Source organism: Bos indicus x Bos taurus, chromosome 13, assembly GCF_003369695.1.
Source record: "Bos indicus x Bos taurus breed Angus x Brahman F1 hybrid chromosome 13, Bos_hybrid_MaternalHap_v2.0, whole genome shotgun sequence".
In the NCBI taxonomy this organism is placed as follows: Eukaryota; Metazoa; Chordata; class Mammalia; order Artiodactyla; family Bovidae; genus Bos; species Bos indicus x Bos taurus.
This window is the reverse complement of record NC_040088.1, coordinates 21,826,561-21,888,736: the sequence shown is the minus strand read 5'-3', so window position 1 is coordinate 21,888,736 and position 62,176 is coordinate 21,826,561. Positions and strand designations below refer to the sequence as shown.

Here is a 62,176-nt window from a genome sequence, read left to right as displayed (position 1 = left end):
ACACCAGTAGTGTGTGAAGGATACTGTCTCCCCATGTTATCAGCGACTTTTCCATCATCTGACTTTCTAACCTTTTGCCTATTTGGGTGTAAGGTGGCATCAGGTTGCTTTAAGTTGCGTTTCTCTGTTGACCCTGAGATTCAGAACCTTCTCCTATAGTTGTCAGGCATTTAGGCTTCCCCTTCAGTATTGTCTGCTCATATCTTTTTCCCATTATCATTTGGGTTCCCTGTCTTTTTCTTGTTGATTTGCAGGAGTAGTTTATACCTTTTAGGTTTTAATCCCTTGTTGGATATTTTTATAAACATCTTTTCCTAGTCCCTTGCCCATCTATTAAGTTTATTTATGGCAGTGGTTGCCAAACTTTAGCATGCATCAGAATCTCCTGGAAGGCTCTGTAAAACACAGATTGCTGATCCCCACCCCAGAGTTTCTGACTTAATAGAACAGAGATGGGGCCCAAGTACTTGTGTGTGTTTGTGTGTTTTTAGCATTTACTTATTTAATATTTTTTTAATCTTTATTGAATTTTTTACAATATTGTTTCTGATTTACATTTTGGGTTTTGGGCCACGAGGCCTGTGGGATCTTAGCTCTCAGCCAGGGATTGAGCTCACACCCTGTGCACTGGAAGGCAAAGTCTTAACCACTGGATCACCAGGGACACCCTAAGAACTTGTGGCTTTTAAAAATATTTATTTATTTATTTATTTTTGGCTGCACTGGGTCTTCGTTGGTGGGCATGGGCTTACTCTAGTGGTGGCAAATGGGGGCTCCTCTTCGTTGCTGTGCACAGACTTCTCATTGGAATGCCTTCTCTTGTTGTGAAACACAGGCTCCAGGCCTCGCGGGCTTCAGTAGTTGCAATACACAGGCTCAGAGTTGTGGCTCATGGGCTCCAGAGCTGGGGCTCAGTAGTCAAGGTGCAAGGGCTTAGTTGTTCTGTGGAATGTGGAATCTTCTCAGACCAGGAATCAAACCCATGTCTCCTGCATTGGCAGGCGGATTCTTATCCACTGTACCACCAGGGAAGTTCAAGAACTTCTGTTTTTAACAAGTACTCGGATGATGGTAATGGTTCAAGGACCATACTGCGAACCACTGGTCTGTGGTATCTTCCTCTGAACAAATTTTTAATTTTTATATTTTCAAATTTATTTGTCTTCATTTTATGGATGAGGGAACTGGAGCTCAAAGTGGTGAAGTGAATGACCCCCAAGATCCACAGCGAGCTGGGATCTGGACCCATATCCGGCTCACCCCAGAGCCCAGGCTCATACTGGCTCTGCTATCCTGTCTACCTACTTTTGGGATACATTGATCAGAGGCTGAGGTATTTAGACCTGAGGCCATGAGGTGTCCTGGTAAGTTCCTGAATGAGGCAGCCACGAGGGGGAAGTCCATTGACAAGGGGCAGAGACCAAAGAGATAGGGGTCCCTCTTAAAGGCCTGAGGGCTTTGCAAAAGGATCAGGCTTGGAAATTGGCCACAGTCTTAGCCTGGCACAGAGTCAGGACTGCTGAGAGGCACTGAGACAGCTCTTACCCCACAGCTCTGAGGATGGAGCAACTTCCCCTCATACCCTGAGGAAGTCCCTAGCCACCCCGGAACTATCCTCTTACTAAAGCCATGTAACCCTTTGGTTTCTGAAGGCTGTGGTGACCCAGGCTCTGAGCATGGGGACTCTGGCCACACTTCCTCCTGTAGCCTTCAGAAACCCTGCCAGGGTCACTTCCCATCATGGTTCAGTTCCTGGCACTGCAAGACAGGAAACCCCCCTGGGCAGGGACAGCTGATTCCCAAAGACATGTAGGGGTGGTGTAAGGATGGAACTCCCCGACCAGCTGGATCCCCTGAGGACACTCCTGCCCCGTGGATGAGTGCCAGGCACTCATCCACTGCCTGGCACTCCAACTGTCTCCAACTGCCACTGCCACTGAAGTCCCTCCCACCTGGGGCCCTGGAGACTCCCAGCAATCCTTTGCAACTGCATGTTGGGGATGGGGTCTGGCACCATTATCATCCAGTCACTGTCATTTAGAGAGCCCCCACTCTGTGCCAGGCATTGTGCTAGACACTAGAGGGAGATACAGAATAATCTCTGCCTGCTGGGGGCTCCTAGGCTGATGGTCCCCAAATGATCACTACACAAAATTCTCAACTGTAAAATCAAAGAGTGAAAAACTGGCTCTTTCTGGGGAAGCTGGAAAAAGCTGCTTGGAGGAGGTGACCTACAAGTGAGACCTTGAAGGACAAGGTGGGTTTTGGCAGGTTGACAAGAGCAGGGAGAGCCCTTCAGGTGGGCCCAGCATGAGTGTAGACAGGGGAACGTGGCACCCTCTGAGACACTTAAACACTCTGGCGCCAGGGTCAGACTTGTGGTTTTGAGTCCCAACTCTGTCATCTGCAGTTGGGTGACCTTGGGGTAAGCCCCTAAAGGTCTTGTTTTCCTCATCTATAATGTGGGGCAATAACAGCATTGGCCTCATAGGTCTCGTAGATTGCTGTGAGGCGTGAACAAGATAATCCACATAAAAGTGCACCTGCGGCTGCTGCTTGGTCGCTCAGTCCTGTCTGACTCTGTGTGACCCCAGGGACTGTAGCCCGCCAGGCTCCTCTGTCCATGGGATTCTCTAGGCAAGAATACTGGAGTGGTTTGCCTTGCCCTCTTCCAGGGGATCTTTCCAACCCAGGAATCGAACTGGGGTCTCCCGCATTGCAGGCAGATTCTTTACCAGTTGAGCTATCAGGAAAACCCCAAAAGCATCTAGTAAGTGCTTAATCAATGTGACCATGATTTATTTGGGAGGTACATGGGGTATGTGCAGTGAGGGGCAGGGCTTGTAGGGGAGGAAATCAGAGAAATGGACAGGCTGAGATGGCCCTAGAAGGGCAGGCTGGGAAGTATAGGCAGTGGGGAGTGAGCTAATGGGCTTGCATTTTCTCAAAATGAATCTAGCTGCTTAGAGGGGAGAAAAACCTGGGCCCTGGGGCCCTAGGGAGAGGGCTGGGACAAGGACCAGAGGAGAGATGCTAAGAACTGGCTCAGATGCGCTAAGAGGAAGGAAGAAGGGAGGGCAGGTTCAAAGGAGGGAGGGGAAGAGGGCTTCCTATCAGCTGAGAGACAGTAATATCTCATATCCTTTGATTAGACTCACTCATTCCCTCCTTCACTCATTCTTTACAACTGCTTATTTAGCACTTGAACATTGGCCTCATGGGGCTTCCTCTCTAAGGAGTTTATATTGCTATTAATGTTCCAGATGCAGTAACCAGCAAATGATCAGAAATTGACAGCCCCACTGCTGTGTCCTGGAGAGAGCATGGCAAACCACTCCAATATTCTTGCCTGGAGAATCCCATGGACAGAGGAGCCTGGCGGGCTACAGTCCATGGGGTCAAAAAGAGTTGGACATGACTGAAGCGACTTACCACATACGCACGCACTGTTGTGTCCTCCTATTTCTGACTTGCCTATTCGCAGACATTCCAGATGAAGGGCAAAATGTTTTAGAGCCAAGCCAGCCTGTCTTGTCTACTTCTTGCATTGGAAAGCTTGCTGTCTTCTGAGATAGTTCTTTCCATCTAGGACAAGGGCTCACAACTGCCTCCTAGCCCACGCTTCTCCCTGCAACCCCACCACCGGGTCTTAGCATCACCTTCTAGAACATTACATGGCATGGCTGCTCCCTTAACCCTTAGGTGCCCCTGCAGTGATGCACAGAAAATGATGTGACCTGTAGAAACTTCAGGCTTTCCTGGTGGCTCAGACAGTAAAAAAACCTGCCTGCAATGCAGGAGACCCAGGTTTGATCCCTGGGTCAGGAAGATCTCCTGGAGAAGGAAACGGCAACCCATTTGGTATTCTTGCCTGGGAAATCCCATGGACAGAAGAACCTGGCAGCTCGTGGGGTAGAAACTTCTCATTTCTGTCTCGAAGCAAATTGTTCCAAAACATTATTTTTGAAGCTTATCACGCAGACAGTGTCTTTGATGTATAAAGAGAACATTCAAATAAATAATAAGGACCCATAACCCAACAGAAAAATAAGCAAATTATTTTTTTCAGTTCACAGAAAAGATAATTGGTTCTGAAACTTGTGACACAATGTTCAACCTCACTCTAATAAGAAAAATGCAAATTAAAACTGCATTGAGAAGTCATTTTTTTTTTCAGTTACTAGACTGGCAGAGTTTGGAAAGTTTGACAACTTACAGTGTGGGTAGGTATGAGGAAACAGGCACTCACATGTTTTGGGTGGGAGGGCGAGTTGGTATAAACCCTACTTCACAATATCTAGCAATATTTTAAATGCACACACCCTCCGATGCAATGGTTTCACTGCCAGGAAGGTCTCCTGCATTCATACTCACAACATGGAAATGATGAATATACAAGGAAAATCACTGCAGCTTTGCTTCTAAGGACAAGAGATTAGAAACAAATCGAATGTTCAGTGATAGAGAACTGATTAAATAAACTGGGACTCGTGCAGACAACTGAATACCATGCAGCCATAAATAAGAATGAAGTAGTAGTGGTGTTGTCATTTAGTTGCTCAGTCATGTCTGACTTCTTTGCGACCTCCTGGACTGTAGCCTGCCAGGTTCCTCTGTCCATGGGATTTCCCAGGCAAGAATACTGGCGTGGGTTGCCATTTCCTCCCATTTCCTTCCCAGCCCAGGGATCAAATTTGCATCTCCTGCATTGGCAGGCAGATTCTTTACCGCTGAGCTACCAGGGAAGCCCAGCTCTCTGTGTACTGATGTGGAATTGTTTCTAGGATAAAGTAACTGGAAAAAATAAAAGCAAGATACAGAATAATGCACTTTGGATGGTGTTATCCTTTTCTTTAAAGAGGGCAGAGAATGTCTTTGTGTCTCCGCATGGAATACATAGTTCTGGAAGGATATACAAGATAGGTAATAGTTGTTGTCTCTGAGCTGGAGGAATGTACAGTTGTAAAATATGGAGGAAAAGAAACTCTCTTTTCATGATGTATCTTAAATATTGTGCCATGAATATGAATTATAGAAAAACAAGTAAAAACCTGTTATTGCAGTATTTATCATACTCTACAACCCCATGTGTTTCAATGTCTACCTGACCTCCCCATCTCCATCTCCAACACATGCACACACACACAGATCTTGATCTTGTGAGGGGGATGGGAAGAATTGGTTGTGACTTATACTCCCTCCTGGAGCCCAACACAGCATCCAACACAAAGCAAGGGCTCAGAGAATCTGAATCCATATTCATAATGACTTCCTTCTCCAAGAAGCCCCCAAGTAATTTCACCTCCTGGCATTCCTGCTCTTGTGTGGACCACTCCCACATGGAATGGAGATGACCTGTGTGACCAGCGTGATGCATCACCTCCTCTCTCCAATCACTTGCTCTAGGGGAAGCCAGCCACCATGTCATATGCACACTCAGGCAACCTTATGGGGGGGTTCACGTAGTGAGCTTCTGGGCCTCCTGCCAATAGCTGTATGAGTGAATCATCCTGGAAATGGCTCTTCAGCCCCAGTCAATCCTTCATTTGACTGTAGACCAAGTTTACCTTGCCTATTTCAGAGAGACCCCAAGCCAGAGCCATTAAGCTAAGCGGCTTCCAGATTCCTGACCACAGAAGCTGCATGAGACAACTGTTTACAATGTTTGAAGCTGCTAAATTTAGGGGCAATTTGTTACACAGCAATGTGTAAATAGTACAGTCAATGGTCTTCATTAAGCATCTAGGAAGGTAAGAAAGTATGTCAGTCGTATCTGACTCTCTGCGACCCCTTGGACTGTAACCTGCCAGGCTCCTCTGGCCATGAAATTCTCCAGGCAAGAATACTGGAGTGGGTAGCATTCCCTTCTCCAGGGCATCTTCCCAACCAGGGATCTAACCCAGGTTTCCTGCATTGCAGGCAGATTCTTTACCATCTGAGCTATACTGTGTATCCATTCTGTGGGGAGTACAAGAAAAAAAGACATGATCCTGGCCTCAGGGGAGAAGGCCATGTGCACATTCATCCTTCAACCAACATTTATTGAGCACTTACTATATACCTGGCCCTGTGTGAAATGCTGACTCACAGAATGCTGGCAATTAAAATAGGACAAAAGGGAACTCTCAGGATTGATGGCAATGTCTATTTTAATGGGGTTGAATTTATATAAATGTACAATCCATTTGCAAAAATTCAGCAAATGAACACTTAATCTTATGCAGTTTGTTGTACATATATTTTATATCAAAAATTTGTAAACAAAGATTGAACTAATTCACTCTGAAATACTTTTTAAAGAGGAATTGATGCACAGCTAGATGGATAGACTTGTGATAAGTAGACAAGTAGAAGGTTCATGGTAGATGCAGGTGGTGAGTATAGGGGTTTTGTTGTAAAAGTCTTTCAGTTTTGATGTATTTGGGGGAAGTTTCGCAATAAGAAACTTTAGGGAAAGGACCTTCCATAACCATACATACCAATCCTCTCATTTATTATTATTTTAATTACACAAATAAAAACAAATACAGTCTACTTTTAACAACTAGAGGGAATTTGTTAAATTCTCTGGTCCCATGGTACACTCTTCTTCAGTGACTATCTCTGTTCTTGTCGGCTGTGTATATAGGTAGACACAAAACAATGTGTTTCCCGTTTGTTTTTGTTTTTTTAATGAATAATGCTCTCTATACTATTCTGAAAGCATATATTGGGGCTATCTCCATGTTAATTCATACACAACGCCTCAGTTTTAAATTTCTGGGTAGGATGTGCCCTCTCATTCAAGATGTGAGTCTTAGAAAAGAGGTCTTTTTTAGGAATAGTGAGTTAGGACTGCCAGGAGGCGAACCTCCTGCCCGGGGTCCAGGCCTGGACTCACCCAGCCGTAGCTCGGCCACCGAGTGAAGGGGGCGGGGCTAGACCAGGCTGAGCGCGGGTTGGCGGGCAGGTCATGCTCTGCCCCGCCCATCTCTCCGCCCATCCCTCCGCCCTACCGAAGGAGCCCCCTGGGCTCCCGCGCACCCGGACCCAGGAGGAAGTCCACGTAGCGCTTCCTCTTTTGTTGGCCTCCGGAGACACCGGGGGAAGGGAGTAGGGTTGTGAAACCGAACTGTCCCCTACCCCTCCTCCTCGGGGGAGATCCATCAGCTGGAGGTGGCCACGCAGCTGGGGGCAGAAAAACAACTCCGTGGACACCCCCAACACCCCCGTCCCCGTTCTGCTCCGCCACACCCCTGAGCAGGAGGTCGGCTGCCGCTAGGGTAGTACCTGGGGTAGGTGAGCTTCCAAGACCCGCATAGGGCAATCTCCCTGGTCACCCTCATGAGAAAGTCCCAGCTCCTTATCCGCTGCTGCTGCTGCCATCTCCAGCCTCCGGATGTGCCTTGTCTTGCCTAAGGCTTCAGTTCAGTTCAGTCGCTCAGTCGTGTCCGACACTTTGCCACCCCATGAATCGCAGCACGTCAGGCCTCCCTGTCCATCACCAACTCCCGGAGTTTACTCAGACTCACGTCCATCGAGTCGGTGATGCCATCCAGCCATCTCATCCTCTGTCGTCCCCTTCTCCTCCTGCCCCCAATCCCTCCCAACATCAGAGTCTTTTCCAATGAGTCAACTCTTCGCATGAGGTGGCCAAAGTATTGGAGTTTCATTCAGACACCAACAAAAAGAAGGTTTGTGGTTCCTCAAACAGGCCAGTCTCCAGTCTTTGAAAGGCTGTAGTTTCTATCTTGAGGACCCTTTGCCATGACCTTCCACTGTTATCCTTTAAACCTCAAAGGATCACCTTCTCCAGGAAGTTCTCCATGATGCACCCCAGGCAGAGCCAGTGTCCCTCCTACTCGGTTCTACAATGTCATGTGCCTCTCTACCACAGAATTTTCCACTTCTGTGTCTAAGTTATTGGTCTAAGTTTCTGTCTCCCTAACTGAATTGCTTGAGGGCCAAGACTATCTTGTAAATTTTTGTCCTCCCAGCTCCTGGCTGCTTTCGGAGAGATTAAAGGACATGGGCCCCAGCCTTGCTCAGGTGAATTAACATAGAGAGAGCTGTAAAACAAGCTTGTAGAATAGTACAGAGAGTACATTAATTTTTTAAAAATATAACATGGTTATTTTTTTTACCTATGTGTGTGTGCATGCTCAGTCACTCAGTGGTGGGTGACTCTTTATGACCCTGTGGACTGTAGCCTGCCAGGCTCCTCTGTCCATGGAATTCTCCAGGCAAGAATACTGGAGTGCCTTGCCTTTTCCTCCTCCGGGGAATATTTCTCACCCAGGGATCAAATCCACATCGCCTGCAGCTTCGGTGTAGGCAGGCAGATTCTTTACCAGTGTGCCACCTACCTGTATTTGTATGTAAATATGTAAAGATAAGCCTGGAAGCTACACATAGTAAGCCCTTAATAAATATTAATAGAATTAATCAATGAATGGGTTTGGATCCTAGGCACTGTCATTCATCATTCTATTTGTTTCATTCATTCAGTTTCTCCATCTATAAAACAGTGTACATGAATAGTATCTGCATGGAACATGCCAAAAAAATGTAGAAGAGATAGACAACAAACAGGTTAACATAGATATGTATTAGAGTGCCTGGTGGCAACAAGTTCCCTGGAGAAAAATAAGCCAGGGCAGGGGCAGAGGTGGGCTTGGTGGGGGCAGCTAGAGAAGGTGGAGACTGGAGGAGTTTTTTAAGAAGAGAAGTCAAGGATCTGCTAGGGGCTGTTGTGAAGTTCTCATGGGCTAAACTTCTCAGATTTTCATTTGCCTTTCTTGCAAAATGAGGGCAACAGTGACCTCCTGCCTGGGAGGGTGTAGCTGTGAAATGAACACTGGCTACTTGGCAACTAAAAGGGGAAATATCTGGGCCCTGAAATAATCATTGTGGCTCTCTTCCCCATCCCCTATCCTGCTTTGAATGTAGAATAATCAGCAGTTCCCAAAGCATCTGAAATAAATAAAATGCAAATATTCCTGGAAATAGGAAAATATGTTTCTGAAAGAGCAGCCCTCTGACCCTCTGTAAAGTGAAGCCTTCACTGTTCTCTAAGACTGAGCCCTGTGTCATGTCCTGCCATCAGCGTCTCTCTCTCTCTGCTCTTCAGTCTCCAGGGCACACTTACTAAGTTTGTGTAGTTGTTACAAGCACAGCTTTTGGAGGCACACTGGAGGCTCAAAGACCTGGGTTCGAATTTGTTCTTGGCTGTGTGACCTTGGACAAGTGTCTTTACCCCTCTGAGCCATCCTCTTATAATCATCCCTGTTTCAAAGAGATTAAATGAGATGATGCAAGTGAGGGCACAGTAATGAGCTTGAAATGCAATGATTCAGTGACCTGGTGAGGTCAGCACTCTTACCATTCCACTTCACAGATGAAGAAGCATGGACAGAGAGGAGTTGCGTAACTTGACCAAAGTCACAGCTAGTGAGAAGCAGTCAGTCCAGTCTCAAGTGCCTTTGCTTCCATCATTCCTGCCCTGCTGGCCCTAGTGTCAAGTGCACAGACAGAACCTTTTGGGACTCTTCATCCCCTAAAAATCCTACCCAGCCTCAATTCTATCTTGTCCATGAAATCTCTGATATTTTAAATGACTTTACTTTTGAATAATTAATATTTTTTGAATAATTAATATATTCAGGTGGTTCAAAATTCAAGAGTACCAAGGGTATACTAGGACCAATAAGCCTCCCTCTCTCCTTTCTCATCCAGTTACATAGTTCCCTTCCCTGGAAGAAACCACAGGGGCTGTTTCTTACGTGTGCCCTTCCTGACTCAGCCCCGGCATGTGCTGGTAAATTCCCATATCTTTGTTTTCTTGTTCTACACACATAGAAAAACATAATAGAAGCTGTTGTGCACCTCACTCCCCTCCACTTACACACTTGTTCCCTATTAGTACATAGAACTTTCTTCATTTTAAAAAAGTATTATTGAATTAAAATCCACATAGTCATCCATTTAAATGTACAATCTAGTAATATTTCATATGTTCTCAGAGTTGTGCAGCCATTAAGACATTTTCATTACCTACACCCCCCCACAAAAAGCCCTGTACCCATTAGCAGTCAGTCCTTGTTTCTTTCCACTCCTGCCCTAGACAATCACTAACCTACTTTCTGTTTCTGTAAATTTGCCTATTTTGGATATTTCATATAAATGGAATTATACAATGTATGATATTTTGTGACCAACTTCTTTGATTTAACAAATATTCAAAGTTCATGTGGTAGCATATATCAATACTTCATACCATTTTATTATCAATACTTCATACCATTTTATTGTCAAATAATAGTCCATTGAATGGATATAGCACATTTTATTTATCCACTGATGGACATCAGAGTTGTTTCCACTTTGGGGCTATTTTTTATGAATAATACTGCTATGAAAATTTCATTTACAAATTTTGGTGTAGACATACATTTCAGTACTTTTTGGTAGACACCCTGAAAGTGGGACCACCTGGAAGTGGGTTCCATGGTAACTCCATGGTAACTTTTTAAGGATCTGCCACACCACTTTCCAAAGGGGCTGCACCGTTTTACATTTCCACCATGATACATACGTAAAGGTTCTAACTTCTTCGTGGTCTTATCAACTGTTGCTATTATGTGTTTATTCTTATTAGCCATTCTAATGGATATAAAATGACATCTCATTGTGGTTTAATTTGTAGTTCCCTAATGGCTAATGTAGGGATTGGGGGCAGGAGCAGAAGGGGATGACAGAGGATGAGATGGCTGATAGCATCACCGACTCAATGGACGTGAGTCTGAGTGAACTCTGGGAGCTGGTGATGGACAGGGAGGCCTGGCGTACTGCGATTCATGGGGTCGCAAAGAGTCGGACACGACTGAGTGACTGAACTGAACTGAATGGCTAATGTTACTAAGTGTTTTTATGTGCTTATTAGCTACTTGTATAGCTTCTTTGGAGAAATACCTATTTAGATCTTCTGCCCACTTTTCAAGTATGTTGTCTTTTTTATTATTGAATTATGTTGCTTAAATATTTAGGCTACCAGTACCTTATCAGATGTATGACTTGCAAATATTTTCTCCCTTTCTGTGTGTTGTCTTTTCATCTTCTTGGTTGTATCATTTGCAATACAAGTTTTTACTTTTGATGAAGTCCAGTTTATCTATTTTTTCTTTTATCACTTTTGCCACATCTAAGATTGCTTTGCCTAACCTAAGGTCATGAAGATTTAATTCTAAGAGTTTTATAGTTTTGGCTCATACACTTAGGTCTATGATACATTTTGAACTAAATTTTGTGGGTGGTGTGAGGTAGGGATTCAACTTAATTATTTTGCATGGGGATATCCAGTTGTTCCAAAACCATTTGTTGAAAAGACTATTCTTTCTTCCCATTGAATTGTCTCAGTACCCTTGTTGAAAATCAATTGGCAGTCAATGTGAGGATTTACTTTTGGACTCTTAATTCTGTTCCATTGATCTATATTTCTACCTTTATGCCAGTAACCACACTATCTTGATTACTGTAGTTAATTTTTCAGTTAAAAAGAGTGAGTCCTTCAGTGTTTACTTTTTCAAGATTGTTTTGGCTGTTCTGGGTTCCTTGCATTTATATGCAAATTTTAGGGTGAACTTGTCTATTTTTATTTTTTTAAAAAGATACCTGGGGCTTTGATAGGGATTTGGTTGACCATTTGGGGAAGTATCACCATCTTAATATTAAGTCTTCTAGTCCACAAAGGGATGTCTTTTCCATCCCATGAGATGACTTTATTTAGGTTTTCTTAAGCTTCTTTCCAGAATGTTTCTTGGTTTTCCAAGTATCTTGCACTTCTTTTGTTAAATTGATTCCCAAATATTTTATTCTTTTCATTAATATTGTAAGTGAAATTGTTTTCTTAGCTTTATTTTCAGTTTGTTCACTGTCAGTGTGTAGTTTTTAAACATCATTATTCCTTTGACAATTCCTGGGCACTCCATTACTGTATTATCATTTTTTCCCAGCCCTCAAATGATAGGCATTTAGCTTATTTCCAATTCTTTCCTGGTAAAAAGTGGTGCTGCAATGACTTTTCTTGTGCATATCCATGAAGTTTAAGGCATCTGAAAATGATTGAGAAAATATCTACAACTGTCGATTGCCACTACCCTGGCCCGTGCCACCATCATCTCACCTTTGGAGCATAGCCTCAGCCTGCTGACTGGATTCCCTGCTTCCCCCGGTCCCTCTAATTCATTCTCCTCCAAGCAGCCAGAGAGATCCCATTAAAATACAAGCCAGTTGTGGCTTATTCCTCTGCTCAGAACCCTCTGATTGCTCCCAACCTGTGTCAATTAAAGTTTAATATCAGGATGTTCATGGCCTTACAGTCTGACCTCACACCCTCTCCAACATCCTCTCCATCATTCTCTTCTGTGCCCATTCTATTCCAACTACACTGACTTCCTTGTGTTCCTTAAACACATCAAGTGCAGTCGCACCTCAGGACCTTAGCCATTACTATTCCTTCTGCCTGGAACACATTTCCCCAGACCATCTGTTACTCACTCCCCCAATTCAGCAGGTATCTGCATACATGCTCCCTCTTCAGAGAGGGCTTCCCTGCCACTCCGTCTTGGGTCACACCATCACTCCTTCCCCACCCCTGCTACCTTGCCACTTGCTTTGCTTTATTTTTCTTATAATCCTTACCATCCTTAGACATAAGATGTCAGTTGACTCTCACAATGATTCACTGATGTAAATACTATTACTATTCCCACTTGACAGATGAGGAGATGGGCTCCGAGAGGTAACTCAGTATGTGCAAGATCACTGAGCTGATAAATGGCAGTGTCAGGGTTTGAACTCTAGTCTGACTTCAAAGATGCAGTATTTAGCACCATTTCTTGTGGTCAGCTATATTCCCCATGACAATGAATGAATGAATGCCTGAGTAGACAAAATGTTTGCTATCCCAAATACTAGTAAGGCAGTGTTTTGGGGTAAAATTTGTAATTGTATCAATGTTCTTTCATGCTAATATGAGTTAGAGGGGAAATATTTTTTTAATCACAAAGAACAACAATACAAAATTGACAAGGACATGGTAAAACTGGAAACCACAGTGATTTCCATCACTGGTGGGAATGCAAGGTGGTATAATTACTTTGAAAAACACTTTAGTTTTGTATTATAAAGTTACTGACCCAGGGATCAAACCCGGGTCTCCTGCATTGCAGGTGGATTCTTTACTGTCTGAGCCACCTAGTGGGAAGCTTAGTTAAACATGTATTTACTATATGATACAGCAATTCCAGTCCAAACCATTTAACCAAGAGACATGAAAATGTATCCACGCCAAGACTTGTACATGAATGTTCATAGCAGCTTTATTCATGTAACAGAAGCAACCCAAATATTCACCAGCAAGTAAATGGATGAACAAATAGTGATACATTTGTACTATGGAATACTACTCAGCACAGTAAAAGGAAAACATACTAGAATATGAAACAACGTGGAAAGTCTTAAAAGCAATATGTGAGTAAAATGAAGGCCAATTTTACTCACAAAAAGAAACATATTGTATGATTGCATTTATGTGAAATTCTAGAAAAGACAAAGTTAATCTATAGTGACAACAAGCCAAACAATTGTTACCTGAGGAAATGAGTGGGGAAGTTGAATGTATCAGGGTATAAAGGAACTTCTTGGAGTGATAAAAATACTTTATATCTTGATTAGTGTGGTAGTTACATGGATGTCTACAGTTGCCAAAACTCATCAAGCTGAGTATTTTAAATGGCACATTTTATTTATAAAATTATGCTGCAGTAAAGTTGATAGGGCCGTTGGGAACACATACGTGATTTTCACTGCAGCATTACTTTAATAGCAAAAAAAGAAATTGGAGAAATTGGCTATTAAAAGGAGAATGTTTCTGCTATCATTGGTCCTTTGCCATCAGAGTGGCAAACTCAGAAGATGTAGCTGATGCTGGCAATGACACTCTAACATCCCCAGAACCTGCATCTGTCTTCTTAGACTCTCTCTGGTGACTAGAGCATGCATGGGGCAGGCCAGAAATGTTGGAGAATTAATATCCAGCCCCACCCGGAGCAGCCATGGGGTTGCAAAGAGTCAGACACTCGGTAGTGACTAAATAGCAGCAGGAGCAGCCCTCATCCAATGTCTGACAGGAGCTGGTGTATAAATGCCCGGACTGCCTCATGTCTCAGGTGGGATAACTCTGTGTGGGTTCACTCCCCAGGCGTGATTGAGCTCCAGGAGCCCCCAGTTGGAGCTCGCTTGGTAATGCTTTCCTGAGTGGCTTTCTTCCCTTCTCATTCACCCACTCCTTTACCCGTGTTTTCTGCACCTTCTAAATAACCAACTTTCACTTTAATCTGTGTCTAGGGTCTACTTCTGTGGGACTCAGATTAAGACCAGCAGACGATACCTAAGGTACAGTCAAGATACGGGGAAATGGTGGAGAGGAATCCAAGCAGCAGCCATTTGGTAAGTTTCTGTCATTCTTGGCAAAGCCAAGTCTTAAGAAAATGCTCACATAGGTTCATAAGGGGACTCATGTCTTGATGTTCACAGTGGCACTGCTTATGGTAGGGTGAAGCTGTGTGCCATCTGGGTGTCTGTGACTAGCGGAATGGATAAATAGACTGTGGGGAATATAGACAATGACCTTCAGAACATGGCTAGATATAAATAGTATCTAGTGATGGACTGAAAAAAAAAGTACAAAATTGAGGTGCTATCCAAGAAAATTAAACACACAGTTAAAACAATATCTGCTTTTTAAAAGGCATACATGTATTTAAGCACATAAACCAAACACATAAGAGCAGGGTCATTCTTTTTCTTATTCATGGTTCTGTCCCCCTCCATCACCACCTGCCATCCCCTGTCCCCGCCACAGGGGACCTTTGATCATGTCTGGAAACATTTTTGGCTATCACAGCTGAGGAATGGGGCTGCTACTGGCATCGAGTGGATGACATCGGGGAATTCTGTTCAAACCCCTGCTATGCACAGAACAGATCCCGACAACAAAGAATTTCAGGAACTAAATGTCAATAGTGGGGCTGCCCAGGTGGCTCCGTGGTAAAAAATCCATCTGCCGGTTCCACCCCTGGGTGCGGAAGATCTGGAGGAGGAAATGGCAACCCACCCCAGTATTCTTGCCTGGATAATCCCACGGACAGAGGAGTCTGGCAGGATTACAGTCTATGGGATCGCAAAGAGTCGAACATGAATGAGCGGCTGAGCAGGCACAAAAATGTCAATCAATGGTGCTGAGGTTGAAAAGTTCTATGTAGCTCAGCCCCAGCATAGTGAATGAACCAGTGAATGGGATATGGTGGGAGTGGGTGGGGCTACAGAGACACTGTAGTGTTTCTGTACATTTTTGGAGGTGTGTTCAGCAGGATTTAGGGTGACAGTCCATTTCCAGGAGGAGATGGGCTCTGCCCTTGTCTGGCCCTGGGCACCTCTCATTCATCTGCGGCCTCAAACTGTACCCTCCAGCGCTATTTACTACCCCCTCAATTTTCAAGCTCCTCTGAGCTACCGGGAAACCGGCCAGGAGTGAGTCAGGCTGGTTCCTGCGGGCAAAAACTTTGCATGGAGTTTGAATAGCCAGGGCCTGAGGAATGGAAACCGCAGACCACAGAAGGGCCGGGCAGGCTTGGGACACAGTGCTCGGGAGGGGACTGGGCTAGAAGGAGGCGACTAGAATGGTGGGGAAATGGATGGGAATGCTTGGGGGAGGAGGGGGAGAGTCCTGGGAGAACGAGAAGGTAGGCTTAGGATCCTCCCAAACCGGTTTAGAATCCTTTGACTTGTGGGATCAGAAACCTGGAAAGCGGGCGTTGAATCTCTGAATGGGCTGGATTAGAATCCTGAGGGGAGAGGTGGATTAAAATCCTATGTGAACAGGTTGGGATCACCCAGGAGTGAGATTAGAATAGAATCCCTAGGATTAGGGTAACAAATCTTGAGGGCTGGGTTAGAATCTTTTTATGAAAGAGACTAGGATCCTTCACTTGCTGGATTAAAATCCTGGGGGCAGAATTAGAAACCTCTGGTAGGTGAGGTTAAAATTCCTTCCTAGGTGAGATTCAAAATCCTTTGGGGCAGAATTAAGATCTCAGGAGGAGAAGATGGGGTGCTGGGGTTCTCGGGAGGGTGGGGTTTAGAATCGTTTGGGACAGGGTTAGGGCACTGGAAGGCGGGATTAGAATACATTGGAGGAGGTGTTAGTTTATTTGGGGATTAGGACCTTGGAAGGACCGGTTAAAATTCTTAAGGGCGGGTTGCCCTTCGGGGACGAGGTAAGGATTCTTGGAGGCAGAGTTAGAAACTTTGGATGGGCGGTGTTTAAAAAAATCCTTAGGCAGCGGGATTAGGATCTTGGTAGGTGGGGACAGAGATTGGAGTCCCTGGGGTGGGGTCAGAATCTCCGGGGCGGGTTTAGGACACTTGGGGGCGGGGTTAGCATCGCCCCGGGCGCGGCTAAGGCGCCCAGATGGTCTGTGGGCGCCACCGAGTCCCTGGTTCCGGCGGGGACGCACCGCCGAGGCCTAGGGGCGAGTGGAAGGGGACGCGGACAGTCCAGCGCCAGAGGGCTCCCTCCCCTAAAGACGCACGGCACCGAAGCCCCTCGGAGCGCATCCCCAGCCTCCTCTTGAAAGTCAATCCATTTTCCCCTAGCTCTCGAGCGCCCCGGGACTCCGGGGGCTGCCGAGCTGGGGGGGCGCTCGAGCTGCGAGGATCCGGGCTGCCCGCCGGAAGAGGAGCGGGCGCCCAGGTGAGTGCTTCGGATCCGGGGGTCAGGGGACACCGGCCCTCTAACTCGGCCTGACGGTCGGGTCTTCGGGCTGCTGAGGGCACCCAGGGTGGTGAGCCGCGTAGGCTGGGGCGCAGCGGAAAGGGACCGTCGAGGGAGCGGCGGACAGGCGGCGGGATGCGGGGACCGACCCGCGGGGAAGGATGTCCGCATGAACAGCCGAATGGCCCGGCTGCAAACCTGGGAACGCGGAGGGTGACTTTCTGCCTGAGCCGCCACTTCCCTGGGCCATCCAGGTTCCTCTTCTTCAAGAGACAAAAAAAAAGGGGTGGGGGGGGGGGGAGCTTCAAGGAGCCCGAGAGGGGAAAAGCCCTTACGGTTCCTGATGGGGCTGGGTGACGGTCACAGTCACGGCGGCTTGGCAGCCATGGTGGGGAAGGGGACAGCTGGCCGTAGGCGTGACAGCGCGAGCCACACCCAGGCAAGGTTGCAGCTGGGTCGGTTCGCTCGCTGGGTTCCCTCCTCCTCCCAGCTGCGCCCTGATCCCCAGGCGGTCTAGGTCGGACCCTGAAACCTCCTGGACAGACTACAGGAGGATGCCTGGCCCCTCATTTTCCTCCTGTGAGACCTTGGACAAGTCACTCACTCTCCCTCTTTAAATTCCAATTGCCTCATCTGTCAAAGAGGGCTCTTAGGTCTGTCTTCCCAGACTGTGGTGAGAGAGAGTATATTGGAGGTCATGTGACTGAGTTTGGGTCTCCCAGGTGGCGCTAGTGGTAAAGAACCGCCTGCCAGTGCTGGAGATGTGAGACCTGGGTTTGCTCCCTGGATCAGGAAGATCCCTGGAGGAGGGTGGAGGAGGGCATGGCAACCCCCTCCAGTATTTTTGCCTGGAGAATCACATGGACAGAGGGGCCTGGCAGGCTATAGTCCACTGGGTTGCACAGAGCCGGACACAACTGAAGCGACTGAGCATGCACTCAAGTGACACTTTAGTGCAGTGGCTGAGTAAGGGGTTTTGGGTGGCCAACCTGCCTGTTGGACCTTGGACAGAGGATGTGGCCATTCTGTGCCTCCGTTTCCACAACTGTAGAATGGGGATATTTGAAATAATGGCTACTTCAGAGGATCTTTTTAAAAATGTATTTATTTATTTATTTGACCGCGCTGGGTCTTAGTTGCAGCATGTGGGATCTAGTTCCCTGACCAAGGATCAAACCCATGCCCCATGCATCGGGAGCTCAGAGTCTTAGCCATTGGACCACCAGGGAAGTCCCCATAGGGTTGCTTTGAAGATTAGATTGAGTTACTGACAGGTCTAACTGCTTATTGCCTAACAGGTCTAACTGCTTAATATCCATTAACAACTGTCATAGCTATTACACGGAGAAGGCAATGGCACCCCACTCCAGTACTCTTGCCTGGAAAATCCCATGGACAGAGGAGCCTGGAAGGCTGCAGTCCATGGGGTCGCTGAGGGTCGGACACGACTGAGCGACTTCACTTTCACTATAGCTATTACAGTCTAGCCTGGTGGTTCTCAAACTTAAACAGTACATAAGAATCACCTGGAAAGCTTGTTGAAACACAGATTTTTGGGTCTTGACCCCAGAGTTTGTGATTCAATAGATCTGGCACAGGACCTAAAGAATTTTTATTCCCAGATGATGCTGTTGCTGCTGGTTCAAGGGCCACACTTTGAGAACCACTTTGGCCAGCACAGAGAAAGGCCTCAAAAGATATCAGTTCTCATCATTGCTTTCTCTGCACTATCCTTTTTTTGGGGGGGAGGCGTTAAATACAGAAAAGTGAAGAGAGTAATATACTAAATATCCCAGGAACCCAGCACCCAGAATTAACAAATGTTTGCATTTTGTCACGTTTGTTTCAGATTTTTTGAAAAATAAAATTACTAAAAGTAACAGATAACATTGAAGCCTCCCTACCCGATATCCATCTTAGTTTTGTTTCTCTCCCTCTCCAGAGACAATCTCTATCATGAATTGTAGCTCTTCCTGTCTGTGCCTTTAAAAATGCATTACATATATATGTGGGTACATAAACAATACATAAAATTGTCTTTCGTGTTTTAAAGATCTACATAAATGCTGTCTAACTGTGAGATTCTGCGGCAGTTTCATTTTCCCTGCCTTGTTATCATTAAGTTGTCAGAATCTAGCCAGAATAAGATACAGAGCTCTACTTTATTCTAAGTGGAGGATTCCAGGAGGGTACCGTCCTGCCCTACTTCTCATTCCCCCCGATGTTGAACATTCAGGTTGATCCTGGGCTTCATGACAACAAACAGCACTGCTGGGGCCAGCCTGGACGTGTGGTCTTGGGCTCACGTACAGGTGTTTCTAGGGGGAAACACCGAGAGGCTGAGTGGCTCTCCCAAGGGGCAGCTTTTGTGTATGAGGAGGACTGAGGCGTGGAAATGTCACCCAGGGGGTCTGGGGCAGAGAAGAGACAAGAAAGAATCGGCTCTGCTGACCTTCCAGCTCCCTCTAGATCCAGGGCCCCTGTCACCTGTTCTCAGCTGCAGGAGGGCAAAGATTCTCCTCCGCCTTATTCACTGCGCCTGACATTTAGTATATGCTCCAACAATAGGAGCAGGCACCTTTTTTTGTTTTGTTTTGCTTTTCAGTTTTTTTGGTTTTCTTTTTGCCTCCCCTCACAGCTTGAGCAATCTTAGTCCCCCAGCCAGGTATTGAACCTGGGCCCTCAACAGTGAAAGCGCAGAGCCCTAATCAACGGATAGCCAGGAAATTCCCAGAAGCATGAATTCTTTAAAAAAATGTTTGGGTAGCAAATGTTTTAGTTTATTTTTATTGTCTTCTTTTCTGTGCACGTTTTATTTAACATAATTAATAAAATGCTACATATACAATTTTTATCCCACTTATTTGCTCAGTGTTACATTGCAAGCATTTTTCCATGTCATTAAAACATCCTCAAATTTTTAATGACTGAGTAATGGTCCACTGTTTGGAGACACTATAATTTGTTTTAACCATCCTAGCAAAGCACTTTTAGGTAGCTTGCAATTTTTAAAAAAATATTTTGATGTGGGCCATTTTAAAATTCTTTATTAAACTTGTTACACTATTGCTTCTGTTTTGTGTTTTGGTTTTTTTGGCAGCGAGGCATGTGGATCTTAGTTTCCCAAACCTGCACCCCCTGCATTGGAAAGTGAAGTTTTAACCACTATGAAGTCCACAGTCTTCAATTTCTAAAACTTTTTTTAGGTGAAATTCATATAACGTTATAAAATGAACCATTTTTAAGTGAACAATGCAGTGGGGCATTCAGTACGTTCACAGGTTGTGTGATCAGCACCTCTGTGTAGTTCTAAAACATTTTCTTCATCCCAGAAGGAAACGCCATGGTCAGTTATTCCCCTTCCTCCCACCCCTCAGCCCTTGGCAGCCACCAACCTGCATTTTGTATCAATGGATTAATGTATTCTAGATGTTTCATAAAAATGGAATTACATAATATGTGACCTTTTGTGACTGGCTTCTTTCAAGGTTCATCCACATTAAATACTAACACATTTAATTCCTTTTATGGCTGAATAGTATTTCATTGTATGTATATTCTATGATTTGTTTATCCACTCATCTGTAGATGGAAATTTAGGTTGTTTCCACCTTTTGACTATTGTGAATGGCAATGCTATGGGCATGCATGTACATGTATTTGAGCACCTGTTTTCAGTTCCCTTGGGTATATACTTAGGAGTAGAATTTCTGGGTCATATAGTAACTCCATGTTTAACTTTTGAAGAATCACCAAATTATATTCCACTACTTTACATTCCCACCAGCAATGTACAAGAGTTCCAGTTTCTCCACCCTGTGGTCAACACTTGCTATTTTCCTTATCAAAAATTATTATTAAAACCATCATTCATTAAGCATGAGTCTCAATCTCACCTCAACCAGGCTGCTCTCTGGGGGCCTCTTACCCCAGAGGGTGAGGAGAGAGTTGTCTGCATTTGGAGGACTGGTCAGGGCTTGAACTTTAAACTCTTTTAGAATGTAAGTCCCATGAGGGCACAGACATGTCTGTCTCCAAAACTACTGTATCTCTAACTCCTGGCACCTGAGACATAGTTCAGTTCAGTTCAGTCGCTCAGTCGTGTCCAACTCTTTGCAACCTCATGAATTGCAGCACACCAGGCCTCCCTGTCCATCACCAACCCCCAGAGTTTACCCAAACTCATGTCCATCGAGTCGGTGATGCCATCCAGCCATCTCATCCTCTGTCGTCCCCTTCTCCTCCTGCCCCCAATCCCTCCCAGCATCAGAGTCTTTTCCAGTGAGTCAACTCTTCGCATGAGGTGGCCAAAGTATTGGAGTTTCAGCCTCAGCATCAGTCCTTTCAATGAACACCCAGGACTGGTCTCCTTTAGGATGGACTGGTTGGATCTCCTTGCAGTCCAAGGGACTCTCAAGAGTCTTCTCCAGCACCACAGTTCAAAAGCATCAATTCTACAGCACTCAGCTTTCTTCACAGTCCAACTCTCACATCCATACATGACCACTGGAAAAACCATAGCCTTGACTAGACGGACCTTTGTTGGCAAAGTAATATCTCTGCTTTTCAATATGCTATCTAGGTTGGTCATAACTTTCCTTCCAAGGATTAAGTGTCTTTTAATTTCATGGCTGCAATCACCATCTGCAGTGATTTTGGAGCCCCCCAAAATAAAGTTGGACATTATTTCCACTGTTTCCCCATCTATTTCCCATGAAGTGATGGGACCAGATGCCATGATCTTCATTTTCTGAATGTTGAGCTTTAAGCCAACTTTTTCACTCTCCTTTTTCACTTTCATCAAGAGGCTTTTTAGTTCCTCTTCCCTTTCTGCCATAAGGGTGGTGTCATCTGCATATCTGAGGTTATTGATATTTCTCCCGGCAGTCTTGATTCCAGCTTGTGCTTCTTCCAGTCCAGCGTTTCTCATGATGTACTCTGCATATAAGTTAAATAAGCAGGGTGACAATATACAGCCTTGACGTACTCCTTTTCCTATTTGGAACCAGTCTGTTGTTCCATGTCCAGTTCTAACTGTTGCTTCCTGACCTGCATATAGGTCTCTCAAGAGGCAGGTCAGGCAGTCTGGCATTCCCATCTCTTTCAGAATTTTCCACAGTTTATTGTAATCCACACAGTCAAAGGCTTTGGCATAGTCAATAAAGCAGAAATAAATGTTTTTCTGGAACTTTCTTGCTTTTTTGATGATCCAGCAGATGTTGGCAATTTGATCTCTGGTTCCTCTGCCTTTCCTAAAACTTGAACATCTGGAAGTTCACAGTTCATGTATTGCTGAAGCCTGGCTTGGAAAATTTTGAGCATTACTTTACTAGCGTGTGAGATGAGTGCAATTGTGCAGTAGTTTGAGCATTCTTTGGCATTGCCTTTCTTTGGGATTGGAATGAAAACTGACTTTTTCCAGTCCTGTGGCCACTGCTGAGTTTTCCAAATTTGCTGGCATATTGAGTGCAGCACTTTCATAGCATCATCTTTCAGGATTTGAAATAGCTCAACTGGAATTCCATCACCTCCACTAGCTTTGTTCATAGTGATGCTTTCTAAGGCTCACTTGACTTCACATTCCAGGATGTCTGGCTCTAGGTGAGTGATCACACCATTGTGATTATCTGGGTCATGAAGATCTTTTTTGTTCAGTTATTCTGTGTATTCTTGCCATCTCTTCTTAATATCTTCTGCTTCTGTTAGGTCCATACCATTTCTGTCCTTTATTGAGCCCATCTTTGTATGAAGTGTTCCCTTGGTATCTCTGATTTTCTTGAAGAGATCTCTAGTCTTTCCCATTCTGTTGTTTTCCTCTATTTCTCTTCATTGATCACTGAGGAAGGCTTTCTTATCTCTTCTGGCTATTCTTTGGAACTCTGGATTCAAATGGGAATATCTTTCCTTTTCTCCTTTGCTTTTCGCTTCTCTTCTTTTCACAGCTATTTGTAAGGCCTCCCCAGACAGCCATTCTGCTTTTTTGCATTTCTTTTCCATGGGGATGGTCTTGATCCCTGTCTCCTGTACAATGTCATGAACCTCCGTCCATAGTTCATCAGGCACTCTATCAGATCTAGTCCCCTAAACCTATTTCTCACTTCCACTGTATAATCATAAGGGATTTGATTTAAGTCATACCTGAATGGTCTAGTGGTTTTCCCTACTTTCTTCAATTTAAGTCTGAATTTGGCAATAAGGAGTTCATGATCTGAGCCACAGTCAGCTCCTGGTCTTATTTTTCCTGACTGTATAGAGCTTCTCCATCTTTGGCTGCAAAGAATATAATCAATCTAATTTCGATGTTGACCATCTGGTGATGTCCACGTGTAGAGTCTTTTCTTGTGTTGTTGGAAGAGGGTGTTTGCTATGACCAGTGCGTTCTCTTGACAAAACTCTATTAGTCTTTGCCCTGCTTCATTCCGTATTCCAAGGCCAAATTTGCCTGTTATTCCAGGTGTTTCTTGACTTCCTACTTTTGCATTCCAGTAGGAATGAGACATAGTAGGGCCTCAAAAATACAGAATTGAGGGGTGTTGAACACTCTCTCCCCTCCTTTGCCTGAGATATTTCAGCAAATATGTGTGTTTCAGTTGGCCTCACACAATGCTGCTGCTAAGTCACTTCAGTCGTGTCCAAATCTGTGTGACCCCATAGATGGCAGCCCACCAGGCTCCCCCGTCCCTGGGATTCTCCAGGCAAGAACAGTGGAGTGGGTTGCCATTTCCTTCTCCAATGCGTGAAAGTGAAAAGTGAACGTGAAGTCGCTCAGATGTGTGTGACTTGTAACGACCCCATGGACTGCAGCCTACCAGGCTCCTCCATCCATTGGATTTTCCAGGCAAGAGTACTGGAATGGGGTGCCATTGCCTTCTCTGGCCTCACACAATGATTCTTCTTAAATATGCACTAATATTTAAAGTCAAGAGAGCTCATAGAAATGTGAATTTCTGTCTTTTCTTGAACCACTGAAAGAGCTGGGACTAGAACCTTGGTCTCCTGTGCTCTGCTGCTCTTCACTCATGTGGGTGATGCTGAGTGGGGTTGCCCTGTAGACTGCCCCCAAACTGTCCAGTTTGCAGCACCCTTGCCTGGACTACCTGCCCCATGTGGATAGCCCTGTGGGCCCCTATAGCTTATTTGAGTTTTCAAATCCAGTCCTAAAATCATGACAAGGCCTCCCTTTTTATAGAAAAGAAATGTCAGGCCCAGAGAGGGTAAGTAACTTTCCCAGAGTTACAGAGTAAGTTAATGGTACAATCTCTTAGCCTGTCTTTCTAAGCCACCCCCACTGCAGCGCTTTGATACCCCATGCCATTTCTCCAGTTTCCTCCACCCCAGGACTGGGAGTTTTAGTGTGTAATTCCAGAGGCATGGGTAATGACAGAGAAGAAACCCTTGCTTGAATGTAAAATGTGTCCTGTTCTTGGCCAGTGGCTGTGGCCACACAGGCTGCACCCTCTGGGTGGCCCTGCCCTGCACTGGGCCTTGTGACAGTCCTCATCCTGAACTACGACACCTACCTGAGCTCCCACCATCACCATGAAATCCTTTGGTCCAGGAGACTTAGGTGCAGCCAAAAGAATAGAAGACCCTCCCTCTACTCTGCCAGAGAAATGAAGAACCATAGACAGAGCACTGGAGAAGAAAATGGCCACCCACTCCAGTATTCTTGCCTGGAGAATCCTATGGACAGAGGATCCTGGTGGGCTACGGTCGTATAGCGTTGCAAAGAGTCAGTCATGACCAAAGCTACTCAGCACACATGCATGCAGACAGAGCATGGGAGGCCTGAGTGTGAGTGCCAACATTGCTTCATACAAGTTGTGACGCACCAAATTCTTTCACTCCCTGAGTCTCAATTTCCTCATCTAAAAAATGAGGATAAGATGACTACTGCCTCACAATTTGTGCAAAACAGTATTCCTTTTATGTTAACACACACAAAAAAGTGATACTCCATATTTTCTATGAGTGTATATGTGTCAGTCTGAGTTTCCCCAGAAGCGGACCCTAGAAGACATGTCAAATGTCTATTTAGTTTATTTGGGATTCGATCCCAGAAAACCCTGTAGGAGAGTGGGGAAGCAAGACAGAGAAGAGAAGTGAAAGTGAAAGTCGTCAGTCCTGTTCCACTCTTTGCAACCCCATGTATACAGTTCATGGAATTCTCCAGGCCAGAATACTGGAGTGGGTAGCCTTTCCCTTCTCCAGGAGATCTTCCCAACCCAGGGATCGAACCCAGGTCAGCAGACAATAAAGATGTGATCAAGTCTATCCCATTGTCGGCACCTGGAGCTTAGTTCTACTGGGAGTGCTGGGAGCCGCTAAGCCAGCTCAAAAGGCAGAGGAACTGGGATACTTATCTGCCTGATCCTGTCAGTCACAGCTGATGGGGATGAGATTGGCTCCCGAGGGCTGACAATCCTCTAGCACTTCCACTTACCAGGCTCGTGGGCAGAGGAGGCGCCAAGGACTACAGAGAAATCTCCTAGATGAAGAGATGCAGGTCCTGGCAGTTGGACGTCCAGCGAGTGTTCAGAAGGGTGAACAGCTGGCCAAGGGGCGGGGCACTGACATATCTGCTTTAATATAATATGCAAATGTACAAGAAGAGGCTACCTGGGAGGGGGTGGTGAATGGAGGGGTGGCCATGGAGGGCCTGGAAAGGGTATCTTACTGGCCTTATTCCAAATGTGCCTTAGATTTAGCTTTATTGTTTTCATTTTTAACAAGGACAATGTAGTGTTTTACTAGGTGATGAAAGGTAATTTTAAAAACAAAAATGCATACCCTCCAAAACAGAAAAGAACTGGCTCTGTCAACAATAAAAAAGAAAGTGTAAAAGGGTCAGAGCACACGATGGAAACTTTGAAGTTTCCACTTGAGGGGGTCAGATTTAGGGGCAGCTGACCTTGGAGCACGGTGGGAGGTTGAAGTGAAAAAATTGTCCCTTGGGCGAACTGGCCACCACGTCCTTTTGGAAGGGGGTCACCTTCATTCAGCTCCAATCAAGGAAAGACTGTTCATCTCCAAGCAAAGATAAACAAACATGGACAGTCCTTCTCAGTTTAAACACACATTTGTGACTATTGTTTAAAAGGAGAAATCTAGGGCACCCTGGCAGCTAAAGGCATTTCATTCAGTTAGTCAGGTCCTTGGAGAAGGTGACTCTCAGAAACTGATTAGAGGGAATGCCTGTAGAAGCAGCTAGGAGAGGTTACGAGAGGCATCAGATAAGATAGTAAGGCACTGTTGTTCAGTCACTCGGTCGTGTCTGACTCTTTGTGACCCCATGGACTGCAGCACGCCAGGCCTCCCTGTCCTTCACTATCACCTGGAGCTTGCTCAAAGTCATGTCCATTGAGTCGGTGATGCCATCCAACCATCTCATCCTCTGTTGTCCCCTTCTCCTTTTGCCTTCAATCTTTCCCAGCATCAGGGTCTTTTCCAATGAGTCAGTTCTTCACATCAGGTGGCCAAAGTATTGGAGCTTCAGCTTCAGCATCAGTCCTTCCAATGAATATTCAGTATTGATTTTCTTTAGGATTGACTGGTTTGATCTCCTTGCTGTCCAAGGGATTCTCAGGAGTCTTCTCCAATGGGGCTTGCCTTCTTTATGGTCCAGCTCTCACATCCATACATGAATACCTAGCAAGGCATGTCTGACTCCAAATGAAAGGAGAGAGGAAGGAAGGGAAGAAGCAAGGAAAGGAAGGTAGAAATGTCTTAAACTGCAGGGCAGTTCTAAGGAAGGTTGGCAAGGCTGCCAAGGAGGTTCCATCAGAGGTCCCCCTGGCATGGTCCTGCCTTGGTACGTCTGCCACTCTCAGTCACTGGGTGGGAGCAGCCCAAGGAAACAGTGATGTTCTTCACAGCATGACAGCTGCGGCCACTGGTCAATTCTGCTCTCTGCCTTTGGAAATCTGAGAGGCTCATCCTTGTGGTCATCATATTAGGTGGTGGCTAAAGCCATGAAGAATATAGCTGGGAAGGGGCCAGAAAGTGATAGGAGTTGGGGACAGTGCTTCTGTCTTAGCCAGGGTGATAAGAGAAGCCCCTGCTGAGAAAGTGAGATCTGCAAGAAGACCTGGGTGAAGAGAAAGAGGCTTTCTGGGTGATGAATGTTCCAGAAAGCAGCCTGTGCAATGGCCCTGAGGTAGAAACATGGTTGGTGAGTTGAGGAATAGCAAGAGGCTAGTGTGGCTGAAGTGAAAAAATCAAGGGAGGGCTGGAGGAGACAGGACTGTGAGGTTGAGGGGACTCCAGGTCATGGAGCCTTGCCAGCCTTGCCAGAGGGGACTTGGACTCTTACTCCAAGTGAGATGGCAGCCCTGGGATATTTTGAGCAAAGGAGGGATGTGATCTGACTTATATTTTAAAAAGCTCACTTATCTGTAAGAAGCAGAAAGGGCATTCAAACCCAGCTTTTTCTGGTTTCAAGTGTTAGTTGCTCAGTCATGTCCAACTCTTTGCAATCCCATGAACTGTAGCCCACCAGGCTCCTCTCTCCATGGAATTCTCCAGGCAAAAGTACTGGAGTGAGTTTCCATGCCCTCCTCCAGAGGATCCTCTGGACCCTATATTTTTCCAAACTTCCCTGCCCTCTGCCTACCTTAAAGATAGAAGTATTCTAAGGAGGCTTACAAGTGCCCTTGAGTTCTGGAGTTGATCAGGTGACCCAGAGGTAACATTGAACATGCTAAAAATTTACTACTTGTTTGGAGCAAGTGGTTGGAACACATACATCTCAGAGTCAACCTTCTGGCTGAGTCAGGCAAATGACCAAAGACCTGACTTCCTCTTTCCTATGTTGCTCGGTCACTTGCTGTTGTGTAAACCAGGGCATGACACCCACTCCCTCTGGGTATTTGCAAAATCAAAGTTTTGAGCTCTTGATCAGAAAGAAGCTGACAGTTGGAAAAGGGAAGAGATGGAGAGTCAGAGGTGACCCCTAAATGTCCATCATCGATAGCAGTCACTTGGAGGTTTGGCTGGTTCATTCAGAAGAGTCAAGGAATCCAAAGAGAGGGAGCTATGTGTTCCTGAAAACTCTTCAGGGACTTGGTCCCTGACAGTGGAAGGTTTGTCCCCTGCCTCCATGGCTGAGCTATTCTGAGAAGGGAAAGTTCCTCTAAATGGATAATCTTGAGCCCTGGGCCCCTGGTGATCTGCTTTCCTAAACTTCCTGTTTGGGTTACTCATCCCCTCTCCTCCCACTTTCCCTGCTGTAGCCTCTGAGCCTGACCCAGTGGAGAATGGGAGGCAGGAGAGCTGGGTTCTTGCTCTACCTGCCACTGACCACCTAGAAATCCTCTCTGCTGTGGGCCTCCATTTCCCCATCTGACAGATGGGTTCAGGTATACGGACAGCCTAATCCATGTCAGGCCCTTTCTAGGCATGGCTTCAGTGCCACCAGCTCCATACTCCACACACCCCCCCACCCACTCTAATGGGTCTGGTACCCGCTTTACTTTCTTCTATCAAAACTTCCTATTTAGGCAATCTTTGCCGTAAGCCATTTACACCTGAGTATGAATTGCAATCCTTTGTAAGAATTTCCTTTGCACTCAGCAGGGCTCTTTGAGGTTCAAAGGCACAGAAATCCAACTCAGACTGGCTCAAGTAGAAAAAGAAGGATATTGGAAAGTCCATGAGCATATCTGCTTTATGCAGAGTTGAAGAATCTGTATTTCTTCATTACTAGGCTCTGCTTTGCAACACCCATTTTCCAGCCAAATGGGTGATTCTCATTGGCCAGAACTGAGTCACATGCCCACCTCTGCTTCTATTACTGCAAGTCTGATTGGCCAGACTTCGTCGCAGACCCATCCCTACAGCCAGAGGTTGAAGTCAGCTCTGCCACAGTCCAGGAATTGAGAATGGGAGAGGGGTAGTTCCCCCCAAAAAATCGAGGAGATATTGTCAGAAGGAGGAGGAGCAGCTGCTACACAAGAAAGGACTATAGCTGTCCCCTTCGGAGAATTAATCACCCGACATCTCATCTCATAGTTGGGGAAACTGAGGCCCAGAGAAAGGGCCTTGCCTAAGGTCACACAGTGAGTTTGTGGCAGAGGTGGAACTAAATTCCAGGGCTCCTTGCCTCCAGCCCTCAGAAGCCACTGCTTGAGCCTAAAAGCTCCTAGTGAACCACCTCCCGCCCACTCCACAGGCTGCTCAGGCAGTGTTCTGAGAGTTCAGGAGGAGTCTCTGAGGCCTCTGTGGCCAGCACGGTGACCATGGGAAGCAGACAGGCCAAGCAAGCTGAACTTTCTTGTTTCCCTTCCACGCAGTGCCTACAGAAACCAAGGGGACAGGGAGCTGGTTTCAGGTTCCAGGTTCCAGGGGTTTCAGCAGTGAGTTGAGGAAGTGTCTTTGCTGGGGATCAGCTGTTCTAAGTTAATGTGGGGCCAGGCAAGCCACTTCTGCTCTCAGAGCCTGGTTTTGAGTCAAATTAGACAAGAAACATGTGTTTTCAGAAATTTCAAAGAGCCTTTCAAATCCCTGTCCCACAGGACCTCAGGCCAAGCCTGAGAAACAAGTGCCTCCTATTATAAAGGGGCGGGGGTGGGGGTGGGGGTGGTGGCGAGAATGAGGCTCAGAGAGGGCAAGAGCCTTACTCAAGGTCACACAGCAGTCAGTGGAAGAACTGGGATCCAAAGCCAAGTATTCAGACTCCAAGCTTGGCCTTCCTTCCACTATACATTGGTGGGTCTCAAATTTCAGTGTGATAAGACTCTCCTAAAGATTTGTGTGAAATGCAGATTCTATGCCTTCATCCCCAGAAACCCTAGTTCATTCAATTCAGAGTGTTGCCTGGAATAGTCAAGAGTCAGTGAGGACTCTTTGGGTACAAGTGGCAGAAATCCAACTCAAACTGCCTTAGGCAAAATTGAGAATTTACTTGCTCGCGAATTAGAAAAATTCCGAGGTTGAAAAGTTTTAGGCATAGCTGGATCCAGGTGTTTAAACATGTCTTCAGGAATCACTTTGTCCCCATTGCTCAGCTCTGCTGTCCTCTGTGATGGCTTCCCTCTAAGGCAGTCCCTCCCTTCATGATGTCAGAATGGCTCCCAAGAGCTCCAGTTTTCTACATTCACACCTACATCATCTATACTCAAATCTACACCTACGTCTACATCCATTTTCATATCCATGGCCACATACATCCACATCTATACCTACATCTATACCTATGTCCACATCAACAGCTATGTCCACATTCACACCCACATCTACAACAATGCTTATAGAAAAAGAGTACCTTTTCCCTAATTTTCCCAGCAAAACCCCAGGGCAGACTGCCTCAGATAGAATCACATACATACCTATAACTGAACCAACCACCGTTGGTTGTCAGGAAGACATGGAATTCCCTAATGGGCTGATCCTGTATCAAGTTGTCAATCCCTCAAGACAAGGGAGGGGTTAGCCCCCAGAAGCCCCACTGAAGGCTGGGTTCCTAAGGAATATCCAGGCACGGTTATCAGAAAAGGGATGGATGCTGAGGAAGCATGGAGAAGGCAATGGCAACCCACTCCAGTACTCTTGCCTGGAAAACCCATGGATGGAGGAGCCTGGTAGGCTGCAGTCAGTCCATGGGGTCGCTAAGAGTCAGACACGGCTGAGTGGCTTCACTTTCACTTTTCACTTTCATGCATTGGAGAAGGAAATGACAACCCACTCCAATGTTCTTGCCTGGAGAATCCCAGGGACGGGGGAGCCTGGTGGGCTGCCGTCTATGGGGTCGCACAGAGTCGGACACGACTGAAGCGACTTGGCAGCAGCGGCAGCAGCTGAGGAAGCAAGAGCAAAAAATATTCACCATGCCCAGTTCTCAACTAGAATAATCACACGAATCACCTGGGCCTCCTAAAAACGTACATTCTGATTTGGGAGGTGGGGCCTGAGGTTCCTCATTTCCAACAGCTCAAATATGATGATGCTGCTGGTTTCCATGCTCCAAGTAGCCAGGCACTCTGTTACATTTCTAACTCACTTCGAGTCACTCTGTGGTCTCCATCCTGCAGAGAGGCCCTGGGTTATATAAACTTCTTCCCTCGCCCTCTCCCTACCTCATCCCATGGTTCCGAAACCCAGCCAAACACCAGCATCATCTATTTGGGAAAAAGTGAAAGTCGCTCAGTCCTGTCCGACTCTTTGTGGCCCCATGGACCATACAGCCCATGGAATGAATTCTCCAGGCCAGAATTCCTGGAGTGGGTAGCCTATCCCTTCTCCAGCAGATCCTCCTGACCCAGGAATCGAACTGGGATCTCCTGCATTGCAGGCGGATTCTTTACTAACGGAGCTATCAGGGAAGCCCATTTGGGAAGCCCATTTGGGAACCACTTGTCAATATATAGGGGTTTCCCTTGTGGTTCAGGTGGTAAAGAATCTGCCTCCAATACGGGGACCCAGGCTTCTGATTCAATCATCCTTCCTTTCAAATAGTGCAACAGAACCCTTTTTGAGTCTTGAAGTGCTCTGTATATGGTTTACTATCATAAACTCCCTCAAATTCCCTTTGAAAGATGGTGCTTTTATGAAACATTCTTGAATTTCCCCAAATCTTTATTGAAATCCCTCCCTCTCTTCAAAATTCGATTTATTATTCTGCTGCTCAGTTATTATACACAGGTTGTTTTTACTATGAACAATGTAACATATATGTTAGTGGAAGAACCTGGATATATATTAGATTCACAAAATGGCTTGATATTATATATGTCTTGCAGGTTGTTTTTCTCACTCAACAGGTATTTTAGAAGTCTTTGCATGTTTCTGACTGTCTTTGCCAATACCTAACAGCTCCTTGGGAATGTAATTCTGTGTGCCCAGTCTTTGCATCCCAGCTGGAGCAGGAGCCAGGTCCAGAGGCCTTTACCTTGGACTGACTACAGAAAGCATGGGCTTTGGGCACACATTTGCTCACTGACCATGTGTTACACTCCTACTGTGTGCCGGCAAGGTGCTGAGCTGAGCACCAAGGAACACAGACATGAGCAGGACCAGTCTCTGGGGTGCTGCTGTGATGGCAATGTTCTGTATCTGCACTGCTGAGTAGAGTAGCTTCAGCCACAGACAGGTCTCTCGCTCTCTTTTTAATATTATTTCTTTGGTCGGGTCTTAGTTGCAGCATGCAGGATCTTAGTGGTAGCATGCGGGGATCTTCAGCTGTGGCATGTGGGATCTAGTTCCCTGGCCAGGTTCCAACCCAGGCCCCCGTGCATTAGAAGCACAGTGTCTTAGCCACTGTGGACCTGGACCACAGGGAAGTCCTCACAGACAGCTCTTGAGCACATGAAACATGGCAAGTCCTAGCTGAGATGGGCTGGACATGTAACACACACACTGAGATATAAGGACTCAACATTTAAAAAAAAAGAATATAAAGTATCTCATTGATCATTTTATGTTGATCACATTAATAACAATGTTGACATATTGGGGAAAGTAAATACATCTGAAAATTAATTCCCTTGTTTCTTTTTACTTTGAAAAAACACGGCTATGGAAAATTTTAAATTATATACGTGGCTCACATTACATTGCTGTGTCTAGTGGTCATGAAAATGAGCATTTCAGAGGCCACTCTAGGCCAAGCAGCGGCGTGGTTCTCTTGGTTTAGGGGGAAATCATGTTTTATGCAAATTTGACTCTTGCCCATATACCACTTAAAAAAAATACTTCATTGTGCAAAAGCTGAACTAACAGGAATTCCCTATTTTAAGAAGTTAACTTCTCAAGTGTTATGAGATCTCTAAACTTGAGAGCCAAAGGACGTGCAAACAGTATTCTCCCAGGGCAGGGCTACGTCTGCCAGTAAATGGAAATGATACGATTAGCACTTCCGTAGAACTTAACTGCGTGGCAGACGCCTTCAGACTTCTCAACTCACTCTGTGCTCACCACCACCCTGGATCATGTGTTTATGTGTTAGGAGACCTACCCCTCAAGACCCTGTGGCCACGTTGAATATGTAAATTGATGATGAATACCAAATACATGCTCAGAGAGGTGGAGAGAGCTGCCCTACCTCCCACAGACATCCTCTTCCCAGATCACCCTTAACTTAATCAAAATATATAGGAATATGATTTTCTGTCATATAAAACCTCACAATAAGTGTTTTATTTCCCACAACTGTAATACATATTTATCACAAGCCAGAGAGGTGTTGGTTTTCATTTTCAGTTCATATGAGTATGTTATAAAACAGTAATTAATTGCAATAAATTTTCAAATTAATGATCCAGCACTCCAGAAGTTTGGATCAGTTACTTACTTTATTCACAAAAGGAGAATGAAGCAGAAATCACTTAAGTCTTGAGGTGGTAAACTGTTCCCAATTCCCACCAGGATAGACAGAAATATCCTTGTAAATGAAAAGAATCTTTTTAAAAAAGTAAGTAAATAACTCCCATAAACCTAGGAGTTTGGGTTTTTTTCTTAAGCCACAAACACATGTTCATTTTAACAAGATAAGTATAACTGCTTTAGAAGAAAATTGCAATTGTGCAGAGATGAGGAACACAATTACTTCCTTGTGTGACTTCTCAGCAAACATGTGCACATTTTGAGAAAAGAATAAAACGTTTCCACCACTTGAACGATGAAGTTTTGACTCTGATGGATCAGTGTGTTTTCTTTAAATTTTATTAATCCATCAGCGAAGTCTGTCAGCTCTACCTCCAAAATATGTAAGTTGATAATGCAGGGGATACCAAAATGTCCCCTGACCCTTTCTGCTGCTTACCCCCTCAGTAACTACCACCCCAGGCCAGGCCACCATCAAGCATCTTGAGCCTGGACTTCTGACCTATTCTCTAAAGGCCATATTCCACCGAGCAGCTGAATAGCTGACAGGGTTAAAGTGTAGATTGAATCCTGTCATCCTTCTACATGAAACTTGCCCTGGTTTCCCATCAGCCTTAGAATGCAATCCAGATTCCTCACCAGTGTAAAGATGGGGCAGCCTCGTCATATACTACCTGCTCCCTCCTGCCTGTGAACCCCAGCCACACCGGCCTCCTTTCAGTACCTGATTCTCTTCAAGCACATTCCAGCCTCAGGGCCTCTGCACTCACTGTTTGCACTCACCTTTTCCTCACTCGCTCGGAACACTGTTCCCTCAGAGTGTTACATAACTGACTGCTTTGTGTCAGTTGGGCCTGAGGTCCAGCATCTCCTCCTGAGAGAGGCCTTCGCCAACCACCCTGTCTAGAGAGGCCCCGCGCGCTTGTTCCCTATCAACATCCTCTTTGAGCATCCTCCATGTTTCACTAGCTAAATTTATCCTGTTAATTATTTGTTACCTGATCTTTATCTGTGTCTCCCATCCACCTCCAGGGTGAGCTCCAACAGGGCCGTGACCTTGCTTGTCTTAGTCATGATTTAGCAAAGTGCTCAGTAGGGAATTTCCTGGTGGTTTGATCCCATGCCTCCACTGCAGCGGGGATGGGTTCAATCCCTGACTGGGGAACTAAGATCCCACATGCCATGTGGTGAGGCCAAAATAAATACATAACTAAAAATTTAAAGAAAGAAAAGTGCTCAGTAAATGTTTGCCCAGTAAATGAATGAACGAATGAATGACCAAATAAGTCCATGAGAGAAAGAAGGGAAGGAAGAAAAAGAGGGAGGGAGGGAAGAAGGAAGGAAGCTTTAGAAGGCAATTATAAAGTTATGTGAGGGGTCTGGTGGCTTGACTGTTTGAGCCACATTATGTGCCCTGATCTCTATCATTTAATATAAAATATTAACTTATTATATAATGAAAGTATAGTCTTACTGTTTGCTCAGAGCCTGACTCTAGACTATTTCCCCACCCACGTACTTTCTCATCCTCCCAACACCCTGAGAGTAGGCTGTATTATTATCCCCATTTCGCTGATGAGGAACCGAGACTAGGGAGCAGGGGGAGTGATAAGTGAGCAGTTAGTGTGGGGGCAGGGGGGAGGGACCAAGTATCAGCTCAGGCTTTCTGACCCCAGAGTGTGTTGAATTTCAATGATCATCACGATTTATTCTCTCAATAAACTTCCCATCGCCAGGGTCCTTGGTAGCGTGACTTTGACAACTTGTCAGCTCTGTGTGGGTGCGTGGCAGATGTGGATATGGGGAAGCCCAGAGATGACAAGGGCAGAGTGAGCTCTGTACGGTGAGGGTGAGGTAGGGGGGCTGACACAGGGACAGGAGCCAGCCTGGCAACAGGGGGTCTCAAGCCCAGCATCAAAGACTCCCCCTTTCAGGGATCAGAGCAAGCTGGGCTCATCTCCCTTCTCTCTACCACAGGATGGGATGCGTGAAGTCCAAGTTCCTCCGGAATGGAGGCAAGGTCTCAAAAACCGAGCCCAACACCAACCCACACAGCCCCTTGTACGTGCCGGATCCCACGTCCTCGGGCAAGCGGGTGAGTGGGGGAAGAAAGGGGACGCTGGCGGCTGTCCGGGGCTGCCCCACGCTGCCCCAAACTACTCTCACCATTCCCTGTTATCCCAAGGGTGAGCAGGGTGAGTCTGGGGTGAAATGCAGCTGACCAGTCACCAGCAGCACCCTGACTCCCCAGGATACACGCCTTGGCCCCTCAGCCTGGGTGACCAGGTCCCAGGGGCATAGCCAGCCATCCCACCGGGCCAGTACCATAATCAGTGCTGAAGGTAGTGAATGAGCAGCTTAGTCACAACAGCAGTTGAAGAAATGACGGTACTGATGACAGACAGCATCAGTATCATGGCGATAGCGGTAATAACAATGGTAGTAGTAAGAGTAACAACAATACTGGTGGGAATATAATAGCAATGGAGGTAGGAATTCCAGCACAGAGTCTCTGAGAGAAGTGGTAATACTAGCAGAGGTATCTGCTCACCTCTGTTACACTTACACAGAGCTTACGATGAGCCAAGTACCATCCTAAGTGCATGATGGTTATTAACACCTTTAATCTGCACAATAGTGCTCTTGTGGGCCACAGCTTGTTTTATACCCATTTTAGAGATGAGACGCAGACATTAAATGACTTGCTGAGCGCTACATGGTTAGTAGGGATTCAAACTCAGTACATGTTCCAGTGTCCCAGTGGCAGGAACAAAGTAACAGAGGCAGCGCCAGCTGCTGGTGACAGGAGCAGTAGTCATGCGGCATTAGTGGGGGCCTGGGGGCGGTAGTCGCCACAGAAGTCACCCTGCTAGTCATGGTAGTTGTGATGGTTCGAAGAGCAAGAACAATAGTCATAGTGGTGGTTACAGTCATAGTGCTAGTAATAGGGCTGACAGTACTGTTACTGCTGTTAAGAGCAGCAGTAACAGTTGTAACAAGCATTGTTGTTCTTTGGAAATCTTCTGTGGTCTGGGCACTGGAGTGAGCTGTTTCTACACCATTCAGTTCAGTTCAGTTCAGTTCAGTCGCTCAGTCATGTCCAAGTCGTTGCGACCCCATGAATCGCAGAACGCCAGACCTGCCTGTCCATCACCAACTCCCAGAGTTCACTCAAACTCATGTCCATCGAGTCAGTGATGCCATCCAGCTATCTCATCCTCTGTCGTCCCCTTCTCTTCCTGCCCCCAAATCCCTCCCAGCATCAGAGTCCTTTCCAATGAGTCAACTCTTTGCATGAGGTGGCCATTAATTCTCACCAAAAGCTGTGAGGCTGGAGTTAATGCTTCTTATGGCCAGGGTGACAGAGGCTCAAAGTTAAAAGGCTCCCTGGGCTCATAGTGCTGGGAGGCAGCAGAGCTGGGTCATTCTAAACTCAGCGCTGGGGTTCTCTCTCCTTTGGGTTCCTTTCGTCCATCCCCTTATCTGAAGCTATCCCAGCAAGCACTGCCTCCAGAGACAGGGGTACACTTCTTCCTGGTGCTCTTTAGAAAGTTCTTCCTCGTGTTGAAGGGAGGCCTATTACCCCATAACCCTTACTCCTGGATCCTATACCTCCTCTCTCAGTCCTGCCCCAAACACATCCACTACCTTTACCCCATGAGAGCTTGTAGAGATGGAAGGCGAAGATCTCATCCCAATCCACCCTTTCCTTCCAAATCATTTTTCACACAACATGGGTTCCTGGTCTCTCTTCACCTGCTTGCCCTTCTCCAGGCATGATGCCTAGAACAGGACTAATTCTAGAAATGGGAGAAGAGTGAAATAGGCACCTCCCATCTTCTGACACTTGACCTCCATTAATACAGCCTGAGTTTAGAAGAACTTCCCACACTGGTGATGTCCTGAGGTGACATCCTAAACCCTAAGTCACTCTCAGGTCAGCTTCTCTCCTAACTTGCGTGGCCTGGGGCCCTTTCTGTGGCCAGGGCTCCAGAGTCTCAGGTTCTCTGAGGCCCTCTGACTTGTCCGTAGTGGGAAGTAGAGGTTTTCTCCCATCAGTTTTTGCCCGTTCTCTCTGAACATCAAGTTTAAGGGACATTATTATCAGCCATTCATTGCTCTGCTCATGCAGAACTTTGATTTAGCAGTAATGTAGTAATTGAGAAAGGATTCCCAGGTCAAATCAGCTTGCAAAGCACCAGGCCACACACTCCTTTCTGTAGGACTTCCCAGAGCCTTTATGAATCTTTGTAATGGGCTTTACGCATCTCCCCAAAAAGGATATACTTAGTGTTTCCCAAAGCTATTTCTTTAAATTAGCATTTACTTACATGTGTGACACACAAATTCATTCTCTTTGAAAATAAAAATCACAAATTACAGTTAAAACTATAGTGTCTGCTGACCAGTGCCCTCCTCCCTAGAAATACCACACCCCAGCCCAGAGATGACAGCTGTTGTCAGTTTAGCAGGGAACCTTGCAAACCTCTTTCCATGAATTTACTCACACCTGTACAGTATGTCGGAGAAGGCAATGGCACCCCACTCCAGTACTTTTGCCTGGAGAATCCCAGGGACTGGGGAGCCTGGTGGGCTTCCGTCTATGGGGTCGCACAGAGTCGGACACGACTGAAGTGACTTAGCAGCAGTAGCAGTACAGTATGTGTCCACAGAAACTGTTTAGGATGTGTGAGAATGTGTTTTATACCAGCGTATCATTTTTACCATTCTGAAGAACTAGCTTTGTTTACTCAACAATGTCCCTTTGAGGTCTCGCTGTGTCAGGAATGAAGTGGCCTCCTTCCTATTAGAGCTGCTTAGAGCAGCTCCCTTAATTTGGTGCCGATTCCCCTTTGGATGGACACTTAGTTGTTTTATGTAGCGGAGCCTTTATTCATGGGCTTGCTGGTAGACCTAGGATCTCTTCAAACAGAGCTTGGAGAACACTGATCTGGACCAACTCCCCTCACTGTGTGTTGAGGGGAAGAGACAAGTAGTGTCCCCCAGTATGTCTAAGGCAGAGCCTATAACCCTAGAGATCTGCATCCTTGTACTAGCTGTGCCCCTAATGTGCTGTGTTACCTGGGGCACTTCCCCAGCCCCCTCTGGGCCTCCCCCCATGACACATGGGGTTGGGATATCCTTTTTTGACACAAACCTTCCATGGCTCCACACACACTGTTGGATTCATTTTCTTCTCCCGTTTCTTCCCCACAGTGGCCTGACAGCAGCAACGGCAACCCGCCAGGGTCCACAGAGGGTAAGTAACTGGCAGGCACGTGCAGTGGAGTCTGGCGATTGTAGAGGATTAGGTTGGGTGCTTGGTGAGAGCTTGAGGCAAAAACCCAAAACAGTCAAAACCGCCCTTGAAAATCCCCTAATTTGCCCCCAATGTACTTAGTACAGGCCATTGTGTTTCTATAGCGCTGTTTCACAGCATGAACATAACTCCATTAGCTTTGAACTCAAGAATGCGCTTTGGCAAGGTGCTTACTTGTATCCTGAACACACACATCAAGGGGTCCAGGGCTGGGTGCCAGGTCTTGGGGTGGGAAACACCCAGGGCTGTGGGTGTGCTCAGATAAAGCCTCACCATCCCATGTGTCTCCCTTCCCAACAGGTTCTGAGGATATCATTGTGGTTGCCCTGTATGATTATGATGCCATTCACCATGAAGACCTCAGTTTCCAAAAGGGGGACCAGATGGTGGTCCTGGAGGAGTGAGTCCCCATCCCTAAGACATAGCTATCTCTAATACTCAATTTTGCTCTCTCTTGTGTTTCAATAAAGAACCTGATAGGCTATATTATACTAGAGTGTAAATGACTGATGAGAATGTGATCATAATAAAGGAAGAAGGGTTTGCTGTTAACCTAGGTTTTAGCCACAGTAAAGGGCTGGTGTACATCCAGGCAAGGATGGACAGCTGACAGTGCTTTCCTAGGAAAGCCTTTCTTGGACTCCTATGATTAAGTGGCAGGCTTACCTATGGAACAGACCCTGTTAAGGTGACTTTGCATTCAGATCCATGGATCTCTGAGTTTGCTACCTCCAATCTCCTATAATCCTCACCATCACTAGATGGTGTATCTAATATGTGCTGGAACCGCTTATGCTTGGTCAGACTCCTGAGCCCAGTCCCTCTGGCCAGCACACTGTGAATCTGCCATGGGCACAGGGCCCTGCCTAATATATGGTTGGTAAGGTCAAGGCCACAAGTCCAGGGAATGAGGGTGAGGCCAAAGACCTAGGACTGTGGACTGTGAATGTAGGGACAGGGCTTGATTCTAGCCCCAGGGTTGTTGTAAAGATATTTACCTTCATCATGGGGTGCAGGCTGGGGGCTGGGACGGTAGTGGCCCTGCCCTTCACCTTACCAGCTTCCTGTTGTTGGGATATTCTAGGCCACGGCTGGGGGGTTGACCCCTTTGCTCCCTTCTGCCCCCTAGGTCTGGGGAGTGGTGGAGAGCGCGATCTCTGGCCACCCGGAAAGAGGGCTACATCCCAAGCAACTACGTTGCCCGCGTCAACTCTCTGGAGACGGAGGAGTGAGTATTCCATCTCCCTGCCCTCCAGAAGGAAGCATGAGCTGAGCCAGCCTTGCTTCTGCCTCAGGGCCTTTGTGCTCACCGTCTCCCCTCCCTGGCACACACTTCCTAGAGCTGTTTGCCTGGCTGGTTCCTTTTCATCCTTTGGGGCTCAGAGAGGCCTTCCCTGGCCACTTAGTCTCAAGCAGGGCCCTGCTGTGACTCTGTGACTCCCTGCTTTACTTCTTCTGAACACTTCTCACTAGCAAAAACAGTCTTGTTTCTTTGGTTGTCCCCAGTTCACTGTCTGCCTTCCCCCACTAGAATGGGAGCACATGAGGGTAGGGACATGGTCTGTCCTCTACTGCATCCTGCACCCTCCACACAGGCTGGCATGCAGTAGGTGCTCAATGCATATTTGTTGGGTGAAGTATAACAGTTGTGCCAAGGAGGGTCCTCTGAGAGGCAAGCCAGCCCGCACCTGGCCAGTCACTCCTCACATGACTCGTTCAGCCTGCCTGTGCCTGCGCCTCCCTGAGCCCTGTGCCAACTGGGGGCCACAGAGCCAATGAGACATCCCCCATCCTCAAGGAGATCACTGTGACCCCTCATTCTTTACTGCGGGCTCTTTGTGTCTACTTGAGAGTCCCTTGGACTGCAAGGAGATCCAACCAATCCATTCTGAAGATCAGCCCTGGGATTTCTTTGGAAGGAATGATGCTAAAGCTGAAACTCCAGTACTTTGGCCACCTCATGCGAAGAGTTGACTCATTGGAAAAGACTCTGATGCTGGGAGGGATTGGGGGCAAGAGGAGAAGGGGACGACAGAGGATGAGATGGCTGGATGGCATCACTGACTCGATGGACGTGAGTCTGAGTGAACTCTGGGAGTTGGTGTTGGACAGGGAGGCCTGGCGTGCTGCGATTCATGGGGTCGCAGAGTCGGACACGACTGAGTGACTGATCTGATCTGATCTGACTCAGAAAACACAGTTGTACTTTATCCATCCATCCATCCATCCACTCAATCATTCCACAGACCCTTGAGCATCCACTGAACTCCCAGTCCTTATTCCAGGAATACTAAATGACTCAGGCAGGCTTCCTCCCTGGAGATGTTCACAGTGTGTGGGGTGACACTGACAAGAAAGAAGATGGCCACACTACAGGGCGGCAATAGATTCAATTCAGAATCAGCCAGTCAAAAAGTTGAAACCTGATGGTCACCACAGTTTTATCTCCTTTGCCTCCTCCCTCTGGCTAGATGGTGTTAATGGTTTGGGATGCTTACCTGTTAAAACGGGCTCTTCCCATCTTAAAGTTACCCTTTTCCTAACACACCCCTTTCCTTGCCCTGTGAAATCTCCCCTCTGTGGCCGTGAGGAAGCCCTCACTCCCAGCCCTGACCCTTCTGTCCTGGAATGCCCCCAGCACATGCCATACATGCTGTGGCGTTGGGAAGGGGGGCGGGGTTGGCTGCTTCTCTGTCCTTCCAGGCTTTCTCCTGGGGCATCTGTGCTCTGCTCCCCTGCTCCAGGCTCTGAACACTTAGACAATTCTTGCACCATACCTCACCTTGCAGCAGGCTTGAAGAAGGCATGGCTGGTATTACTCCTTAAAGCAATATAACTGCTGAGTGGAAAAGGCCAGGTGCAGAGGACAGATATGGTGGGTTATCATTTGGGTGATAACTTAATGGCTGGTTCTCGATCTTGAGTGCATCAGCATCACCCAGAGGGTTAGTTAAAATGCTGGTTTCTGAGCCCCACTCCACGACTGTCCAATTCATAATTGGCATTTCTAACAAGTTCTCAGGTGAGGTGGATGCTGCTGATCCAGGGACCCACCTTGAGAACCACTGACCTGAATACCCATATGAGTCTTGCACTCCCAGGCTCTTGTGTCCACATCAAGAGACTGCTCACAGAGACTGCCTCTGAAGAGAGCAGCTGGGGCCTGGAAATCAGCGTGGGACGGAATCTTACTTCCTCATTTGCCTTGAAATAGGCAGTATTCTCAAATGTTTCAAAATGCAAATGGTGCAGAAGGACATCGACTAAAGAGTGAAAAGTCTTCCCCCCACCCTATCCCCAGCCAGCTACTTCCTTTCCAGAAGCAATCAGTTTTTTGTAAGTCCTCCCAAATGCTTTATACTTGATTAAGAAACTACATATATCTTCCTCCAATTTGTTAAAAAATTGGAGTATAGCTGATTTAGAATGTTGTGTTAGTTTCAACTGTACAGCAAAGTGAATCTGTTATACATATAGATATATCCCACTCTTTTTTAGATTCTTTTCCCATAGAGGTCATTATAAATATTAAATATAGTTCCCTGTGCTGCTGCTACTGCTAAGTCACTTCCGTCGTGTCCGACTCTGTGCAACCCCAGAGACGGCAGCCCACCAGGCTTCCCCGTCCCTAGGATTCTCCAGGCAAGAATACTGGAGTGGGTTGCCATTTCCTTCTCCAATGAATGAAAGTGAAAAGTGAAAGTGAAGTCGTTCAGTCGTGTCTGACTCTTAGCGAGCCCATGGACTGCAGCCCACCAGGCTCCTCCGTCCATGGGATTTTCCAGGCTAGAGTACTGGAGTGGGGTGCCATTGCCTTCTCCGAATTCCCTGTGCTATAGGTCCCTATTAGTTATCTATGTATGGTAGTATGTATGTGTCAGTCTCAGTCTCCCAATTTATCCCTCTTCTCCCCTTTCCCCACTGGTAACCATAAGTTCGTTTCTACATCTGTGACACTATTTGTTTTGTAAGTTCACTTGCATAATTTTTTCAAATTTCACATGTAAGTGATATCATTTGGTATTTGTCTTTCCCTTCCTGACTCACTTCACTTAGTATGATAATCTCTAGGTTCATCCATGTTGCTGCAAATGGCATTGTGTTATTCTTTTTTATGGCTAATATTCCACTATCATGTCTGTGGTGGCTCAGCAGTAAAGAATCCACCTGTAATGCGGGAGACACAGGTTTGATCCCTAGGTTGGGAAAATCCCCTGGAGAAGAAAATAACTTCCCACTCCAGTATTTGTGCCTGAGAAATCCCATGGGCAGAGGAGTCTGGTGGGCTACAGTCCATGGGGTCGCAAGAGTCAGACACAACTTAATGACTAAACAGAAACAACAATATTTATTGTATATAAGTGCTGCAACTTCTTGATCCATCCATCTATTGATGGACGTTGAGCTTGTTTCTGTGTCTTGGCTATTGTGAACAATGCTGCAAAGAAGATTGTCTCTCTCCGTTTTACGCAAGTGGCAGCTTCTACACTATACTCTCCCACCTCTTTTGTTCAGATCTTCCAGGCAGGGCCTACAGTTGCTCCGTTTCACAGTTGCCATGTCTGTCATGTAGATGCCCCTCCATCCCTCGTCAGTGGTCTCTTAAGCTGTCTCCAGTCTCATGCTGCCTTGAGTCTCCTTGGGTATATGTCATTACTTCCTGTGCAAAATCGGTAGGATAACTTCCTGGGGTGGGATTGCCAGGAGGACAGCTCTTACTGTGTACCTTTAACATTGCTTGAACATTTTACCACGGCTTGAATCACTTTACCAAATGAAAGCAAGGAAGGCAGGGGTGTTGCAGGGTGATTAGGATCTTTGGCTCTGGAGTTAGACTGCCTGACTTTGAATCCTGCCTTCACCACTTACTAGCTGTGTGATGCCAGGCAAGTTACTTGCTCTTTCTATTTCTCGATTTCCTCATCTGTAAAATGGAGATAATAAAGGCAATGATTCCATAGAGTTGTTGGGTGGATAATAAGAGCTTGATAAATGGTAACTGCCTGTTTCCCCAGTTGATAGCAGAGGAAACAGAAGTCCAGAGAGGGAAAGCAATGTGCTCCAAGTCACACATAGATTTGTGGCAGGGTCAAGGCCAGTTGATCTCTGGTCTGGGGCTTTTTCCATCACAGTGCATGAACCACTCCTCAGGGAATAAATTTGGTTTCTGCTGCTTAAAGTTATCCTTAGATTTTTGGGGTGGATCTAAAGATCCCAAATAGTCAAGGAGGATGAAGAAAGGTCCAGGGATGTGGTGCCAAGTATAAAATTATTTGAAATTTCACATTTGAGCTTAGAAATTCATGCTGATGTTATATGCAACTCTGTATCTACAGAGGAAGATGAACTGTGATGACAAAGCTCAGCCCTCACTCATATGGGCCTCTAAGATCCTGAGAGGTTGATCAAACATTCTAGAGAAATCTGCAAAAGGAAGATTTTTGACCACAGTTGGTTAAGACTGCTGTATTTTTCCACCCAGTCTTTTTGCTCATCACCTTATCCCTCATGTTGGGTGGTACTGGAATAACCAGCAACATTTTGTATTAGTATTTATAATGCTTTATTATTTTTCTTAAAGAAAGCTCCCTAAATTGCAAGTTTCAGCCTCAGCGAACTGGATTCACTTGTGGTAAAATGTCAGTATCAAAGGAATGACTGCTTTTCCCCCAAAGAATCTCTGAGTAAAACTGACACCAGAGGAATCCGGGCCCTTGGAGTCCTGATGCCAGGTGAGAGTGCCAATAGTCAAACAGGACTGCCCGCCTCGGGCTTAAACACTGCCCCCTCCCTTCCCTCCAGGTGGTTCTTCAAGGGCATCAGCCGAAAAGATGCAGAGCGCCAACTCCTGGCCCCTGGCAACGTGCTGGGCTCCTTCATGATCCGGGACAGTGAGACCACCAAAGGTGAGGCCAGTCCCCCTCGCCCCGTGTTTCCACCCACCACACAGGGGAGCCCCAGTCATGACCGGACACCATCCTTCGCTTGGGGTATGCCATTGTCTGAACAACTCACCCAGCCCCCCTCCCCGGGCTGCCAGGCTTCCTTCTGCTCTTTGTTCAAGCCTTCTCAGCCCCCAGACCTGCCAACTTAGGTCAGTGGAAGTAAGATGCAGTGGTTACTGCCCTGAAGAACAACAACCGGCTGAACTCGATCTTCATTAGCTTGGATTCTTTTATATACCCATCAAAATATATCTTGTCCACAAGCCTGACTCCTCTCTCCTTCCGTAAGGAAATGAGATGGGCTCGGGCTGTGGGAAGAGACCCCAAGCCAACCTTGTCTGGGACCTGTTTCAAATAACTCCTTTGAGGTATTTGGATATTTTGATGTCAGTGACCTGCTTCCTGAAACTTCCATGCTGTGAGGGTGGCTTTGTGCCCGGTCATTGCATAGGAGGCAAGAGTAGTGCCCCCAAACAACAAATAACTAAAACTGGTATCAAGTAAGGCCAGTTTTGCCAAAGGGATGATTGTAAGGAGGAGTCCTGTGATTTCAGACTTCACACACAGTGTGCCTTTACTACTGGGTTTAGCTTCAAAACTGCCTGGTTTAGAGAAATCAGGACATTATATTGAGTATGACCTCACAGTACCCTGGACGATCAGTTTGGGGGCCTTCTACTTGCCCCCTGATTTCTGAACTGGGGAAGCCTGAATGTGGCTGAAACAGCGCTCACAATCTGTGTTTCAGGTCAGGGAATGTTTGGGCTTTATTTCCTCCCACCCAACAAACTCCCTACCAGCCCCCAGAGGAAAAGAAATGGTGCAAAAAGATAAAGCCATACACAGCCCTCGGCTTCTCCCTCTGGGCCATCCTACACACAAGGGCAGGAAGGTGAGCCTGGCCACTCCCACCGCCCTCAGGGTGAGTGTAGGTGGGCTCACTGAGTTAATAAACTTGTAGTACAAGTGCCCTGAGTCCCATCCTGCTGCTTCCTGGGTTCTGCCCTTCCCCGCTCAGCACCAGCCAAGTCAGCCTCTCCTTGACTGGGCAGAGTGATTAAGAGTGTGGTCCCAGCTGCCTGGGTTTGAAGCCCAGCTCTGCTACTTACAGGCTGTGTGACTGCCGGTTAGGTACTTCATCTCCCTGGACCTCAGTTTCCTTACGTATAAAGTGGTGATATAAAACCTCTACCTGTGGGGTTAATCATTCACTGTAATGAACAATATAGCTTATTATAACGCATATAACTATAGTCCATTATAATGAATATTATTCCTATCCATTCATTGTTTATTATTTATTATTCCTATTCATTCATTGTCAAGAGCTGACTCATTTGAAAAGATCCTGATGCTGGGAAAGATTGAGGGCAGGAGGTGAAGGGGGTGACAGAGGATGAGATAGTTGGATGTCATCATCAACTCAATAGACATGAGTTTGAGCAAACTCCAGGAGATAGTGAAGGACAGGGAAGCCCGGCAGGCTGCAGTCCATGGGGTTACAAAGAGTTGGACATGACTGAGCAACCAAACAACAGACATGAAAGAATCCACCTGCAGTGCGGGAGACCTGGATTCGATCTCTGGGTCAGGAAGATCCCCTGGAGGAGGGCACGGCACCCACTCCAGTATTCTTGCCTGGAGAATCCCCGTGGACAGAGGAGCCTGGCGGGCTACAGTCCCATGGGTTCACAAAGAGTCGGACACAACTGAGCGACTAAGCACAGCAGCCTAGCGTGCATGAAAATTGATCAGTTGTGTCCAACTTTCTGACCCATGGACCCATTCCCTTCTCCAGGGGATCTTCCCAACCCAGGGATCAAACTTGGGTCTCCTCCATTGCAGGCAGATTCTTTACCATCTGAGGCACCAGGGAAGCCCCAGCATGTATGGTCAACTGTAATTCATGCAACAATTTAAATCTCCCCCATATCCTATGACATGGTGCTATCGTGGTGGAGAAAGCTGAGAGGGAGAGAAGTGAATAACTTGCCCAAGGATACACAGCTCACAAAAGGCAGAACCGTGGCCATGGACTGAAAGACGTGTGTGTTTCTGGTCTATGTGAATCCAGGATAGTTCCCCATCACCAGCTCCTTAACTGAATCACATGTGCAGAATCCCTTTACCACGTGAGGTGATGCACACACAGGTGTCAGGGATTAGGACGTGGCATTGTGCGGGGCCGTGACTCAGTCTGGAGCAGGCAATGGCACCCTACTCCAGTACTCTAACCTGGAAAATCCCATGGACAGAGGAGCCTGGTAGGCTGCTGCCTATGGGGTCACACAGAATCGGACGCGACTTAGCAGCAGCAGCAGCAGCAGCAGTGACTCAGCCTGCCACAACATTTAATATGGACACTTACATTTCAATGTTTCTATTATAACAGTTGAACTGGATTGGTTTGTTTGTTTAAACTTTTTGCTTGTTTGCTTCTAAACAGCCTAACTTTTATTTTCAGAATTAATGTGTATTTGTATTTAAATAACCTATGGATATACCCATACTGCTTTCATTATAACATCATCTATTTTTATTTTTTAAATTAACTAATTTATTTTGATTGGAGGATAGTTACTTTACAATATTGTGATGGTTTTTGCCATACATCAACATGAATCGGTCACAGGTATACATGTGTCCCTGCATCCTGAACCCCCCTCCCACCTCTCTCTCCACCCTATTTCTTGGGTTGTTCCAAAGCCCTGGACTTGAGTGCCCTGTTTCATGCGTTGAACTTGCACTGGTCATCTATTTTACATATGGTAATGTACATGTTTCAATGCTATTCTCTCAAATCATCCCACCCTCACCTTCTCCCACTGAGTTCTAAAGTCTGTTCTTTAAATCTGTGTCTGCTCTGATGCCCTGCATGTAGGATCATCAGTACCATTTTTCTAAATTCCATATATATGTGTTAATATACAGTATTTGTCTTTCTCTTTCTGACTTACTTCAGTCTGTATAATAGGCTCCAGATCCACCTCATTAGAACTGACTCAAATGCTTTCCTTTTTATAGCTGAGTAATATTCTATTGTGTATATGTACCACAACTTCCTTATCCATTCATCTGCCGATGGACATCTAGGTTACTTCCATGTCCTAGCTATTGTAAATAGTACTAAACAGCCTTGCTTTTTTACCAAATTGGGTGTGGTATCTTGGTTTTTGTGAAAAATAGATAGATAATAGGAAGAAAAAGAAATAATGAACTCAATGACAGCCAACATTACTGAGCTTTTACATCCTGAGTACAAACATTACTTCTTCTACCACCAGGCAGTGTGCTGAGGGGAGGAGATATGATGACCAATCCCATTCTACAGATAAGGAAACTGAGGCAAAGAAAAGTGACTTGGTCACGTTTCCAAGGTCTCACAGGAGGACATGGAACAGCCTGACAAGCACCCAGGCAGCCTGACTCCACCGCCCACTCCTACCCTCTGCTCCACTGTGCGGATGTCAAGACGGTGCCAGCAGTGGCCTTACAGGCTGTCAGGGTGCTCACGCTGGGTGGTTTCTCTCTGGCCCACACAGGGAGCTACTCTTTGTCCGTGCGAGACTACGACCCCCAGCACAGGGACACGGTGAAACATTACAAGATCCGCACGCTGGACAATGGGGGTTTCTACATCTCGCCCCGGAGCACCTTCGGCAGCCTGCAGGAACTGGTGGCCCACTATAAGAGTGAGTGCTGCGGGGCTGCCTCCCTTCTGGGGGCCCAGCTGGGTGGGCCTCTCTCCTGGGAATCCTAGTCAAGGGGGCACTGCTGCCTCTGAGGCCTGCTAAGGTCTTCCTGACCCTCCCCCCAGACAAACAGTTGCTTTGGATTCTCCTGAAGTCTTTGGTCTGTTGAGCGGGAGGGCAGAGATGCCATCTCACCACGCTCTGTTCTCTTGGGAATACCTTCAATGGAGCAGCCCTTTGGAACAGGGGCCAGATGCAGTGGACCAGGAAGGGAGGCCTGGAGGGGAAGCCTGAGGCTGGCTTGGGGCTGCCTGCCCTCGGCTGACCAGGGGGCTCTGTTCCAGAGGCGAGCGACGGACTCTGCCAGAAGCTGACAGTGCCCTGCATGTCCTCCAAGCCCCAGAAACCTTGGGAGAAAGACGCCTGGGAGATTCCCCGGGAGTCCCTCAAGATGGAGAAGAAACTTGGAGCTGGGCAGTTTGGGGAAGTCTGGATGGGTAAGGACCCAGGGCCAAAGCCAGGAGAGGAGATAGGGGAGAGGGAGGTCCTTGCTTCCAAGAACAGCCCAAGGCCAAATGGGAATGCCACCCAGGGCAGAGGGGAGATTTGAATAATAACTGTAAAGGAGTGATTCCTCTGATAGCAAAGCAAATAGTCCTGCCATGCAAACACTGCCATGCAAATCTTTGAGGTCAGGCCTGTTGGGGTCAAAAACTTTCTTCTAAGAAGCCGGAGTCCTCAGTGAGGAATCTGCTTCCTCACATGGAGCTGGGACAGTCTGGGGTTGAGAGAACCAGAGCATCTCTTAGAATGATGAGAATTAAGAATGGGAAAGTGTAGCTTGGAGATTTCCAGGTGAGTTCAATGTTGGCAGCTGATGAACACGCTGTTCTAAGCCCCTGCCATGTGCCCAGCGTCATGCTAGAGCATTGTAGGGCTTCAGAAAGACATATCCCACCCCTGCTGGGCTGCCTCTAATGACTTAAGAATAGCAAAGCCTGCCCTGCAGAACTGTGGGGGTAGACGCGATGCCTGGCCCAGTGCCTGGCACCCCCACACTGTTTATACTCCACCACGTTCCAAATGGGAGTGAAGACAGCTTACAGAGATGCCAACAATTCAGCCAGAAAAACACAAGTTTAAAATCCACTCACTTCAACTATATGTATTGAGAGCCTGCTGTGTGTCAGGCACCGAAGAAGAAAAGGCAGAGAAAGTGTATGGTGAGGAAGGCAAGACAGATCAGACTGATGGGGTTAGAAAACACACACACACACACACACACATTATATAAGGCCTTAGGCTCTTACTGTAGGAAGACCTCAACTCTGCGTTAGAGCTTCCTGGCAGCCAAAGCAAAAATAGAAACACAAGCAACACTGAGATTTGCAAGATCAACAAGATGAAGCAGGGAAGGGGTGGGGTGAAGTGAGGGAACAGCATGAGCGAAGTTCCTGTGGTGGGAGAGGGAGATGGCTGCTCGAGGGACTGAATGATATGCAGGTGGGTTGGTGCACAAAAGGCAAGGGGTAGAGGTGTTGGTGGATGACAAGGCTAAGAGAGCAAGGCCAGTTTATGCAGGGCCTTGCGGACCATGATGAGATATATTTATTTTGAGAGCAGTGTTAAGATTAAATAAACATTTAAAGCAAAGATGGTGTGTATGTGAATGTGTGACAAAACAAAGGTAGGTGTGTGAGTGAGTGGCATAATCAGAATGATGTCTTAATCCCTTAACCCCTACATGAGCCTTTGCATATGAGGAAACCATAGTTCAGAGAGGTTAAGTGACCTGCCCAAGGGCACACAGCTAGGAAGTGGTAGACCAGCCTTCCAAACCACATCTACCTGAGGGCAAAGCACATGTCTCCCCTTCCTTCTCTAAGGGCTGAGATGGGCAGGAAAGGCTCTCTGGAGGAGGCAGGTCTGCAGCCAGGTCTTTGGGGCCTGTGAGGAAAGAGCAGTGGGCCCTAACCACATTTTCTGCTTCCTGTCCTTCTGCAGCCACCTACAACAAGCACACCAAGGTGGCCGTGAAGACGATGAAGCCTGGGAGCATGTCCGTGGAGGCCTTCCTGGCAGAAGCCAACCTGATGAAGACTCTGCAGCATGACAAGCTGGTGAAGCTGCACGCTGTGGTCACAGAGGAGCCCATCTACATCATCACGGAGTTCATGGCCAAAGGTGCCACATGCTGGGAGCTGGGGTACCAACTATGCCTCCTCCTGGTCACCTGCAGAGTCAGAGTTGACTCTGACATGGTTCTTTGCCCTTCAAGATGCCCCCAGCCTGGCCAGGAACTCTTTTGACATAAACTCGCTGAGCACCTTCGTATCTGACTGCCCCACTCTCCTGGTTAAGGGGAGTTAAATCATGTTAGGGGGATGCCAGGAGAAGGGGAGCACATGGACCTCTAGGAGAGGGGGCGGGGCCAGAACCCCTCTGGGTGATAGGAGAAGAGCCTTCTATGGGTTCACCATGAGCCCTTGAGGCTGGGGAGACTCCCTCAACCACCCCCGCCCCCCCAACCACCAGCCATCTTCCCTGGGTGGACCAATGCTCCAGGAGACTCAGCAAACCATTCCTTATGCATTGGCTAAGCATCCTTTCCAGGCTGCTCCCATCCTGCCGGCACACAGTCCAGGATGTCTCAGGGATATTTTTTTAGGCCATCATTTCTCAATAATGTTCAATTCCTGCCCATTTCTCAACATACAGAAACATCTCACATGACATCCATTTAGAAGGATTTGACATCTCAAAGCTTTTATCATTTTCTAAACACACAGTTATGCCAGCCTTATAAAACCATGGCCCCAGTCCCCCAGGCTCAGAAAGCTGTCTCAATCAAACAACCAGTCTGGCAAGCACAAAGTCATTCTCAAAATGCTCAGATTCTATTTCTCATATGCTAGGAACAGTAAATAAATACTTCTATTTAAATTCATTACTATGAACCGTGTTAACCACTTGTTAAAGTCATAAGAGTAGTAAATGTTGTTCCCCCTACCCCCACACAGGCAGCCTGCTGGACTTCCTGAAAAGTGAAGAAGGTAGCAGGCAGCCACTGCCCAAACTCATCGACTTCTCAGCCCAGGTGAGAGTCTAATGGGGAAGTCCGGGAAGGGGAAGTCAATTATTTATTCAACACGTGTTTATTGATTACATGCTATCATAATAACAATAATAGCTAACACATATTGAGTGCTCAGGATAAAAGTATTCTTTTTAACTGTGCCTTCTATGACCTAACTCGGGGCTTTCCTGGTAGCTCAGCTGGTAAAGAATCCACCTGCAATGCAGAAGACCCCAGTTCGATTCCTGGGTTGGGAAGATCCCCTGGAGAAGGGGTAGAATGCCTACTCCATTATTCTTGGGCTTCCTTGGTGGCTCAGAAGGTAAAGATCCACCAGCAAAGCGGGTAGACCTGGGTTCAATCCCTGAGTTGGTAAGATCTCCTGGAGGAGGGCATGGCAACCCACTCCAATATTCTTGCCTGGAGAACCTGGGGGGCTGCAGTCCCTTGGGCTGCAAGACACCACTGAGCGACTAAGCATGCACACAAGTCCTAACTCATATAGTCTTCACATCAGCCTTCTAGGGTGAGATTTTTGTTATCTATTCCTTTGTAACCAACTGCTCCAAAGTTTAGTAGCTTGAAACAACAATGTATCATTTCCCATGATTCTGTGGGGTTGACTGGGGTTGGTTGGGTGATTTCTCTGCTCAGCGTGGTGAAACCCAGCCCCCTCTTGAGGATGCATTCTGCTGAGAGCTTCCCTGGGGCTAGAATATCTGGGATGGTGGCTCATCCTCTGGGTCTGTCTCCAGTGACTCCACATCACTCATTCAGCAGCCTAACCTGAGCTCCTTTACATCATGGCAGAAAGGTTCCAAGAGGGAGTCTTCCAAGGGACTAAGCCATCATGAGCAAGCTCCTATTCGCTTTGTGCTGTTGGCTAATGTCCTGTTGGTCAAAGCAAGTCACATGACCTAGCCCAGAGTCAGTGTAGGAGGGACTGCAAAAAGGCGTGAGTCCCAGGAGGTGTGGTTCACAGGGAACCACTGATATGACAGTCTGGCCACAGATGGGTAATTGTCATCCCATTTTACAGAACAGGAAGTTAAGGCTTAGAGAGGAAGTAAAGAGGAGATGAGGCAACTGAGGCCCAGGGAGGTGAAGTAGCTTGCCTACGTGACTGTGTTACTTTGGGGGGACATGGTAGTGAACAAAATGGAAAGTACTGCTATCCCCTAGGGTTTACACTTATTAAACAACTAAATCTCTTAGACAGCCATGACCCAAGTAGTCCTGGCTCAGTGTCAAAAGAATGCAGTATCCAGCAAAATTAATAATGTCCAGAAATCACAGAAATGCTTCTTAAAACTCCATTTTCTTTCTCATCTTCCCTTCACTTTATGGAGCTCTTCTTACTTCCAGCCTGAGTGCTTTTCACTTCTGTCTTCTCTCATTCATTCTCTCCTGTCTGTGGGAAAACAGGGGAGGAAACGGGTACTGGTGGGAACCCACGGCTGGAGCACTTCTCCCAGTCCAGGAGCAATCAGAGAAGGCTTCCCAGAGGAAGCTGTCACTGGGCTGAGGCCTGAATAGAAGTTGGGCAGGTGAAGATGAGAGGGAAGGGTATTCCAGGCAGAAGAAACAGTCTATGCCAAAGTCTAAAGGACAAAACCAGAGCTCAACCTGGTCTGTTGGAGCCTGAGCCTGGCAAAAATGAAGGGGGTGTGGCTTGCAGCCTGGAAGGTGTTAAGGGAGAGGGAGGGGCACCTGGGCCCAGGGTAGGGCCTTCAGGAGATGCCGAAGGCAGAAATTTGACTATTTCAGTCAATTTTCATTTGACTATGCAAATCCTGGGAAGGGTATAATAAAGGAAGAGTATGATAAAAGGCTTTGCCTTTCAGAGTCTTCCAATACCAGAGGCATATGGAAATCCAGAAGAGGCATTTTCTCTTCAGTGAGCCCTTCTTCCTAGTGAAACAGGAGTCTGGCCTGTTGCTAAATTGTAACCATCACACTGGCAGAAACCTTGCTGGGAGGAGGGTCATGGACCAGGGCAAGAACAGTTCTCCCCGTGGTACAAACGGTAAAGACAGAAACCACAGGAGGGAAAGAGGAGCCAGGCCCTTGTACATCCAGGAGCAAAGGTGGCCTCAGAGCCCAGGCACAGAAAGGAGCCACCCTGGGGCCTGGTCTTCACCTCCGGTCCTAGAGAGGTGGGTGGGCGCAGCAGAGACTGCCTCGTCACCACCTGGCTGTGTAACCTTAGATCCACTCTGGGTCCCTGGGTCCCTTCATTTGTCAGTGAAGGAACTGGACCATCTTTGTGCTTTTCAAGTTTGAAAGCTTTTTTTTTTTTTTAGCTACAACTATATTGGTCAAATGAATCTTATGGAGCAGCTGATCATTTTAAAATAGATTAAAACAGAGCTGCTCTGATTGAAGGGGTGACCTTTCTTTTGCCCCTCAGTTAGATTCAATGTGAAGAGCCCTGAGCTGGAATATCCCTACAGGCCCTTCCAGCTGATTCTGTGATTCTCTGGTACTCTCTCAGAAGCAAACCCATGTGCCAATGACGGACATCACGGCAGACCATCTGGTGCTCATGAAATCTCACCACCTCATCAACTCCCAATTTATAGACCAACCCTGAACCCAGCCAACCTATCCACTATTCGTTCAGTTGACAAACCCTTGAGAGCAACACTGTATACGCATGGACTTAGGAATCGTACAGAGTTTTGCTGTTGAGCCCAGGGCTGCCTGTGTAGTCTTGAGCAAATAGTTTAACCTTTCTGAGGGCTACTTTCCTCAACAGGGACTGTTGAAGTGAATACTTATATGCCAGACTCTGTTCTAAACACTTGATGTAGATTTAGAGTATTAATCCTCACATGAACCCTCGGAAGAAGATTCTATTGTCCCATTCTACAGAGAAGAAAAGTGAGGCACAGATGGTAAAGTAGTTTGCTTGGAGATCACAGAGATGTGGGGCTCAAGTTGAGCTGGCCCAACCCAGGAGTCACTTAGGCATTCTTATCTGCTGTCTTCTAAGTGGGGTTAGTCCCACTTGCCCCCTTGAGCTCATGTGCTCATGTGCAAATCCATAACATGAGTGTCTGCCCCTGAGCACTGAAAAATGCTAACTACCAGCGTTAGTGCCTGCTCTGTGCCAAAAATTCAGGTAGGGTAATGGACACCGACCCTAAGCAGGGCTGTCAGATTTCCAGTCCTGGTCTCCACTTGGACCAGGTAGTTACTTCTCTGGGATTCAGTTTCATCACCTGTGAAATAATAGTGCTGAAGCAATAGTACCTACCCCAAAGCAGAGAGCAAATGGTATTTAAGTATTAAATATCATATTATGATTAATGAATAAGCTACAACGTCTACAGTTAATGTTATGGCTGTTGTTAACTGTTCATCTGAACTCCTTATAAATTTTCCACACCCATGAGGCCAAGACTGCCTCACCCACTCCTGGCAGGCGATGACAAGCAAAATCAGTCTCCTGGTTTGGTTAGAAAAGTCTGGAGGCTCAGACCTCGGTTCCAATGGCCATGGGTGCCCCCTGCTGGCCACTTTCCACAAGCGTACCATCCACTTGCCTCAGATCTTGAACAGACCTTGGTTTAGTCTGGCCAGACACCCTACCTCCTCAAATAATCTTACCAGATTGCAGCCAGCTGCAGTCCTCCAAAGTGCTGGAGTTCTCGGCGATTAAATGCAGCATGGAGGCCCTGGGGGTGGATATTCAAATCCTGGGGGTGTGATCTGACAAAGGTGTCCCTCCTTTGAACAAAAGAGACGGTGGTAACACCTGGTTCAAGGACATCAAAGACCAGTTTATGAACTATAAATGCTTTTTCTGAGTTTCTGAGGGTTAATCATAAACCTCTTTATGAGGGGTAATGCACAAACTATTGTAAGAGGAAAACGTCTTTACAGAAAAATCCCACATCTTTCTGTCAGGCTTCCCAGGTCCCATTGTGAATAAGAACTCTCCACACAGTCCACTATGCACTCAGAAGCCCTGATGACGTTAAAATATACATCAGACCATGTCACTCTCCTGCTCTAAGACTTCCCACTTCCCTTTGTGCTCAGAATACAACCCAACCCCCTCTCATAACTTACAAGGTTCTTCCCCATCAGCAGCCTTTCCCACAACCTCCTCTCTCCTCCCCACTTTCCCTTGGGCAACTTCTGCTCAGCCTCCTGTTCCATGAATACCCAAGCTGCTTCCTACCTCCGGGCCTTTGCACATGATCTTCTCTGCCAGGAATGCTCTTCTTTGACAGAGCATTTGCTGAAGTTTCACCTCCTGATCATCCAATCCAAAACAGCCCTCTACACTTCATGTCCTAGCACCTGTTTTCCCCTTTCTTTATGGTGCTGATCACCACCTTGTGGGGGCTTTGCCTGGCTCCCGACCTGTCCAAGTAACATGTCTGGTGCCCACAAGACACTCAGTAGATGTTTGTTGAATGAGCAAAGGAATTTTCCCTACCCAGGCTTGGGAGTGAAGAAGGCGTAAGAGATACAACAAAATGTGATGTGAACCTAGGTTGTTCCCAGTAAGGGGATTGGGGATGAAAGCCCTTCAAAGTATCCTGGTGTGTGTGTGTGTGTGTGTGTGTGTGTGTGTGTGTGTGTGTGTGTAGGTCCTTGGAGAAATAATGCTTTTTCCTTAAAGTGTTTTCTGGAAGTCTTGGAACCCTAGAGAAGCTACAAATTGGCCCAGGCTATGAGGATCCCCCCAACCTGGTTAGGTAGACAGAAATGCCAATCTGAGACCAGGACCCAGGCCAGCGCACATATTTTCCAGTTTTCTCACACTTGGACAGTTGTCTTCTGCTTTTGGGTGAGACTCACCTTGGGCTGGGCCAAATCTGAGGGTAAGGGTGTCTCTGTTTTGGGTGGAGATTGCAGAAGGCATGGCCTTCATCGAGAGGAGGAACTACATCCACCGAGACCTTCGAGCTGCCAACATCTTGGTGTCTGCATCCCTGGTGTGCAAGATCGCTGACTTCGGTTTGGCGCGGGTCATCGAGGACAACGAGTACACAGCTCGGGAAGGTAGGGGATGGTGTCGAGGGCCCTGTGGGGCCCACTGGGGTGGGTTGTGTGTACTGAGCATTAGGACCTGTGAAAGTGATATTAATCAAAATGCAAAGGTTTGTCCCAGTATCAGCTGTGTGTTATTAAGCTGGAGGGGCTCCATCTTGAGTTCTGGCCTCCAGTCTCCCCCAGTAAGTGGGATCAATTGTAGATTGGGTCAGTCAAGTCATGTTAGAATTAAGGGTAAGGGCAAGAGCGACTTTAGGTGTGATAGACAAAAACAGGGAAGAATCTAAATGTCCATAAAGAGTACAATGATATTTAAATTGTGGTTTATTCACAGAATATTATGTAGCAATGAGAAGTTACAAACCAATGACACATGCAAACGCAAAAGAAAATGGATGACTCTCACAGACATAATATCAAAATAAGGGAACTCAGACCAAAAAGTAGATGCTGGATAGTTCCACTTATATAAAATTCAGAAACAGGCAAACATGTATGTGAAGGTCGACAGCAGCATTATTCTTAACAGGCAAAAAGTGGAAGTAATCCAAAAGTCCATCAACTGATAAACAAATACACAAAATGAGATCTAGACATGTGGTGGAATATTATTTGACCATAAAAGGGATGGAGTACTAATATACCCTAAACATGGACAAACTTTGCAAACACTGTGTTCAGTGAAAGAAGCCAGACACAAAGACCATGTATTGTATGATTCCATTTATATGAAATTCCCAGAATAAGCAAATCTATAGAGACAGAAAGTAGATTAATTCCAGCCAAGGCTGGAGTGGGGAGCTAGAAAAAAATGGGTAGTGACTGTTATGGTCTGGGGAAGCGTAGGGTGAAAATATTTTAAAATTCACAACCTTGTGAATATATTAAGAAAACCATTGAACTGAATACTTTAAGTGGCTGAATTATATGGTCTGTGCATGCATCTCAATAAAACTTTTTTAAAAAAACAGGCAAAACTCATTTATTGTGCTAAAGGTCAGAATAATACTTAACCTGGATTGCAGGGGTATTGACTGAGATGAGGCAGGAGGGAGCCTTCTGAGATGCTGAAATTTTCTATATCTTAATCTGAACAGTGATTACAAGGGGGGATACATATATAAAAGGCATCTAGTTGTATAGGAAAGATTTGTATATTTTATTTCACGTTCGTATGACACAGTAAAAGTGGAACCACTACAAGCGTAAGAATAGAATGTATAATTTCTAAACCAGGAGAGGATAAGCAGGAATAAAGAAAACTCTCTCAGTCCCAAGGGAGGAAGGGATGGCGGGAGCAGGAAACACAGAGAGAATTTTCAAAACTTGACTATGTACTAGATGATAAAGCAAGTCTCAACAAATTCCAAAGAACATGTATCCTTTACACTGCATTCCCAACTACAGTGGAATTGCAATAGAAATTACTCACTAAAGGTTAACTCAACCTATCCCAGACCAGATGGAAGGAGAGGAGGACTAGAGGGAGAGACACCCAGTGACTGGGGGAAACCGAAATCTTCCCTTCCCTCACAGGGGTTAGGGGGTCGAGGTAGCAGGTATGACCTGGACTCAAAGTCCCTTGAATTTCTGCTGTCCCCAAAGGTCCTGTGACCTCTAGGACTCCACTCTTCAGGAGTTGTAGTTCACCAGGACATCAGCTGAATCAATGAGGTGGCCCCAAGAGGGCGAATCCCCTGCCACACCCCAGGTACCTGGGCTCACTCCTCCCTACTTTAGCCACTGGTCTTCAGAATGGATGCTCCTTGCTTCCATGGGGGCCAGATTGAGGGAAGTCACAGTCCTGCAGGGGACAGATGTTGGCAGCTGTACTGATGTCCTGTTCCCTCCCCCTAGCAGAGACCTAGCTCTGATTGCTCCCCAGGCTCTCCTTGACTCTGCTCTGTTCAAACCACAGGGGCCAAGTTCCCCATCAAGTGGACAGCTCCTGAAGCCATCAACTTTGGCTCCTTCACCATCAAGTCAGATGTCTGGTCCTTCGGTATCCTGCTGATGGAGATTGTCACCTATGGCCGGATCCCTTACCCAGGTAAGAGAGAGGGCATCAGCTTGGGGCTGCTTCCAGGGCAGCCTGGCTCCTTTCTCTTGTTATTGTGTCCATTCAGACTGAGTTTTTGTTTGTTTGTTATTGTGTTTGTTTTTTATCAATATTTTTAATGAAGTACAGTTGATTTACAATGTTGTGTCAATTTCTGCTGTATGGCAAAGTGATTCGGTTATATATATATACATATTAATAGGATATTGAAGACAGTTCTCTATACTATAAAGTAGGACCTTATTGTTTATCCATTCTCTACATAAAAGTTTATGTCTGCTCCACTCCATCCCTCCCCCAACTGCCTTCCCCTTGGCAACCACCAGCCTGAGTTGGTTGACCCTCAGTGAGTTCTTGACCCTCACCCCCAGCCTCTCAGTTAATAACATCATTATCTATCCAATTTCTTAAGCCTGGAATCTGGAAGCCTGCTTGGCCCTTCCTCTTCTCTCATCCCTTTCCACGTTCAAGGAGTCACAGGGTTCTAGCCATTGGACTACAAAGCATCCCAAGTCTGTCCACTTCTAACTCCACAGCCTCCACCCACACCAGACCAACGTCCTCCATCATCTCACTGGTACAGTGGCCTCCTAAGCAGTCTGCCCTCTCTCCTAAAGGCCATTCTCTCCCTGAGGCCAGAGGGATTTTTCTAAAATTGTGGATCAGAACTTTTCCCTTCTCCACCTCTAAATTTTTAAAGGCCTCCCAGCATAATTAGAACAAAATCCCAAACTCCTAATTGTGGCCTGCAGGTCCGGCATGATCCAGCCCCTGCCTATTTCTTTCCTCTCCCTTCATGTCATGCTATACCTCACCACCCAGTCATCTAAAGTACTATACACGTCCCTGTGCTTCTCGTTCGCTATACCCTATGCCATTTCATTCACAGCATTCATCACCATTGATAACTATATTTGTTTGGTATTGTCTCCATCAAACTCTGAGCTCTGTGAGGCCAGAAATCATGTCTGTATTCCTTACTGGTGCATCTGGACTGCTACCTTTGTGCTTGGCTGGTAATGGGTGCCTAGTAACTATTTGTCAAATGGATGAATTCATCCCCATGCCCGTGGGCAGCACTCTACACTGAGTAGACCATGGGGTATACAAAGATATATCTGGCATGTAGAGTGCCTGGGACTCAGCAGATAAAGTTTTTCTCTGTTGCTTTTCAGTTGGGATGTTTCCTAGGGTATCTGTAGCCAGAACCCTGGGGTGGGAGGCAAGGTGGATATAAAGAGAATTCTGACTTTATAAGTAAATAGTCCTGATCTTTAATCCTGTTCCTGTTTAATCAACACTTTGAGAAATTCACTTGACTTCTACCCCAGGTCTTCCTCTGTAAAAAATATAGGTAATTAAGTCAACCACCTTGCAGAAATGGTTCTGAAAATTAGAAATAAAAGGTGCAGACACTTGGTTCACTCATCAGTATGTATCAAATTCCTACTGTGTGTTAGGCATGAAGTATACAGTAGGAGACAAAGCCCTTGCTTGGCAGGAGCTCACATTATAGCCTGAAGGAACACGCACTAAATAGATGCACTTCTCAGTGGAGATCACTTGGAACAGAAAATTAAGCAGGGGTGTAGGAGAGAGAGTGACCTAGGGCTCCTGTGGGCATGGAGCACTGTCAGAGCAGGTCATATCTGAGCTGAAAGTGAGCAGAGTGAGGATTAGGGAAAGGATTCCAGATAGAAGGCACTGCCAGCTCTTAGGGCCTGAGTTGTATCTGAAGAATATCAAACAAGCAAGGTAGATGCAGACAAGAAATGAGAGCAGATGGTATGTGAAGCAGGGCTTGGCAGGGGCCCAATCAGGCGGGATCCATGGTCATGGTGAAGACTGTGGGCGTTAGTCTAAGTGTAAAGAAGCTATTGGAGCATTATAGGCAGGGAAGTGGCATCGTCTGATTTCCACATGCAAGTGATGCTTTGGTTTAGTGTGGAGAGTGGATCAGGGCTGGGGAGACGGTGGGAGCTGCAGCTGTGGCACAGACAGGGGTGATGGTACCTGATAAGTTGATGAGCTGGTGCTGTGTTTTAAAAGAAGAAAGGCTGTGACTTGCTGATGTGGAAAGTGAGGGAGAGAGAAGAATGAAGGATGAGTCTCCTGGTTTTGATTGAGCAACTGGATGTCTGATGGTCTACGGATAAAAATTTAAGAGTTCTGTTTAGCCCTGTTAAATTTGTGGTGGCTTATCCATGGGGTTGCTAAGAGTCGGACATGACTGAGCGACTTCACTTTCACTTTTCACTTTCCTGCATTGGAGAAGGAAATGGCAGCCCACTCCACTGTTCTTGCCTGGAGAATCCCAGGGACGGGGGAGACTGGTGGGCTGCCGTCTACGGGGTCGCACAGAGTTGGACAGGACTAAAGTGACTTAGCATAGCATCCAAGATGTTCAAGGAAGCACTTGAATATATGCATACTTTTGGAGCTCAAGACTGGTAATACAGGACTTCCCTGGTGGTCCAGTGATTAAGAATACCACTTCCAATACAAGGGACAAGGATTCAATCCCTGGCTAGAGAACTAAGGTCCCACATGCCATACAGCATGGCCAAGTAAGTTTTTAAAGAAAGAGGGATCATAGATGTTTAAATGGTTGTTCTTGAGGATAACTAACATAAATTTTAATTGAACAAAGAAATGTTCCCACTCATAGGGTGACACTGAGTCGGCTACCTGACTTGTTTTATCTTGAGGCTTCACCAATAAAAACCAGGCAGGGGGTTATGGAACCCTGCAGGCGGCAAGTAACAAATTAACAGACTGAATGGTGGAAACAATAGGTAAATTGTTACAACCCAGACTAAGGAGTCTGACACTGGAGACAGGTCAGTTCAGCTGCTCAATGACTCTCAGGTCTCTGGGTTGGTTCCTCTGTGATTGTCTTCCCCATGTGGTCAGATGGCTGCTGCAGCTCCACAGACCACTTTGTGTCAGTGTCCAAAGAAAGGAGGAAGGAGAAAAAAAAGAAGAAAAAAAAAAAAGAAAGGAGGAAGGGTGTGGTCAAAACTGGGCACCCGGCCCCTGCCCTCACTGCAGGGGAAGTGGGGGAAGAGATGCCTGGCTTGCATCATGGGAGGAGCTCGGCTCCCATGAGGAGGTGGGGAGGGATGGTTGTTGGGGAGGCAGTGACTGTCTGCCAGGCCGACCCCAGTCCCTCCCTTTTTAATTCCGTGGCTCCTTCTCAGGGATGTCAAACCCCGAGGTGATCCGTGCACTGGAGCGTGGATACCGGATGCCTCGACCAGACAACTGCCCGGAAGAGCTCTACAACATCATGACTCGCTGCTGGAAGAACCGACCTGAGGAACGGCCCACCTTTGAATACATCCAGAGCGTGCTGGATGACTTCTACACGGCCACCGAGAGCCAGTACCAACAGCAGCCGTGATGGGGGTGGCCAGGCGGGGCCAGGCACGGAGGCCATGCCTGTGCAGTGGCTCCCAGCACCTGGCTAACCCTTCCTATTCTCAGACACCCACCCTCCCTCCAGCCACAATTCCTCATCTGCCAAGTGGGTGGGTTGGACTGGACACTCTCTTTTTGACTCTGGCAATCCACAATCTGCGATTCTCAGGACACCTCCAGTTGACATCTCTATTGCCTGGGACAGCTGGATTCTAGTTACTACTGCGGTTTGGATAGAAAACTTTTAAAATGATGAAATAAATATTTAAATAAAAGATCTGACAGCTAAAGGTTTTACTAATAGGTTAGCTTTTCTTGTCTTGCCAGCTTTGGAACATTTGCCTTTGGTGGATGACAAGTCAAAGGGGGAAGGACTAGCAAAGAGAAGTGGGGTTCAATGCTCCCAATTTTCCAACTGCCCCCTGAATACTTGCTGGCTGTATTAGTTTCCTATGGCTTCTGTAACAAATTAGCACAAACTTGGTGGCTTACAGTTCCAGAGGTCAGAGTCTGAGATGGGTTGG

At 46.6% G+C, this 62,176-nt stretch overlaps 1 protein-coding gene across 1 annotated transcript; it reads left to right on the top strand.

Moving 5' to 3' along the window:
* Positions 1 to 16,493: 16,493 nt before the first annotated feature.
* Positions 16,494 to 61,953, top strand: HCK (HCK proto-oncogene, Src family tyrosine kinase). Its single transcript, XM_027558841.1, has 13 exons — positions 16,494 to 16,792; positions 35,108 to 35,225; positions 38,348 to 38,390; positions 38,751 to 38,850; positions 39,580 to 39,678; positions 44,253 to 44,356; positions 47,938 to 48,087; positions 48,432 to 48,584; positions 50,092 to 50,271; positions 51,108 to 51,184; positions 56,029 to 56,182; positions 58,092 to 58,223; positions 61,433 to 61,953. Exons 2-13 carry the CDS (start codon positions 35,109 to 35,111, stop codon positions 61,633 to 61,635), a joined length of 1,512 nt encoding a protein of 503 aa, XP_027414642.1. The 5' UTR covers positions 16,494 to 16,792; position 35,108; the 3' UTR covers positions 61,636 to 61,953.
* The last annotated feature ends 223 nt before the right edge of the window (positions 61,954 to 62,176 follow it).

Bases quoted from the DNA above. Each gene is read 5' to 3' on its own strand.
- HCK (XM_027558841.1), top strand. From the start codon at position 35,109: ATGGGATGCGTGAAGTCCAAGTTCCTCCGGAATGGAGGCAAGGTCTCA. The intron at 39,679-44,252 runs GTGAGTATTCCA...CCTTCCCTCCAG, and splicing joins AACTCTCTGGAGACGGAGGA to GTGGTTCTTCAAGGGCATCA. The intron at 56,183-58,091 runs GTAGGGGATGGT...TTCAAACCACAG, and splicing joins CGAGTACACAGCTCGGGAAG to GGGCCAAGTTCCCCATCAAG.